The sequence below is a fragment of the Thalia democratica genome, unplaced genomic scaffold (assembly GCF_965202585.1).
Source record: "Thalia democratica unplaced genomic scaffold, ktThaDemo2.hap1.1 HAP1_SCAFFOLD_514, whole genome shotgun sequence".
In the NCBI taxonomy this organism is placed as follows: domain Eukaryota; kingdom Metazoa; phylum Chordata; class Thaliacea; order Salpida; family Salpidae; genus Thalia; species Thalia democratica.
Window position 1 is genome coordinate 1 of NW_028139553.1, and position 63,382 is coordinate 63,382.

General features: G+C 25.4%; 3 protein-coding genes across 4 annotated transcripts; 2 read left to right on the top strand and 1 right to left on the bottom strand.

The window, feature by feature from the left end:
* The first annotated feature begins 1,438 nt into the window (after window positions 1-1,438).
* Window positions 1,439-11,301, top strand: LOC145846556 (uncharacterized). Its single transcript, XM_082953271.1, has 8 exons — window positions 1,439-1,476; window positions 1,539-1,710; window positions 1,968-2,104; window positions 3,052-3,173; window positions 4,791-4,870; window positions 8,673-9,123; window positions 10,138-10,233; window positions 11,276-11,301. Exons 1-8 carry the CDS (start codon window positions 1,451-1,453, stop codon window positions 11,299-11,301), a joined length of 1,110 nt encoding a protein of 369 aa, XP_082809397.1. The 5' UTR covers window positions 1,439-1,450.
* Window positions 11,302-12,865: 1,564 nt separating this feature from the next.
* LOC145846558 (uncharacterized) lies at window positions 12,866-20,808 on the top strand. Its single transcript, XM_082953275.1, has 8 exons — window positions 12,866-13,024; window positions 13,281-13,427; window positions 14,191-14,312; window positions 15,065-15,225; window positions 15,432-15,540; window positions 15,618-15,714; window positions 19,201-19,243; window positions 20,746-20,808. The coding sequence occupies exons 1-8, from the start codon at window positions 12,888-12,890 to the stop codon at window positions 20,806-20,808; spliced, it is 879 nt and encodes a 292-aa protein (XP_082809401.1). The 5' UTR covers window positions 12,866-12,887.
* Window positions 20,809-30,490: 9,682 nt separating this feature from the next.
* Window positions 30,491-42,620, bottom strand: LOC145846557 (cytochrome b5-like). 2 transcript variants are annotated; one of them, XM_082953274.1, is made up of 6 exons: window positions 42,497-42,620; window positions 40,415-40,451; window positions 40,191-40,282; window positions 33,915-33,985; window positions 32,731-32,809; window positions 30,491-30,796 (listed from the first exon to the last, which is right to left on the bottom strand). In XM_082953274.1, the coding sequence occupies exons 1-5, from the start codon at window positions 42,611-42,613 to the stop codon at window positions 32,773-32,775; spliced, it is 354 nt and encodes a 117-aa protein (XP_082809400.1). In that variant the 5' UTR covers window positions 42,614-42,620; the 3' UTR covers window positions 30,491-30,796; window positions 32,731-32,772. The 2 variants fall into 2 exon arrangements, with proteins under 2 accessions (XP_082809400.1, XP_082809399.1); XM_082953273.1 differs by lacking the exon at window positions 32,731-32,809.
* Window positions 42,621-63,382: the final 20,762 nt, after the last annotated feature.

Here is a 63,382-nt window from a genome sequence, read left to right on the forward strand (position 1 = left end):
ATCTTATCTCATGTTAGCTTTGTATTTAATTGATGATAACAGCTCGAAATATATCTTGTTTATTGAATTTGTGTGTCCTGTACTGACTACAACATTTTCATGGTTTTTTAAATACATGTATTAGATTATATTATTAATCTTATCTTACCGTACGTAAAATATAATTCACTTTTTAACAACCAAAGATTAAAATATTTAAGTTCTACAGTACATAAAAAATTAAAATATAAACAAATTTTACAATTACAAAATTTTCAACAAACCGAATGTTTTATATATGATGAAGACTCTAAGAATTTGCATTTGTATTGATAATAGCATAAGATCCTTTACCTCATCAAAAAGGTAATAAAATGCGTATGGGATGTGGATGAAACTGATGATATAAACCCATAGTTCTTTAGTTTTTAGACGGTTTTCAACAAAAGTTTCAAAACTATTATGTTCTAAACATGCTGTCTTGCATGTGTGTATTTTTAGTAACACCGTAAAAATAAACATTATATCATTGACCATCAATATTGTTCTATTTTCAAAATACACAAAGAATAAAACATTCATAGCTTCTAATGCAGCTAAAAACGATACTAAAGCAGATACATAATGTGATAACCTTAATAACTTGTTAAAACTTGGTATTAATTGTTCTTTAAACTCTGCTATATTTGACATTGCGGTGTTATATTCAACCATTTATGCTAAACATATAAGCTATGATAAGAAAGAAGTTTAGGTAAAAAAATTAAAAGCTTAAGGTATGACATCATAATGTTTTAGATTTTCTTATGCACAACTTATGAAAAGAACTATTGTTTTAAGTTTTTTAAATCTTATAAACATTGTATCTTTCAATTACTGTTATGTTACAAGAAGGAACTTGTTTGTAATACAAATGTGCATATACTATCTTTTTTAAACATTTTAAATAAGTTATAAGTGTTTAGTAGAAAATCTGAAATAGAATTAGTAAAATACTTTAAGCTGCTATCAAAAATATTTAAAGCAAGTTTGTTAGAAAGAATATTTTTATTCTCCTACATTTATTATGAATTTATAACTCATTATTACAAGTTTATTGTAAATTTTTCCACTGTTAGACAAAGTGGCTAATAAACTAAAATCTTATTTTATCATATATGCACATGACTTTAAATAAATATTTAATGTTGTTTAGAATTAAACATAGCAAATATAAGTTTTTAAAAAAAAAGTTATACAACTTAATACACTAAAAGCGTCACTTCCTTTTAAAGCAACAAAAGTAATAAACATCATCAGTTTTAATGCACTTGAAGTTTATGCGTTTTTAGTTACCGAGCTCTTAGTTTAAAGCTATTTAGAATATTGATTATATTTATATCTAGAGAATTTTCAAATATTTAGTTGTAATAAGTTTAAATGTTATAACTACTTTGATTTATACTTTTGTTACAGGTTAGTTAAATTAAGTATGAAAAAAGTTCAAGGAACAATCAGGTTTAAAGTTCAATACAATAACTTTTATTTATATTGTTAGATTACAATAAAACTATTTTAAGATTTAACAACGCTGGAATAGGAAACTCTTCCACAATAAGTAAATCTTATACAACATTTTCTTCATCATGTAAAGTTTTCGACGCACAGCATGGAGGCTGGCTACTTAATAAACTTAACAAACTTCGATTAGCTGGTGAAATGACTGATATAACGTTTGAGTACAAGGGACAGGTTTATCTAAATTGTCTTTTAAACTTAATTTCCTTTTGTATTTCTAAAGACTATAAAAGCAAACATTAAGAAGAAAACTTTATACTTTAAGTTTTAAAAAGGAATCTAAAAGTTTGAATGATAGTAGCTTAATATAATTACCATATGATAATACTCAATAGATTAAAACAATGCTGAAAGTTGAGTAAAAACCCTACACCATATGAAAATAAAAGACATAGATTTTTTATTGTAAACTAATTGGAAAAACAAAACAGAAAATACGAGCTAACCAGGTAGTTCTAGCGGCAGTGAGTCCTGTTTTATGTGACTTGTTTAAAGAACGTGAAGTTTTTCTAAATGCTGAAGTTTTGCCGACTGGTTGCCTTATTGAGGTCATAAACTTCATTTATAGGTTAAAAACAACTTCCATTATATATCAAAACATCTACCTGTTTTATATTTCAAATGATTAATATATTTTTTATTAGGTTACTGTTTTATGCATTATAAAAAATTGCAGATTAAGCAACAATGAAAAGACATTTTGTTTTAAAAGTCAAGCAAAATATTAATGGTTTAGAAAAATCAAAACCTACATTTTCTTGAAATTTTTATATAACTGCTCTTCAATATTTTCTATGTATTTTTTTTTTACAAATTTTTATTGTGTTTTATTTTTTTGAGTTTGAATTTTATTTGTAAAGTTTTTTTTAGCTTATTATAGTTTTAAATTATGTCTGGTGTACGACTCGATGACCGGGAGGTTTTTTAGTACACCTTTATCCTTAAATAAAACTTTTTCTGAGCATCTTCGTTTTTTTTTTTCAATAAAATTACTATAGCTAAGGTAAATTGTCATAGTTTCGTTGAAACATTAGGTACTGAAAATTTACAACAATAAGGAAGACATTGTGTATTTAAAGTCTATGGACTAATTATTTTAACAGCTGAGTAAGAAACTTTTATTCTGAAAAGATTTAGCACATAAGTTAAATTAAAATATTCTATTTAATTATTTCATTAAAATAAGATATTTAAGTATTTTACAGCTGTTGATTTTATTTATGTAGTTTTTTTCAGTTTTATTCTGACCTATGCAAGTTTTTGCTCAGAAAAGTATTACTAATTATCCTTATAGATCAAGTACCAAATACTTTAAAGTAAAAAAGCTTTTTATATACATCACCTTTATATATTAGCTTTAGTTGATTACTGTATTAATCGTGTAACCTCCTAAATAAGATCATTGAGTAGAGTAAGTTCAATGGTAAGTAAAAAATGTCCTCAAGTAAGAAAAGATTGTTTAAATTATTCAAAATGTTTACTTTTTTTCAATAAAAAAATATATTCTTTTAACAGTGCAAGCATAGAAGTTGAAGAACAAAGACTTGTACACCTTAAAAAAGCTGCCCATATTTTACAGCTGTCATCTGTTTACAATATGTGTTACTCAGCTCTTGAAAAAATATACCTTAAAAAAAGTTTTTTTTTAATAATGTTAATTACGTATACTTTAGTAGAAGTAACTTTTAACTATAATTATAGAATAGTTTATGTCCGAATTTTAATTGAAATAAGTTTAAAAAAGTATGTTCACCTGTATTTTTAAATTTTTTATCATAATTTTTTTAAAAATTATGCGGCTATAATTTTATTATTTTTTGCTACGGTATAAATAATTAAGATAAAAAAATTACGACTTGAATTTTTTTTTTTGAAATAACATGGCGTTACTCAATTTTTATTCTGAATTTCTTATAACAGTAACAGTTTTTAATTTTCATTGTAAACTAATATTTTATTGCAAAACAATTTTAAACCATAACAACTTAATTTATAAACAGTGTTTAATGAATTTTGCATTATCTACATAACTTTCTAAAATTCTAACTCAACTTAAATTATATATTTTTAGTTTAGTAGAATAAACTGGTTAGGTCAAATATAGTATCTAAAGTTTCTACAACATATTTTTCTAAAATTTAACTAGATTTATTAATTTTTTTGTCAGTTTTTGCCAGTGTATATTTAGGCCATCATCAACAAAGTTGAGATGTTTCGCGCCATCAATAATAAATAATGAATTTAACCACACGACTAACAACAACAGCATCCGAGACCACCTTCGACCGGTTTCGTCCTTTTTAGTACTTATCAGGTAGGCAAAGTCGCGACTATGGCTGCCTGGTGAGTCCTAAAATGAACGAATCCGGTCGTAGGTTGTCTCAAATGCTGTTTTTTGTTGGTCATGTGGTGAAGTTCACTATTTGTTATCAGTTTTTGCATAGATTTTTATTTTAAAAGTTTTTGTATATTGCAAGATCACGGTTTTATAATCCGTTCAGCTGTGAAAATGAGTAAATGCCTGATTTTATAATAAATATGTTTTTCAATATATAATTCTTCAACTTGAATTGATTCCTGTGTTAAATATATTTTAACGATACAATTAAAACTAAATGTTGTTTTACGTTTCAGAAAATATTGTTTTAGCTGTAGTTTTACATATACTTTTATTTTAACATGATTTGATTTTTTACCAGTTTATGTATCGACGAATAACATAAATAAAGATATTTGTTAAATATGCTACAAAGTTTTTGGCTGTAATTATTTTTATTTGCTACTACCAAGTTTACATAAAATAAAACTAGATGAGACTAAAATGAAGTTGCACTTTCAGGTTTACAGTGATTATTTACTTAGTAAATAGTTAGTTCTAAAGTCCCGTTTGTTTCGTAATTAGTAAATAATTTGTTGATAAAGTTTTAAACAAACAATTATACAACTATTGTTTCCGCTATTACATTTTCACCATACAGAAAAAACTAAATTTATGATTTTAAACTTAAGTTTAGTGCTTTTGAATTTTTTTTTTTTAAAAGCATGTTTAGTATTCATTTTTCTGTTTATAGCTTAGGTATATATATAAAAAAAAATAACAAACAGTATCTACGAATGTATTCTAATTTCCCATAGATTATTGATTTTTTATAGTTTTAAAATAAATTTAACGTAAAACTATTTTATGACAACATAATTTTATCAATATACAATTTAAGAAAGAATTAACCTGTAATAAAGATATTTAATCTCAGGTCATAGAAAAAATTCTGATTCCTTTTTTGTATCAAAATACTTACACTATAAAAGACCTACTGCTACACTCTATTCAAAAGTAAGAACAGTTTATTTTATACGTTTTTAAAGGTTGTTGTTATTTTTAGATATAACAAATATGAATTGTTTAAAAGTGAATTTGATTAAATATTCGTTTTTTTAAATTAAAACTAGTGTTTTTACTTTTCAAAAGCATTCAAAGCCGCATATTAATCCGCATTAAGTTTTTTTAATTTAAAAATTTACGCGTTATAAAAGAATATTTGAAACAAACAAAAATGCTAGCTCCTTTTTGAAATTTTACTTATTGTAAATGTTTCGTTTATTTTTTAAATAACAGTTTTATTACTTTACTTTTCTTGAAGTTTAAAATGTTGCAATATTCTTTTGTAAATTTCGTTTTTTTTATTTTCTTAAGGTATTTTCATAAAAGTTAAACTTTAAATGTTTAGACTTTAAATCTAGTTTGGATTTTTTACAGATATTTGAGAAACGATTTACTTTAAATAACTATATCAAACAATCTAGTACGAGATTTTTATACGTAATGCTTATTACTGCATCATTTACTTCTTTTATTGAAAGATTTTTTAACTATTTATTAAATCTGAATCTTTTTATTATAAAAAAATATAAGGTTGTTATGTTCAACATTTTTTTATCCTTTTATTTTTTTGAAAAACAGGTTTTAAATTTAAATTTTTTTCCCTTTCTATTTTATCCATAGTAGACTTTTGAATGTCTTTCATTCTATTTAGTATGTATAAATAGAATTGTAGAAAGATAACAATAAGTTTAATTATAAATTGTTTCAAGATCGCCATTAAAACCTAAATACTTTTTTTCCTAGATATTTTTAAAGTTTTATTAAACAATTACTACTGTAAATTTTTTATAATTTATTTTTAGCAGTTTTTATATAGTTATGACAGTTAGTTATAATACTTTATGTAACTAAAACTTGAGTTAAACTCTGATAATTGAAACTAGTTATTGATAATTAATTTTTGTATTTATAAAACAGCAAACATTTTACTCTATGAATGATATGGACAGACAGTGTCATATGTTGACAGCTTTACTTTAAATTGAGCATTTTTTAAATCTTAATTGAATTTAAACAGTTTTACATCATAAAAGTTTGTCAACAACTTTTTTGTTACTAACAAACTTAATTTATTTTTTATAATTAATGCATGTAACGTAATAAGGCTTTAATTCCTAAAGATCCAAATAAACAGAGAGCATTGGAAAATAATAATAAAACTGTTTTTGTACGCAATACTTTATTGACTAACGGTGTTTCGCTCTTCACATTCTATAAGCAGCGAAACATCGTACGTAAATAAAGTATTGCGTACAAAACCAATTGTTTTTAACTGGTGTATGCTAATAAACTCTAAAAAAATTGATTTGTATTTTCTCTCTATTTTTGAACCGTTCAAAAAAATCAAGATATTTTTTTTAACGGGAACGGGTTAAATATGCACGAGACATTTTTGCATGAAGGGTCACTTTTACACGAAAGTAAAATAAAAAAGTAAATAAAAAAGATAAAAATAATAATAAAAATATCCAAAAAAAAAAAATTACCGACGAGGGTAAGGATTAGGAGTAACAGTGTAGTAAAAAAATAATAATAATAATAATAATAATAATAATAATAATAATAATAATAATAATAATAATAATAATAATAATAATAATAATAATAATAATAATAATAATAATAATAATAATAATAATAATAATAATAATAATAATAATAATAATAATAATAATAATAATAATAATAATAATAATAATAATAATAATAATAATAATAATAATAATAATAATAATAATAATAATAATAATAATAATAATAATAATAATAATAATAATAATAATAATAATAATAATAATAATAATAATAATAATAATAATAATAATAATAATAATAATAATAATAATAATAATAATAATAATAATAATAATAATAATAATAATAATAATAATAATAATAGTAATAATAATAATAATAATAATAATAATAATAATAATAATAATAATAATAATAATAATAATAATAATAATAATAATAATAATAATAATAATAATAATAATAATAATAACATTAATAGTAATAGTAATAATAATAGTAATAGTAATAATAATAATAATAATAATAATAGTAATAGTAATAGTAATAATAATAATAATAATAATAATAATAATAATAATAATAATAATAATAATAATAATAATAATAATAATAATAATAATAATAATAATAATAATAATAATAATAATAATAATAATAATAATAATAATAATAATAATAATAATAATAATAATAATAATAATAATAATAATAATAATAATAATAATAATAATAATAATAATAATAATAATAATAATAATAATATAATAATAATAATAATAATAATAATAATAATAATAATAATAATAATAATAATAATAATAATAATAATAATAATAATAATAATAATAATAATAATAATAATAATAATAATAATAATAATAATAATAATAATAATAATAATATTAATAATAATAATAATAATAATAATAATAATAATAATAATAATAATAATAATAATAATAATAATAATAATAATAATAATAATATTAATAATAATAATAATATTAATAATAATAATAATAACAATAACAATAATAATAATAATAATAATAACAATAATAATCATAATAACAACAATAGATAAACTAATAAAAAAACAAAAAAGTAAAAAATACTGACCGAGGATAAGTGTTAGGGGTGACAGTGATAAAAAATACCTGATAAAAATTATTAATAAAAAAAAACAGATAATAAAAAAATGTATTTAAAAAAAAGTATATAAAAAAAAAAAAGAAGAATAAAAATATCAACGGAGGGTAAGGGTTAGGGGTAATAATGAAGTAAAAAATAATAACAAACAATTAAAGTTAATAAAAATTAATAATAATTCAAAAAATTTTCAACCCGTGCAAAAAAGTATTTTCGTGCAACAAAAAACCCTTCGTGCAAAATTGACGTCGTGCAAAAGTGTACCTTTGTGCATTTTAGACTCCTACCCGTTTTTAACGGGTAGATGTCAAATATGCACGAAAGGACGCTTTACTAATGGTTGAAAAATTTAGTTATTCTTTTACTTTTTAACTATCACTGTTACCCCTAACCTTACCCTTGGTCGGTAAATTTGTTTTTTTATTTTTATTTTATTTTTTATTTTTGTTGATGTTTTTTTGTTTCAATTTTTTTTCTTATTATAATTTTTTTACTATCACTGTTAACCCTTAGCCTTGGTCGGTAAATTTTTGTTATTATATTTTTATTAGTTTTTTTTTTACTTTAATTATTTTTTTGTACTCTTGTGCAAAAATAACCCTTCTTTCAAAATTGTCTTCGTGCATATTAGACCCCTCATGTTCTTAATATCGTTTTTTATTATTTTCTGACTAAAAAAGTGAGATAAATTCTTAATACTTACGACATCTTAACATTGTTTAAACTTTAGTATGTTAGTTTAAGTTACTATATCTCTTAAAAAGCTAAAAATTATTTAAAATAACAAACTTCTATATAAATTTCAAAGCTAATAATTGTATGTTAAGCTTTGTCACTAAATTCAATAGTCTATTTAAAATATTTTTTTCGGTTTTACAGAAACTATCTATTGTAAAACTTAGTAAGCATTTTAATTTCTTTATTATATACTTGAAGAGAGTACAAAATTAATAGATTAATGCTTAGAAAAATTCAACAACCTGGTTTTTTCAAATGTTTATAAATTGTAATTAATTATAACTGTGTGAATGTTAAAGGTAATTTATAAGTCATTTATTTTCTACAGACTTCAATACCTGCTAAAGAAGCTCAGGCAACTAATGGAATTATACGCCGAACAAACTTTCGTAAGTCTATTAAAATGACTTTTCATTTGCAAACAAGTGCAACTAACGACGACTCATCAATTTCTGTTGACGAAATTTACGAACTTTATCAAATCGCTGCAGCAAAAAAATCTCAGTTTAAAAATAGCTCGATGGAAAGTATTTCATGGATCTATAGTCCTGACAAGGAAGTTAGAACAAGATCCAGTAGTGATACAACTAACTTAGCCTCGACGTTGAAAAAGTCTGTCATAAAAATTTTGGAGCCAAGTGATGATAACTCTTTAAGAGAACCTATAAATACTCGAAAGTATGTTAAAACAAAAATACTCAATAAGCATGATATCGAAGCATCTGAAGATACTTTTACACTTCAGTTTCGCTCAAAAGTATTACCTAATTTTTTAAAAGGTTTATTAATTTTTGGTTCTTTTTTTCTTGTAAAATATTTGTTACAAAATGTACAAGTTATAATGTCTAACAACCATATATTTGAAACTTTACTTTTTTTTAAACACGTATACTTACTTTAATTATTTTAACATTTAAATTTTTTTTTAACTTTTTTAGTCTTAAAAAATTCTAACCGCGTATGCTAGGTTTTCAAAGTTTTATTATTAAAGTTACTCAATATCCATTTGATCTTGTTCTTTAAACTTTCTATGCTAAATTGTCTTCAAAATTTCCTTTTTGTTTAATTAAATAAATAAATAAATATATATATATATACAGATTTAAAATACACAAAATAAACTTTTGCTTGGGACAGCTGTTTCTGCGTTTAATACGCGTCTTCAGCCAAGTTTATATATATACACATATATATACTTAATATATTATATATGAGAGTTATATGATTATATTAAAGAAAAGTATAAATTAACAAAAGCCTCTACTGTTTATCCTAATGATATTTTTATTCTATAACCCTACTTTTATACAACTAAATAGCTGATAGCTGCCTTAATGAAAAATTATGTTGAGAAGTTTATAAGACTAGTAAAACTTTTTTTTGTTTTATTTTTATAGAAAAACGAGCAGTAAAATTAAGCTATTTGCTAGATTACCATCACGATAAGTTATACGTTCGTAATTTAGCTTAATATTAGAAGACATAACTTCAGATAAAAAATTTCAACTTTAAACCTTTGTATCTTAAAGTAAATTTAGTATATATTTGTTTAAATTTTTAGAAAAGTTTTATAAAGTAAAGTTGTGAAACTGCTCTTCAAATACTTTATTGTAAAGGTGTTTTACATTGTATAAGACTTATAAATTAAAAAGGATGTACTATACATTTATTCATCTAAAATTTTAATTTAAAACATTTTCATTGTTTTTTAAAAATATAAGCTTAATTTACCATAAACAAAAGTAAAAACTTTATGTATAAATTTTTACATTAGTATATTTTAAAATTTTAAGGACTAAACTCACTGAGGGAAAGCGAAATGTTTTGTGATCTAGTCTTTATTGTTGGAAACACACGCATACCATGTCATCGATCAGTGATTGCAGCTAGTAGTTCAGTATTTGAAGCAATTTTAAAACGTATAAAAGTTCGAGACATACTTTTAAAAAAAGTAGAAGACTCTGCATTACTTGAACTAATCCGATATATTTATACTGGACAAGTTTGTTTTTATACAATAAACTAATACTTTCTTTTTAATGTTTTAATTTTTTAAACACTTCTACTAACTAAAGTTTTGTTTAACCTCTCTTAAATTGAAAGTTTTACACACACAAAAAAGAATTGAATTTATCCTTTATTTCTTGGAATTTTAAAAGAACTCGGATTATTTTGTTAAAAAAACATTTATGAAACAATTTTTTTTTGATTTTTAAATTTAAAAAAAAAGTATTACTTGTTAATACTTAATATATATTTAGTTTCAAAAATATAATATTAGTTATAACTATTTTTTTAAATCAAAGTATCAATTTACTATGCTAAAAAATATAAATTAGTAGTAAAGCCTATAAATTTTCCTACTTAAAATGGTGAACAATATACTTAAAGTTTATGACAATAAAAATTTATACACTTTTTTAATTCCTTATATAATACTTTTTATATGTACCATTTTTAATTAATAGCAAGATAGGTTTATAAAGTTTTAAATAAAATTGTGAAACTAAATAAGAAAATATGCTTATAAAAAGAGTATATAAAACTACTCAAAAATTTAAAATTGAATTAAAACGTAAAAATTTTTAGTTAATTATAAGTAAAAACAGAATCTAAAAACTACTTTATAACTTTTTTTTAATTGAACTTTTTAATGATTTTTTTAATATTAACCAAAAAACATGAGCCTTAATATTCTAAAAAAGGTTAGGTTACGGTAAGATGTAAATTTATAGAGAGTTTTAACATTTATACTTAGTAGTTACCAGTCAGAGATGTTAAAATGCTAAAAGTTACTATGGTAATTCAGCAATGAAGTGTTTTATTTTTGGTTTGTTTTAAGTTAGTAATTTCACGCTTGAGTAAACAAAGCAGAGCTTTTTAACATGTCTGTTACCAGTAAAATACTAAACCTTTTATTATGTTCAACAGAAAGTATGTTCAACAGAAATATATAAAAAATACTAACTGTTGAAATAAAAAACCAAGATATTAGGCTGTATTTAATTATATATTGTTTATTGAACAACAAAAAACGCTCAAAAAGTTTAGTCCAAGGACGTGGGGCACGAAAAAACCTTTCAATTATCGAATCATACACCAGAACAGTTTAACTTCACTTAATTCCAGGACACTTAATCAATACTTTTATATAGTACTAATTGATATTGGTTAAATGATTAAGAATCCTTAATTTAAAATTAAAAAATTAATTAAACTATGTATGGTGATATTTCTATTTCAAATTAGGTTACATAGCTTTTACTTTCAGTGTACTATCGATAAAGATAATTTGGCAGCCTCGTGGAGAGCTAGTAATCGTTTCCGTTTACACAAAGTAGCCCTAAAGTGTGCAGAGTATGTTGAAACAAACGTTCTACATTGTTCATTACTAATTTCTATCGAAAATGCTTTGATGTCGTACAAATTAGCAGAATTATATAACTGCACTAAGTTTCGGAACGAGTGCTTGAACTTTGTTGTTAGCAAGTTTTGGGATGTTACTTCTTTACATGACTTTTATGATCTGTCCATAACGGTAAGTCGATTTGCATTACTCTACATTTTATAATTGTACAAACTTAATGCTTTATTTTTTCTCTGTTTAATTTCTCAACCAAATTTATAGGCAATTACAGCTAGGAAATTAAGTTAAATTTGACAGATAGCTAATAACTACAATTAAATTTTTAAGTATATAATTGACTTTTTTAATAAATACTTTTACTTAAACATTTTTAAAAAGTATACATTTTTAAATTAAGGTAAACGCTGAATAAAGGCTAAAAATACAATAACCTTAAGGTCTACCTAACTTAAAGCATTTATAATTTTTTTTAGTATACCGATTAAGCAACTGTGTTTAGTATTGCAACCACAAAAAGTATACTAGCATTAAATAAAGTCTTTTTTTCTACTTCTTATAAATTTCAAAAGTAAGAATTACATTTTTATTACTCAATACAACTATAAAATAAAAGACAATCACATGCTAATTTTTCCAAAAAACCCAATTCATAACTGTTTTTGTTCTGTGGTGATAACTGCTTAGATAAGTTTTCAAGTACATATTAGACAAACACTAGGTTGAAAGTACAAATGGTAAACATACTTACGTGGTTTATTAAATGTGTTATTTCTTACTTTTTATAGGACTTGAACAGATTTTTAACAAACAAAAAGTTATTGAAATTAAAAAACAAGGATAACGAATACGATTTCAAATTATTTAAAGTTATATGCAACTGGCTTCAACACAACAAACAAAGAACTACACAGTTTGCTAATGGTTTACTATGTTTTGTCGATTTTAATAACATAGAAGTTTCAAAGCTACAGCAATTAAAAAATAACTACAAATGTATTCAACAAATTCAGGTATTACAAAAATTAGCAAAGTAATAAACTAACTTTTACAACTTGAAGAATTAGTACTTAAAAAACAATTTCACATATATTATGCTTTTCAATTGTAATGTAACTATAAAGTTTTTTTAGTTATACTAATATTTAGAGTGTTAACGAAAAATTAAGTCTGGCTATTATGAAAAACTCAACCTTTTTATCAAAAGAAATGGTTCATTTAAAACTTCCTTTGTCTCATAAAATAGACAAAAATCAAAATAGTGCTATTGCTTTATTTACTGATGAAGGTAATGTCCCCGCTACATTTACATTAAAGTAAGATTGTATAACATTGATTACTAATAAATTACTTTTAATACTCGAACATAACAGAAAAAAAAAGAACTAAATTAATATACTTCAAACTAGAAGTAACTAAAAGTAAATCAAATATTGTAATAGTAGATTTATAAATTACAGATTAAGCTTTTATAAGTATAGAAATTTATCAACTTATATCTTTCTAACAGAAAAACAAACAACATAGTTTAAGATGTAACGTATATTTTAGATTATGAAACTTCATTTACAGTTTTGACGACAAAACCAATAAATGGAAAAAACAAGTCTCAAACATAATAAAAAGTACACTTTACTCGGTAGCTGTAAAAAATGGTTGCGTATTTGTTTCAGGTGGATTATACCCCAACAAAAAAGACCCTACTAATGAAGTTTATTTGTAAGTTTTATGAATATTTAGCTTTTATTAAACCAAACAAAACTTTTTACAAAAATTTGCTACAGAGCTAAACATATCTACTACTTTTGAATATAAGAAATTAAATTGGTAGAACTTAGACTTATTATTTGTTTCAGTTAATAGGTCTAGTCATATTTTAAACAGTATGTTCTTTTAATTCTTCAAATACTATATTCTATTATCAGAAGTTTAGAATACTGCATGGCAGAGTAACCATAGTTCGATTGCTTTAGAAATTTAACAACTATAAATGCTATACTTTATAAACTAGTTTGTGGAACTTTTCTAAACATAAAAATCTTCTATTACTCAAATGTTCGTTATCTATCAGTTAAGAATTTTAGTCTAAAAAAGAGCTTTTAGTAACTTAAAAAGTTCTATTTTTAAAATTTGTATCTAATCAAGCATATATTGTGGATTCCTTAATTAATTAGTACTACTAGTCACAATTAAACACTAATCTATTTAATTAATATCTTATAAATACTAGATGCTACTTAAACTACTTGATATAAACTAAGTACAAAAAGTGAGTATTTATGTTATATTATATAAAAATTAAGGAATATAATATAAGATAATTTAATTTAAAAACTACTTTAAATAGAATAAAAACCTTCACACATAAATTAAGTCTAAAAAAATATATATTTTTAGAAACTTTTAAACTAAAATGAGAAATAGCTACTTGAATTTTAAATCATAGACATTTTAAGAAAGACTTAGCCAGTTTTGTTCACAGATACACCTTAGAGAAATGGTTGAAACTTCCAGATATGCGATGTGCAAGATATAAACATGCTCTAACTAGTTACGCAAACTTGCTTGTTGCTGTTGGTGGAATTGGGTGTAATGAAAATCGAAGTTTGATACTTTGTATATTACACATAAAATAGTTTCAGATAATATGCCTTTCTACAATTCAGAACATTTTCAATGTTCTCTGCGCAAAGTTTTTTTTTTGCACTTTATGAATAAAAGTTTTAAAAAGCATCGACAGTTTTATTTATTTTTATATACTTCCTTTTAATGTATTCTTTTTTCAGTACCTTATCTTAATCTAATCTATAAAGCATACGACACTACCATAAAAAAATTACTCAGAAAAAACAGTATAAAATTTGTTTATATGATTTTTTTTTTTTTTAATTTTTGCACTTAAAATTAGGATAGAAAATGTTTTAAAGCCACATTAATTTAAAAACAAAAATAAAACTTCATTTTATTTATGTGTATCATTAAACTTACCAACATAAACTTAAGTTGATCAACTTTAGTGCTTCCTTCATGACTTATACTTCATTATTTTTATAAAAAAAATTTATAATGATTTACAAAGATCATAAAATAACGTAAAAACTTCTTTAATCTTTTAAGTCATTTTGAATTTTCCAGAGAGGCGTTTTAAAATTTAAACTAAAACTTGTCCAAAAAGGGTTGCTTTTTATTATAAAAGTTTTTTTTTTCAACAAAAATAATTGTATAAAATTAAATTTAGTTTAAATTCGTTTAATATGTTTTATTTGTGTTCACATATTTTATTTGTGTACTCATAACATTAAAACTTTATATAGAAATACTTTAAAACATAATTAAAAATAACTTCCAATTTTTAGTTACATCTATCGAAACTTTTGATTTTGATAAATGGAAAAACGATGGAAACAAGACAAAATGGAAAACAAGCAAGATTAATTTACCTTTACAAAATTTTAATCACTTTGCAATCACTGTTAACTCTCTTTTTACTTCAAGCGAAAAACAAAACAAGCAAAAAGTTTTTTCTTAATACTTTCGTACCTAAACTTTTAATCGAAATGTCTTTTATAAAAAGTGTTATACGTATTGATGTACTAAAAACAATAACTTATTTTTTTAATGTTTCGAATAGCTCAACAGTAATCTAATTTTATATTATTTTTGAAATAATGATGAAAAATTGTATTTTATGTATCATATTAGTTGAAAGAATATTTGTTTAAGGTTTTATCTCCGAAATCAAAACGAAAGCTTGGAACTATTAGCTTAGAAGAAGTCGTAACTTCTCCAGTAAGAGCTTCTTCGCAAAGAATTAGGAAGGCTTTCAGTGGAAGTAAGGACTTAATTTAAAACTTTTTGTAAATTTTTTTAGACTTCTTATTGTTATTTATTCTATAATTTCATTAAAAGCACAAGCAAACACGGAAAAACAAGATTTAGTAGTATACTTAATTGGAGGTTCCTGTTGTCCAAAACAAAATATTCAATTAGATCTTTTCAACGGGAAGTTAGTTTGTCGTTAAGTGAAATTTCTATTAAATAAATTTTTAATTTAAAACTAAAAAAATACATTTGTCTATGTTGTTTAGTTTAAACTAACATTAATTTAAGTGCTAATAAAAGAAAGCAACCAATTTTTTAATTTGAATAATTAGTCTTAGCACAATCTAAACTCTAAAGAATAGATCCCCTAAACTTTTTTTTTCAATACGCAACTTTTTCCTACAATTTACTTATGTAAAATAGAATTTAAATAGTATCTCAAGTCCAAATATCGAAGAATAAATTTGGAGTAAAATATTTATGTAAGTTTCAATGACACCCCCTTATGGCTCTTCACTAGTCATCATTGCAGCTTATCGACACTTGAATTGCTAAAATGGAACAAAGGGAGTCATATGACCCACTTTGGGAAACCATAATTTAAAGTAACGTACATTTCAAAGTTTTCAAGAAAAGCATGAAGTTTGTAACAGTCCAACGAAAAGCATAAAAATGTTTAATATATTACTTTAATTAAAGCTACAAATAGTAATACTATTCTTTGCTATCTAAAAGCTTTTGATTAAATAAAATCAATAACAGTTTTTGTATACTTAAAAAAAATATTATCCAAAAGAAAAAAATTAGTAAACTTAAAAAAAAAATTTTGATTGTTAAAGTTATGGCTAAGTAGCTACTTTAGTTTTTGTTTTTATCTTTTCTACATGTAGAACAGCTTGTTAAACGAACAAACGCATTAATTTATATATATTAATTACGGTTTTTTTGTTTAGTTATCTTCAAAACTATAGTATAAAAGTTTCAACAAAATATGTCGGTAGAAAAAATCAAACTGTTTAATATTGTAGAGGGAGACAAGAGTTTAATCATTCAGTTATACTTTAAAACTAAGTTATTCTTAAATTTATACTTAATACTTAAAAAAACAAGTATTTTACCAGTTAGTTTGAAAACTTCAAAAGCTATACAGAGTAAATAAAAATAAATTATTTTGTGCTTAAATTTTAACTAAATTTTTGTTATTATGACCTAATTATATATTTTAGGTAGGATTCATTAGATTTTAACTAATAAGAAAATTAAAAAAATTGAAGACAAACTTTTTCTTACAATACACTTTTTATAGAACTCTTGAACTTTCTATGCAATAAGAAAATCATAGAATAATATGTATTGTGTATAGGTTCAGGCTTTGAAAAACACTTCATTTAAAAGAATTTTCTTAACTTTTACAGTTGGCAAGAAAAGCACTGTGCTTTACATAAAGAAATTTTGTAAAAAATAAACTATAACAAAATTCTCAAAAAAAATTATTTTTATGTAGCCCAAGATTATAGCCATAGATTTTTTAGACTAAGTTAAATAACTCTATCAAACAAAAGTTATCTGACTCAACATAGTAGCTTACTAAAATGTTTTTGCTTTGTGCTTCATTTTGAATTAAAAAGTAGGTATAATTTAAACTTTAAAACTAGTGAGTTTAGAAAATACTTTAATTATTTTTGTATTGTAATAGCTTGTACATATTTAGTAGATGTTTAATATAATATTTTGGTAATGATAAAAAAAAATTCCTACTGAAATTCATCAATGGAAGTTAAAAAATAAGTCGTATAAGGTATTTCTGAAGAATACGTCGGCTAAAACAATCTAAAAATTTAAAAATAAAATTTTTCTGGATTATTTCAGAATAATTTGTTAAAATATTAAAAGCTAGAAAAAATGTTTTCAAACATGTATACTTACAGTATAATCGTATGGAAAGTACCTTAGTCTTTCAAGTTTATTAGATTAAAGACAAAAAATGAATAAATTGGTACAATTACCAATTGAGTTTATTACACAAAACTTTCGAATACCTTCTTTTAACATAGAAAAATAAATTAAATGCTTTTAAGCATTTTTTTAAGTTTATTCTTTAACGTTTGATTTAATATTGTTATATTCCTATTTAACAATAACATATTTAAATAGTTCTCTTTCTTTATTACACTAACACATGTTTCTACTGTTTAAATTTGTTGTTATTATTTATGTTCCAGTGAAATTGTTTTGCTAGGATCTTTATTAGCAGACGCTTAAATTTATATTTTTAATAGTTATGTTCGTATTTGTAAATCTAATAAAACTATGCAAAGCACCTGCAAAAATACCTCGCGCCCATTGTTATAACTTCTGTTGTAAACGGATTTTTAAAACTTACTTAAGCTTGAAATGCGCTAGATTCTTAGTTTTCTGGCCACTTATTTTCAAAAAAAAAACTTTTTTTTCATTTGTCAAGTTGCTTGCCCACTAAACTATTGCTGAAACCATTTGCTATACCTCTTTTACGTTATTAATAGTCCACTATATGTTCATCTATCCAAAACATTTCAAATAACTTGAATAATTTATGCGCTAATACTTATTGAGATAAACAGAGGAGTAAAACTTTACTATTTTTTTTCTTCCTTTATCTAATGTCACTTTAAATGCCAACGGTAGTTTGTAGAAATAGTTTGTCCAAATAGCTGTAAAAAAAATTCAAAAGTACATTAGTAGTTATACAAGTTATAATTGCATGTAACTCTTAAAAATATTCAGATCTTTCGAATACAGCAATTTTATTTATTTAGCTACAAAAGAAAATAAAATGATCATTTGAAATTTTACTTTTTTTAAAGGGTAAATATGAGCCAAAGACAACATGTATATACAAAAAAGACTATGCTAAATATTATGAATTGACAACACGTCGACTCAATATTTCAATAGAAAATAGTTAAAAGATTTTTTTTGTTTTTATAAATTGAATATGAAGTAGATTTTTGAAAACTGATTAGTTTACTTAACTTAAAAAGTTTTAAGATAAACTTTATACATGTAATAAAATTTTATCAAAAAAGTGCATTTAATTAACTTGCTACTTTTTACAGACTTATCATTGTAAAAAACTTTCTTTTATTAATAGTTAACAATAAAACTAATTCTTCCTTTTTATTTGTTTGAAAATAGCTTTAACTATCATAAAAACCTAAATTCATTTTGAAAATATTTTTTTATTTTTAATCTCTTTAAGATTACTATCTGTAATTTTATTTTGGTTGTTTTAAAACTACTTTGAAACACACATTGAAATAAATATACTTACTACTTGTGGTTAACCATTGTTCTAAAAGTACATAATTATTGTGTAACGATCTATTTGTAGTTATTAGCTTACAATCGTTTTGTTATTATAGTCATTACTCTAACAACTGTTTATATCAATAAAAGAACAAGTTATGCTGAGAGTAAGAACGCATGTTTCGTTTTATAAAGTCTATTTAAACCTTTTAAATCAATTGAAAACATTTTATGACTATATACAAAAAGTTCTAAAATTGTTTGTTATTGCTGGTTTTAAAATTTTGAGTTATGTATTAGCAAGCAGTTAGTATTGTTTTTACAAACGTAAAATATTTTCCTAAGACTACTAAAAACTTCGGTTTTAATAACTTAAAAATAAAAGGATAACTACCAAAAAGAAACTGCCTCAAGACTGTTCTCAACCAGTTTGTGCTGCCTGCAACAATTCAATTTTTGTAGCGCCTAGCATAAACATTAACTGTTTTGAAGAAATTTTAGAGTACAACTGTAGAATTGATAAGTGGACAAAACTTATAAATCCTTATAATTTTGAGTCTTCTCGAATTTGTTTGTAAGTTTTTTAATAATACTTGAGTAAAAGGAATAACATTAAAGAGTAAACAAGTCAATTTAAAATTACTATTATTAAGACCTGTGAATAACCAATAAAGCTTTTTTTTTACTTTATGGTTTTCTCTGACACACTAAATACTTAAACTATATATAGTTTAACCAGCCTACTATATTAAAAAGAAACTATCTCATAATTGTGTTTCGACACAAACTGTAACATTTTACTTAGTATTAATTTACTTTTTTTACTTAACTTTGTAGTTAAAAATTATGTGCAATTTAAGATAAGAACAAAACAGGGACAAAGTCAACCAGACTCAAGTAAAGAGTAGTGAAAATGAAGAAAAAAAATTGATAAGCGTATATGAAAATAAAGGTCAACTAAATATAGTAATAATTGAAGGAAAAAAAATATTTTTTTAGTTTATGACACAGTAGAAGCAACTTGGTCTTCCCCAACTGTGATAAACAAAAAAGAAGAAACTATACTTTTTTGGCGCTCTTACTTGACTTGCTAAAAATAAACTATATTTTGTCTTTTACAAACTATAAAAGCATAGTTTTATATTAGAACTGAATTTGACTTGATTTTTTTTTAAAGTAGAGTAGACACATTTTAGATAGACAAATTTATATTACAACTTTTAAGTATTGAAACAGATCTTTTTTAGGTTCAAAGTTTAAGCTGCAACAAGTTAATATTTTAATAAAACTTAACCAAACAAACATTATATACTCTTAATGTTTTTAACGTAAATACATCTTAAATTTAAATTCTTATACAAAAAGGCTGTATAAAAAATCACAACTTTTAATAAATACAATTTTTTATAGAAAGCTAAAATTAGACTCAAATAGTTATGTTGTAAGCATGACTGCTGTTTTTCGTTGTGGAAGACTTATAAAAAAGAGTTACACTGGAAAACGGTATAAAAATCTGAGCGCGGCTTGAAAGGGCAGTTTCAAGATTCCAAAGTAAATGCGCTTTGCACTTGCGGACGTATTTTCATTTCTGAGGTGTATTTGCACGCTTTTCGATTTCGTCGTATAGCTAGCATAAGAAAGTTTCACTATTTTAAGCAGTTATCTATACTTTATGAACAATCTGAACTACAAACATTTTGCAAGCACTATATAGTAATTTTGTTTTACTAAAGTCACTGAATTATATTTGGCAACTTTCACCATAGGTTGAAGTGTATGATCGAATTCAGAAACTTTCACTTTCCGTCTACTCGATATACTAAACAACTTACTTTTGTTGTTCAACTCAGACAACTTTATTTCGTTATTCTCGAAGATATTTTTGCCCGAATTTCAAACATTGATTTCGAATTTTGAACATTGATTTCAGAACGAGCTGTCGGGAAAAGAAAGAATCTTAAATACGCTCGTTCAAGCGACATACAAACTCTAGAGCAGTGGTCGGCACGGTGTACACTGGTGCCAACTAGTTTACACAAAATGTTTTTTAGGGTGCACGAAATTTTTAGGGTACACGAAACTCATTTAGGGGTGCACAAAATTTTGAGATTACAAAAAAAATACATGAGTTATACTAAGTATGTAGTTAATATTTAATAAAGTATTAAAGAATACTGACCTGGGGATTTTGTAGTAATTGCGGATAAATGTCCAATTAATAAATATGTAAGACAAAGCCATATAACTAAAATATCATTGTGAAAATAAGGTAAAAGAAATAAGAAGGTCAATTAAAAAGAGGATCAAATAAAACACTTCAGCTTCAGTTGTTAAATGGTTTGCATGTAAATACAAACTGAGTTATGATTTTTAAGGAGAATTGCACTATCAAAAGTGTTTACGTAGTCCCACTACTAGCGGCGCTTATTAAACTTAGATCTAGGGGTGCATCAATTTTATTTTTTGCAGCTTGGTGTACACAGAACTTGATTAGCTTGCCGACCACTGCTTTAGAGTCTAGACTGAATAAGTGTGAATGTTCCTTTCTTATCGTTATTTTGTTTACGTTGTAATTTAAAAGTTGAATGCTTAATCGTTAATTGTTTAATTACAGAGAAGCTTAAAAAAATAACAAATTATACTCTTAATAATTGTTTCTTAAGATTTTAAAAGTTAATTTAAGTGAATAGTATCTAATTATTTATATCAGTAGTACTAATGCCTGATACCGCCTATGAGTACTAGTAATAAGAAACTCAAGCTTTTATTAGCCGCCAGCCTCTCTAAGATGGTTACAAAACATGCAACGCGTGCACACACAGCTGGAAAAGTTTGGGTTCTAGTAAACATACTAGAGCAAGTGGTTCCAAGCTAACTACAACACCTAACCAACACAACAGGGACGTGTTTTGACTGGTTTCCTGTGAACCCCATGAAAAAAAAAGAAAAACAGATTATTAGAATATCACTAAAAACGTTGTTTACTGACTTTGTTTTGGTTATTTGATAGACTTTGAATAATGAATGTTGAATTTATAACACTGAAAGATTATAAGTTTCCGTAACATAAAATACTCGTTTTTGCCCAGCTGAAATATATTTCTAGAAAATTTTGATTGTGACGTCATAATAGGTAAAAGTTTTAAAATAGCTTTTTTTTTCTGGGAAACTTTTTCTAAGATGCTCTCAGTTCCCATTATAAATTGTTACTTAGTGTAAATAACTTTTGATTAAATATTGTTTTTGAACTAGTAAGTACAATTTTACTTAAAAAATGTCTAATATAATCACAAAAGTTTTATTTTACTTAGTCGATTGTATATAATAATGCTGTATGAAGCTTTTAAACCTTGAAAAATTCAATTCAGAGAGTTTTCAAAATCATCACCACTACACTACATGGCAATTTATTCGTTTATCATTTAATGGTATTTTAATACTTTTATTTAAGTTATTTTATTTTTGTATATCTCTTAGCCTCAAAGTTGATTCTTGATTTTTTGAAATTTTCAACCCAGAAAGATTTCAAAACCATCATTAAAATCCCTGCACCATCAGGCAAACATTATATTATAATTTAAAGATATTAATTTAATTGTACAAGTCTAAAGAATTTTTTAAGTGAAACTTTAATTTTTATTTAAGTTGTTTTATTTTTGTATATGTGTGTTGTGTTGGCCACTAATTTAATTCTTGATTTTTTGAAACTTTCAACTCAAAGAGATTTCAAAACCATCATTAGAATCCCTGCACCATCAGACAAACATTAAAATAAAATTTAAAGATTTTTTTATTTAATTGTTTAAGTCTAAACACTTTTTTTGGTAAAATTCAAATTTTTTATAGGTTAATTTAATTCTAAAAAATATTTTAATTATAAATAGATATATAAATGTAACCAGTTTAAAATTTAAAAGAAAAGTTTGTAAGAACTTCATCTATACTAACACTTAAATCAAAATCTGTAAGTTCATAACTTTTTTCTGGGTCTTTTAGTCTTAATTTTTCTAAATTTAATAAAGTATAATAAATAAATAAATATAATGTTTTTCTCTTAGTACTCATATGTTTTTTTTTAATTTCTAAGCAGAAAAAAAGCATTTTAAACAAAGAGCTTTTCGGCTAAATATTGCGTACTTAACTGGCAGTGCATACCTAAGAAATGCGTACTTAAGCAGCAAACTAAGAACAAAGAAAAGTTGTGAACCCCCTTTCAAAAAAGTCGAGACACGCCCTGCAACACAATGTATTAGTATTAGTAGAGGGTTGTTATGTGTTTAATTTTTATACTTTATTTCAACCTCAACTGATACATATGCCTTGGATTTAAACTAAATCCGTATTGTTTTATACTTTACTGTCTTAAAATTATAGAAGCTATACAAAATAAAGTTATACTTCAATTATACACAGTCATAATATGTTTTGCTTACTCATTTAAAAATAACATATAAGCTAGGGGTGGACAACGTACGGCCCGCGGGCCGGTCAATATTGCAATTTTTTTATAAAACTTTGTATCATATTTTACAAAACAAAACTGTAAGAATTTGACTTCAACAACATGCTAAAATATTACTTTATAAATTAATGTGTACTAATAAATACACCATTTTGTCCTAATATTTTGTTGTTGTTCTAACTTAGTTGGAGTATCTTTTTGTAAAATTACCCCAAGCAAAGTGTTTTTTTAAGTACGATATTTTACATACGTTCCTTTGTCAATTACAATGTCAATTCTATTTATAGACATTATTTAAACATCTGACATGTCTCAATCTGCATCTTAAGTTGGCAGACTTGAGAAAGTTTTTTGAATTTGAAGGATTTAAAATAGTGATCAACTGTATCCATAAAATTATATTCCGGCTGGATCCGAAACTTTTATTCATATTAGAATCCGACCGGATCCGTGTCTCGACATAAACTAGTTTCCAATCGGATTCGGATCTAAAAAGTCATTATTCGGCTGGATCCGGATTATGGATTCGGTAAATCACTAATTTGAAATGCTTCGGCCCGCAAAAGACTAAATTTTTTCGGATCCGGCCGTTGATTGTAAAACGTTGCCCACCCCTATTATAAGCAGTTTTTAAAGGGTACCTACTTCACCAGCTTTTAGTAAAAAACGTTTTTTGGGTTTAGCCTTCAAACTTTTTTTTTTTCCTTTGCTAAATAAATATATAACTTAAAAAATGAATTATTCACCATATCTCATCAATTTTCGATACTAAAAATACAATTGAAGCGGTACAACAAAACATATATATTCAGAAACTATACAACTTAATCAATTAATTAAACACAAATGTAATCAACAAAAGTTAATTTCAAATTAACACAAAATTTTTTTGACTAAATAAGGTAATTAAATTCTTTCTTTTTACATAATAAAGATTTGTTTAAATGTTTTAAAATGACTTAGAGTCTAATTAGTTCTAAAATATTTGAACATAGTCTCATAACAGTAAAATTATTACCACAACTGGGATTGTTTACAAGGTATTCAGCTATGGCCGATTTTTCCATTTAATTGTTGATTGCATAGCTCTTTTTGTCATTTCTATAACAGGTGTATATAGTAATAAATTTTGGCACATGTTACTTTGTTCATTATTTTAGATGTCGATAAGTTTGGTACTTGCGCAGTACAAACAAGACTCATTTCTTTTTGTGTCATTAGGTCTTTTCCTGATCGCTGAAGTATTAGTTTGAACGTGAAAAGAACTCTAACATGCACTGAAAAGTATGTCTACTTTTTATATCTACTCTCTTTAAATCGATCAATTTAGAATCAGCACCAATATACGGTAGTTTTAGTAATACTTGGCTTTTTTATAATTTGAAAAAATTAGTTTTCAGTAGACTTTTGTTCTGAAATTCCTATCTCTTTTTTAAACCAGAACATCAAAGAAAAAAATTGATTATTTGCTAAACTTAATAGATATATGTGCTTTGCTTAGCTCTTTGAATAAAAGAAAAATTTCCTCTTCATTAGTTTTTATTAAGAAACAGCATTAAAGATACCTCCAGATACTTAGTGTTAGGGTACTTAGCTATGAATTTTAGTTTTACTTTATGTTCAACATCTATCCTCCCATTAGATTTTTTTTAATAAGTTAATACATAGAAAGAAAAACAAAATATTCTATATAAACATTCAATATATGAAAAAAAAATGTGATTAAGATTAGGTTATAAAGCTATGTAAAAACACTTAACGTTACTAAAGAAAAGTTTACATAACTCAATTGAGGTGTACAGTAGGGTGTACCTGTTTCCCCGATCATAGAATTTTAGCCCGTTTTTTACGTGGCAAATTACATAAATACATAATACGAAAAAAAAGTTTCATATCTATAAGCCTGTTAGAGCAAAAAAAATTGAAATTTTGCTCTATATTGTTACTTCATAAGTTTAACGAGGGGAATCTTTTTTTTTATTGTTTATTTAAGATAGCTTTGTTTTGTAAAATTTTATCCAAGCTATAAGTTTCTTTTTACAGTTATTTAAAAACAAGCCTAGTTTTTATGATATGAACAATCAAAGTTTGTAATTTCATTGGTTTCTTTTAGTAGAAGCAAACTAAAAGATTAAAAAAGACTACTTTATTTAAAACATATATTCTCCTAAGACCTAGAAAATATATAATTTTATAAGAAGAAAAAAACATATCGAAATCGACTCGCAGTTTCTTCAAAGCATGAAAACTGACAAAAAAGCTACTTATACTTCTTTAGACAGATTAAGCATCAAGAGAATTGAGAAACGCAAGCGGAAGGAAGGCTAGAAAATCTCAGAAGCACCTTGCTCAAGCTCACCAGTGGTGCAAGGTCTAGAAACTTCTGACATTCCCCATGATGTATCTAGCAATTCAGAATTGGAAGTAGAATCAGTTAACGAGCTCTTAAGAAACGATTGCACAAGCATGTTGTCAAAAAAGGAACATCACTATTTTTACCTGAAGACTTTCTTACAGACGAAAGGTTAATCAGAGTTGTAAGAAAAACTAAAATTACTCCGGTTAAATTATCAATAATTGCTGCTTCTGTTTACATAGATGTTGGTGTTGGAAATAGAGCTTCTCTTAATTTAAGTTTTACATGTATTGCAAGACATTTTAATAGTATAGCTAAAAAAATTCTTCCACTACAAAGCAAAAATGGACTGCTCCAAAAAACTTTCTGGTGCATTGGGACAACAAAACTAGTCAAACATTGGATAGTAGTGTAAAGGAAAAACGCTTGTCTGTTTCTGTATAAGGAAAACAACACACGCTTCTAGGAAGATTAGGATTCATTAGGGAAGAACTTGAAAAATATTTACGGCAAAACTGTTTGTGATAAAGTGATGGGTCTTCTTCAAGAATGGTACTGTGTAAACAGCATAAATGGTACTCAAGTACTTGTATGATATTCAAAAAGTATCTTGGCTAGTTTGCAGGCGTTATGTACTAGAGCTGCTACTAAATATTTTTTTAGTTCTTTAGCCATAGAGAAAACAAAAAAAAACAAGATAGAAGTCTTCAAATAATCTAAGAATCATTGGCATAATATTTTTAAATGTTTTGATGGCAATTATGTTTTGAATTTAGAAATTACTTTTAAAACTTGTCAAAATATTAAAAATTTTGATTGCCTTGTCTGCGTGATGATTATAAATAGATTGTCAAACTAGCCTTAATTTACATTGAAATTCAGCCCTCGCTAAGTTTACTCATCTATATCCTGGAGCTATTTCTAGAGCTAGATAAATGAGCAAAGTCATTTAAGCTCTTAAAATATTTTTGTTTTCACAACAGAAGTCATTAAAAGCAATTTTAGATACCACTTGTTAAAAAAAACTAAAATGTTTCGTTGATTTTTGCATAAACTGCAACCATTGGATCAATTTTACTGTAGTTTCAGCAGCTCCTGGCAACGACTTGGATCTGTTAATTACACTACAAAATACAAAAGTACTGACAAGTTATGTGCATCCTCTACGTTAAATACCATAAAAATCCATATATGGTATCTTGAGAACTAGTTACTTTGAGTTTCTTTGATGATGATACCAGTCAATCAGTCAAAGCTAAGGTTGCTGATGCTTTAAATCATTAAATAAATCAGGATAGGTCTTAAACACTTAAAAAAATAAATCAGTTACTTATTCGTCCTCTTTGGTCTAATGCGAAGTGAGATTTAGCAGACTTTGTCGAGAGTAATTCCATGCATTCTTTTAATCCTAGACTGCAGTTATTCTTAACTTATTAAACCGCCAGAACAATGTACCAGGGGCGTGTTTTGGCTGGTTTCCTGTTTCCTTTGAATCCCCTGAAAAAAATGAAAAAAAAGAAAAGAAAAAAAGATTCTTAGAATATCACTAAAACGTTGTTTATTGCCTTTGTTTTGGTTATTTGTTAAACTTTGAATAATGAATGTTGAATTTATAACACTGAAAGATTATAAGTTTCCGTAACAAAAAATGCTCGTTTTTGCCCAGCTAAAAAATATTTTTAATAAAATTTTAATTGTTACGTCATCATAGGTAAAAGTTTTAAAGTAGCATTTTTTTTTCTAGGAAACTTTTTACTAAGATGCTCTTAGTTCCCATTATAAATTGTTACTTAGTGTAAATAACTTTTGATTAAGTATTGTTTTTGAACTAGTAAGTACAATTTTACTTAAAAAATGTCCAATATAATCACAAAAGCTTTATTTTACTTAGTTTATTGTATATAATAATGTTGTGTGAAGCTTTTGTGTTACGTTGTTATATAATAATGCTGTGTTTGTACTTAAACATTTATATTTTTTGTTTATGTGTAAACCAACTGGGTTTAAACCTTGAAAAGTTCAATTCAGAGAGTTTTAAAAATCATCTTTAGACAACTACACCACCGGGCAATTTATTCTTTTATCATTTAATGATATTTCTATTTAAGTTGTTTTATTTTTGTTTATCTGTTGGCCACAAAGTTGATTCTTGATTTTTTGAAATTTTCAACTCAAAGAGATTTCAAAACCATCATTAGAATCCCTGCACTACCAGGCAAACATTTAAATAAAGTTTTAAGATATTTTAATTTAATTGTATAAGTCTAAACATTTTTTTTGTGAAATTTCAATTTTTATAGACTAATTTACTTGAAAAAATACTTTTATTATAAACAAATATATAAATGTATAGAGTTTAAAATTTAAAAGAAAAAATTGTAAGAACTCCATCTATACTAACATTTAAATCAAAATTGAAAGTCTCTATATGAAAATAGTTTCAATTATTTTATAATATTGTTTCCTGATAAAAAGGTTAATTTTTTATAGAGTAAGTTAGTTATGTCTGTAATATTTTTGTTTGAAATAACAGATTTGAATTTTGATATACAATTTGTCAGTTCATAACCTTTTTTCTGGTTCTTTTAGTTTTAATTTATCTAAATTTAATACAATGTAACAAATAAAAAAAAATATTATTTTTCTATTACTATTTATATGTTTTTTTAATTTCTAAGCAGAAAAAAACATTTTAAACACAGTTTTTCGGCTAAATATTGCGTACTTAACTAGCAGTGCATACCTAAGAAATGCGTACTTAAGAGACAAATTAAGAACAAAAAACTGTGAACACCCTTTGAAAAAAGACTAGCCATGCCCCTGAAATGGACTAGCGACCAAGATTGTTTAGATGTAAAAGAAACAGTAAATTAAATGAGTGCAGTCATTGACGCTGCCGAACGAGGTGTTAAACTGTCCAGCGATTTTGTAACTTTGTCGAGAAAAGAAGACACGTATCAAGACAATCTACAAATTATAAAAGAGGATAGGAAGAACGTACCAAACCTCAGAACTATGAGTGGTGCAAGAAAAAAAAAATTTAATTTCTTATGCTTTTGGTTTTAACAAAAAAAAATCAACTCTCAATGAATTTTTGTGGTTAATGTTTTGTTTAAAAAAGATAAAAATCTGATTATTTTTTTTTTAATTTAATAGTTAATAATATATTTCAAGTTTTTTTTTAACGTAACTACTAAAAATCACACATAGAAAATCGAACTTTCCCAAGTATTTTTTCAAAAATATTTTGCTCTAACAGGCTTATAGCTAGAAAGCTAACTTTTTTTGTGTTGTCTTTTCATAAAATTTGCCCGTACAAAAAAAATGCTAAGCAATTCCTGAATATTCATTTTTGAGGGGCAACAGATTCATCCTAGTGTACAGTGGTTCTTTAAAGTTTACTAGTGAAAATAATTGTACATACTGGTTTCTAAGGATATTTATATTCAGTGAGTTTACTCATAAAATATATAGTTACTAATATTCCAACGATTGTACTATTTTTTATCTTTTATAACACATTTATAAACATTACAAAAATAAAAGTAACTACTTATCGTACATCGTTACTTTTAACTAAGCAGTAACAACTCTACTGTACATATTTTATATTAATGCATATTTTTTAATATTAAGAAAACTAACAAAAACATATTTGCTCAAATGAATATTTCTATAGATAAAGTATAAGTCAGTCGTGTTTACGGTATGCACACTAGTGTGCACGAAATTTTTAGCCTGCACGGAACGCTACACTGACTTATTTGGGTTTAAAAAAAGTAGAAACCATTTTAAATAAAACTTAAATTAAGTATTACTTTATGTTGTACCATGAAATTTTGTTCATGCCATTTAGGTCATCAGACCACAAACTTTCAGTAAACTGAAATCCGGATTTTATATTTATAGGGAAATGTCAGTTAAATGCAAAAGAATTTTAATTTTAGTTTAAAATATGTATTTAAAATTTATAATAAGATACTGTTAGTGTTACTCTAAATTTGTTTTATAATATATATACATTTATTAATTCAAAATCACTTAAACTAAGCAAAAAATTTATATAACAAATGTTTTATAATATAAAAACCTATATAGTTATTTGCCTTAACTAAAAAGAATGCTCAATTTACAGGGATGTAAAGAGCTTATTTAAATATATTTATGCAAATTATATATTTTATTCGTGACCGGTTAACCTAAAGAATATTTTTTTGTTATAACAATTAACTTTTATAAATTTATTTTTTGGCTATAGAAGTTGTTAAGGATTCCAGGTTTTTTTGAATGCTATCAAACTCCACATTTTCCAGGTTATTTTTGACTAAACTTTCAAAATCTAGGTTAATAGCCACCTTGTTAGTATGATCGAGTTAAAAAAATATGAGTTTGGAATAATTAGCTCCCTTCATCGGGCTCACTTCAATATAACAGTACAACTTGTAAGGCCTGCTGGAATGTTTTTTTGACATTTCCAACCCGCAAAAGACTTTTTCTGGTAAAACTGGTCCGCCTACTGGGAGAGTTGCTCAATCTAAACTAGGGTATTTTATATCTACTTTATGAATCAACTAGGTCTGATTTCAACAATAATTAAAAATATTGCAGACTACGATTCATTTTATAAATATTTCGTTTTAAAACATAAATTTAATAAAAAAATAATCTCAAATAAAATTTCAATTAATATCAAACTTCAAATTGAAAAGATTTGAATAAACTATAAACAAGTTACATATGTTAAATACAATAAATATCAAGAAATCATTAGTAAAATTTCCAATATGCATTATGCATAACTGTATAATATTAACATTTACAAATTTAACGAGCTTAGCAAACAAATTTACATAAGCCTTACTGGAATTTCGCTTTAACAAAACAAATAAAATACAATGACAAAATTCTACGTTTCAATTTAGAAATATAGTGTATTAATTTTTAATATTAAATTGCTAATACTAACTTGTACTTATTTGCACTTATTTATAAAATTAAAACAAAAAATTACAATGATAAAAATAAGTAGAACAAAATTGGAAACTTTGAATATTATAAGTTGCACACTAATTAGAAAAGTAAAGCAAAAATTAGAGCATGTAGGTTTTGAAAACGTAAGCAAGGGCTAAAACAATCAGACCGGGAATCAACCAATTGCTGCCTCTGTATAAAATAAGTACAATTTAAAATTTCAAATAAAAATTATAGTATAAAACAAGACATCATTAAATCTTAACATTTTGAAATGCAAGTCGTTTAAAGCACTAGCATTTTTTATTAAAATAATTTCTTTAAAATCTTTTTTTTATTAAAATTTTTACTAAGAGAACTGTGTCTAAAAAGATAATTAACTTTTTACGTTCTATTAAAATAATATCATATTTTTTAAGTTTAGTTTCTAAATAAACGCTAATGTTAATTTTTGTATAACAAAAACTTATCATGTGTACCACATTTTAAATTTTCAGTGTACTTAACTAGCTCTTTTATTATAATTGAAAAAAAACAATTTATTAATTTAATTGAGGTCATAGGACAGTCATAACTAATGAATAATTGCTTGAAATCTATAGAAGGTATACTTTTTTAATGAATCTGTCTTTCTCTTCTTTTTTAATTTAGTGTATTCATATAAGGAACTCATTGGACTCTCTGAGTTTTTAACTTAATATGTTAGAAAAATAATTTGAACCTTTTAAACAGTAAAGTTCGTCTTCAAATTAGTTTTTAGTTTAACTTTTACTTAAAATTCAGAGGTTAAGTTATATAAAAATTACTTTTGAAAAGCAGGTTAAACACAAACTAAAATTTACATTATTAACAAGCTTACCTTATTTATTATTACAAAACTTAGTATGTCAAACAAAATTTTTATAGAAAACATGGAAATATGTATGTTTTATAAATAGAAAATGGTAACAAAACTTACATTATTAAATATCTTATGAGTAACATTCTTATTACATATTAAAAAAATCAGTAATATATTTAGAAGTATATTAAAAAATAGAAATAAGCTTAGTATGAAAATTAAAAAAAGTCAAATAATCTTATTAATAGATTAAAGTACTTAATGCATTCAAAACAATAGTTAATATATAACTATAAATATTTTTTGAATATCGATTTCTAAAAAAAATCATACTAAAAGTTGTACTACCATAATGTGTGAAATTATTTTTTTCTAAACTTGTACAAAGTTTGATGCCTAGAACCATTGTAAGATAAAAATATTTGCACATGACAACTGCTAAGAAACTACAAAAATTTAATTAAGTTTAAAGTTGTACCATATGTTTAATTATACGTCATCATAAGTTTAACCTTTTTTTAGTTGTAACACACTGATTAAATTTTTACAGTGCAAGTACTTATAAGGCTTAACTTATGTTTAAAAAACTAAGCAGGTTTTTAAGAACTATCAAGCAGATGCTTTTCCTCAGTTTGTTTATAGACTGTTTCCCTTTAACTAAAAAAATTTAAAAATAACTTATTTTTAGTTACTAAAAAACTAACACTGCATCTGATTGACTTCTTTTATTTCTTAACATTATAAAAAAAATCAAAAAAATATAACATAATATAAAATAACTAGTCCTTGACACCACGTCAAGAACAAAAAATATTTCAACGAAACACTTAATACTAGTTAGAAATAAAAATCAGAGTAATGTCTTTACTCATATTAAATTCAAAACATAAACTATAAATAAATAATTAATTTTCAAGTATTACTCAAAAAACAATATTTTTTTTGTTTTACTATAACATGTATTATAAAGATTTTGGAAATCTTTACTTAATATTAGATAACAGGTACTTTTCTTTAAAAATGATTCTAAACAAGATTATATTTTTTTTAAATATTTATCAAGTAAAAGCTTAAACAACTACTCTTCACAATTAATTTTTACTTACTAAAGAAGACACGCTTAGCTTAAAAACTAGTTTAACTTTTAATGTAACAAATTTACACCTTGAATTTCCAGCCTGTGTCATAAAACTTAGAACTGAGACCATTTAGTAGTTTAAAGTATGATATATTTATTAAAATAAAGTAAAACTTTTCTAACTTGCTAAAATAAACAAGTATATACCTTAAGCAATTTCCTTTTGGTTTAGTCTGTTTTGTTTATTTCTTAAAGAATCTGACACTTGCTCTTTTGTCTCGCTTCTCTAAATTTTGAATAACATAAGTTACATGTAATTTTAATATAGTAATTAAAATATGTTAGCAAACAAAACAAGCCGATTAGTAAACAAAAAAAGACTTATTGTTTTTACAAATAATTTTTAATAATTTTTTACCTACATTTAAAAAGAGTTGTTTTTGAAATTTAATGTTTGAAGTACAAAGCTACCAGTTGCTTTTGCTGCATTTTAAGACTCAACGTAACTTTTGATATTAAACAGTTATAACTTAGAGAACTAAATAGGTTTTATATTAATAAAACTATGGTCTCAGTCTATCAAAACTGTATGGTCTAAATGGCCCAAATAGAAATCGAAACTTATTATTGAAAAATCTGATAATGGGAAATAAAATTAAGGCTTTGTCTCTGAAAACTTTAGTTTATATTATTTTGAATTTTTAAAGACAACTACTATCTGCTACACTTTGAAATGCAATTGTTTAGTATACAACTCTTAAAATGCAAATTATTAAATCTGTTAAATCTTTTTGATCAAACCAGCAAGGCCAGTTGAAAAATTCATTTGATTAATACTTTTATTTGCACATAAAAATTTATATAAATAATACAGTGCTTCCTTGCTAATCCAGTTATTTTGGGTAAGTTTTATTATAAATTGTTCGGATTTGCCTTTAATCGGATAGAAACAAAACAGTTTTTTTTTCTTCGTTTTTTTTAAATTATTTATGTCTTCTATATTATTAAAAGTATATAATAAAATGCACACTATTTTTTTTTAATTTAGTTTTAATTTTTCCAACTAACCAAACAATTAAAACAGACAAAAATAAACAATTCAATACTATTATCAAGTTTAAATTAAATATAACAAAAACAAATCATGCCATATACAATTTGATTAATACCTGATTTTAGTTTTTAATTATATTATTTTTGCTGCATTAAAAAATAAAGTCTCGACTGAAACTGGCCAGATCAGCAAGGAAGCACAAACCAATAATTTAAACATATATATCTTATTTAAATGGATCTTAAAAAGTTACTTATATTTTTCAAAAAAGCTATTTTAACATATCAATAACTTCAAGCTTTTTATAAAATAAATCTAAGTAAATAACTAAACTAACCCTGATGCTTTCTCTCCTTGACCTGTAGTTACAAATTTCTCCTTTTGAGCGGGTGCTTTTGATTTGTCCTCCTTGAATTTTTTAACATGATTTTATAATTTTTTCTGAACATTTTTTTTTTTAACTTTACATATACAAAACTACTGTTAAATTATATAAGTATGGTGAGAAATCACTTAAAGCATACTTATTCACTGTTATTATTATTATATTGTTTATTGTGCAATGTTGGACTCAGGCATCAAAACCTGAACCAATTAAACAGGACACACAAAAAGAGAAAAAGAAAATAAACTTATATTCAAAACTTTAAGATAAATCATATATATATATACAAACATAATTTAAATGAAAACACAAAGTTAAAAACAATATGATAAACAAATGAACTAAATTGAAAATTCAATTCAAAAAATTTAAACTTATATATTACTTAGTACACACAGTAAAGAAGTTTGTCTAAAATCATGGCTTATTAAAAAATTCATAACTACAAAATATATAAGTAAACTAATAGTTTGTAGGGGGGAGGCGTAGGGAAACGAATATTTTTTCTTTTGTTTACAGTGGAAAATTAGTGAATTTTACTGGTATTTATCGTATTTAAATCAAATCTTTTTAGCTTTAAACGAAATTGTTCTACCCTCTCACAAGATACTATATCCTGAGGTAGTCTGTTCCACATAGCTTTTGCTCTGTGAAAAAATGCGCCTTGCCACTGACTGTTTTGAAAACCATGTTTACATTTTATTTTCAAATTATTTCCTCTTAGTTGATATTTATTTTGGGAAAAATTAAAAAACTGGTTAAAAAAACTTTTATATTTGCCATTGATAATTTTGTAAAGAGTTATTAGATCAAATTCCCATCTTCTATATTCCAGTGATTTCAAGCCAAATTTAATCATTCTAACATTATATGACGTGTAAGATATGTTGCAACGACTACAAATATGACGGGTAAAACTCCTTTGCACAGATTCAATTTTGTTAATATCCTTTTTTAAATGGGGTGACCAAATTTGGGTACTAAACTCAAGTTTAGGGCGAACGTATGTTTTAAATAGTTTTGTCAGAATTGAAGCAGAATTAGTTTTAAAACTTTTTAATATTTGATAACATGTAGTTTTTGCAATCTTATATAAATAGTTGATATGTTCATTCCATTTCAAATCTTTGGAAATATAAATTCCTAAATCTTTAAAAACTTTAATTTCTGGTAGCTTGATGTTATTGATTAAGAGGTCAGTTTGAGAAGATTCTTTTTTGTTAATGGTTAGAATTTTACATTTGCTAGGATTTAAGTTTAGTTTTCTTGTTTTTAACCATATGTAAATATTATCTAAAGATAGTTGTAATGAAGTATTTGACTGACTAAAGATTTTGGCATCATCTGCAAATAAGCTTAACTCACTTTTAATATCAATGTTTGAACAAATATCATTAATATAAATTAAAAAGAGAAGGGGACCAACTACACCACCTTGTGGTATTCCACTGTAGATTGTTAAAGAGTCAGAAAGCGTATTATTGATGAGTACTCTTTGTGATCTATTATTTAAAAAGTTATCAAACCAATCAATTAAGCTTTCATGTAACCCATACTGATTTAAAATTTTTAATAATCTTTTGTGTGATACTGAATCAAAGGCTTTTTGAATATCCGTATAAACTACTTTAGTAAATTCATTTTTGAGATAAGGAACTAACCAAGAATGTAAGCATGTTAACAGTTGAATGGTTGATGAGCGGTTTGGAACAAAACCAAACTGTTTGTTAGTTAATAATTTGTTATCAAAGAGATGATTGAGAACTTTTACAGATACAATATGTTCATAAATTCTTGAAAAGCCACTTGTTAGAGATATTGGTCTGTAATTTAACGCATCGTGTATATTACCTTTCTTGTGCACAGGAATAATAAAAGATGTTTTCCATTGTTTAGGAACATCAGATAGTTCTAAAGAGCAATTAAGTATTAATGAAAGTGGAAAAATTATTGATTGGATAACATGCTTGATATAATAGGGTGGAATGTTTTCTGGCGTTCTTATGATTTTATCTTTTAAGTGGTTAATTGAACTTATAATGTCTTCGTAGGTTATGAAAAAATTTTGCATCTTACTACAATTCTTTTGGGGTAGCTTAAAAGACTGGTAACTCTGGTCTTTTTTAAAAACTTTTTAAAAATTTATGTTAAAAAGTGTTGCTATTTCAAAATCTGAGGTTACTGTTTTGTTTTTATCATTATCATATAAGAGATGTATGGAATTATTTAACTTAAGTTTAGATTTCACGTAGCTATAAAACTTTTTTAAATTTGGGTTTTTGCAGAATTTGTTTTCATATTCAAAGTTGTATTTTTTAACAGCTAACTGAAATTCTTTAGACTTGTTTTTGTATTTTATCAAAAGTGATTTATTTGTCTTACTTTTTTTGTATAGATTTGCTTTTTCTTTTAATAACTTTTTAATATGAGGTGGATATTTTTTTACTTTTGTTATTTTTAGAATAAATTGGAACAAAACGTTTGATTGAGATTTGGATTGAGCTAATGAATTGATCGTAGAAATGCTGGAGATTTTCTGAATTTTTAAATAAAGAGGTCCAATTAATTTTTGACAGGAAATCATTGATGCTTTCAAAATCTGCTTTTTTATAGTCATATGAGACTTCTTTAGCAATAGGTACTATTTTATTTTCAATTTTAATTTTTAGTGAAAGCAAGTTATGGTCACAAGTGTTTGTTAATGGAAAATTAGTTGAGTGTGATATGATTCTATCTAGACCAAAATGATTGCAAATTATGAGATCGAGAATGTTACCATTCTTATGGGTTGGATTTTCAATTACTTAGGTTAAAAAATTGTCTGTACAAAAATTAAGAAAACACTCATGGGGTTTATTGAAATCTGTGCTAGGAATCCTCCAATCTATATATGGCATATTAAAATCACCAAGAACATAAAAAGAACACTCTTTTGGAAAAACCATTTTAATCATTTTAATTACATTTTGAACAGTCAGTGCGCATCTCGCGGACAGTGGAGGAAGGTAGACACAACAAAATCTTAATTTCATCTTTTTTAGAATTACATCTACACATAGGTATTCAAAATTGATGTTGCTAGTAGAGATAGAATCGTTTTTAACTTTAATAACTTTAAGCAAATTTTTGAAAAGGATAGCAACACCTCCACCCCTACTAGACCTATCACTTCGGTAAATGTTATAGTTTAAAGGACACACTGTGGCATCGTTGACCTTATTAGTCAACCATGTTTCAGTCAAAAAAAATAAATCAATGTTATTCAAATTTATATAGTTCTCTAAAATATAAAATTTATTTAAAACAGATCTTATATTAGTGTAACAAACTTTTAAATAGTTGTTGTTACAGTTTATATAGGAAAACTTGTTGGTGTTAAAATTAATCCTATCACTTAATAAATTTATGCCCGTTGACTCACGATTTCCTCCACTAATCCCAGATGTCCTGGGAGCGGTAACGAAAGGGCTGTTTTGTCAGTTCAACTATCTTGTTGTTCCTTATAACATATTTTATGTCCAATTTTTTCTCATCAGCGATGGCTTGCTTTAGTTTAACTTCTTTTCTCAATGTTCTGAAAGCTTCAATTTCCAAGAGAGTTCTGTCAGGGTTGATGTAGATTTTTGATACAATTCACCATTAAACATTTTCAAATCTCTCAGTCTTAACAGTCTGTGTTTGGATGCTAAATTGTTTAATTTGACTATAATTGGTCTGATTTTGTTATCTGCAATTTTACCAACTCGATAAAGTGACTTGAACTTTTCTTTTTTCATTTTATTTTCTCCTAATACTTGTTGAATAATTTTTAGATCATTTTTGCAACTTTCTAGTGCATTATGAGTTGGATTTTTACTTTCTGGAATGTTAAATATTATTACATTTAAAGCCTTTTTTTTTATTTCAGTTTTTGTTCTTTATCAGCCTCTATTTTTTCTGCTACTAAATTTAATTTGGTACTAATGTTTGTGATAATTTCTGTTGGTTCACTTTTCTGCATAGCATCAGCATATTTGGAGAATTTAGTTTCAAACTTGTTAAATTTAGAAGAAAAATCAGACTTAAATTCTGAGAAACTTTTTTGTAATTCTGTAATTCTATTTTCTATATTGTCTATTCTCTTACTGCTGAATTCATCTTTTTGAATCTGATCAATGTTATTTTCAATAATTCTACTTTTTTCATTATAATCTTCCTTCAATTTAAGCATCTCAGCTTGAAAACAACTAAATTCATTGTCCTTCTTACTTCCAATGGCAATCAGTTTTTCTTTCAGCTGTTTCCCAATTTTGGATGACTCATCAACCAATGCTTTAATTTCAGCTTCAACAGACATTTACTTTTTTATATTACAAAACCTTATTCAATATTTTTGAAATTTGGAACTTGAGAAATTTTGAAAAAATCCCGAAAAACCTAGAATTTTAAAGAAAAATCACTAAAAAAATCTGGAAAAACCTGAAATTTTAACAATTTTCACATGATTTGACTCAAAAAATCTATCATATAAATAAAAAAATTTTGTCATCTTCCAAATATTTTTTTTATTAGAAATCACATTTAAAGTAGCTTTGCAGTATTTTTTCAATGTTTTTATACCATTTGGCACAATTTTTTACCTAAACTTAACTTTAAACTAAAAATAGACCCAAAAATGTCTACTTTTAAAAACCTGGAAAAAATTTGGAAAACCTGGGAAAAATTTGGAAAAAATGAGTGGCAACCCTGTTATTTCTTGAAGGCGTTTAAAATGCAATGTTTGGCAACTGAATTGACAACACTCATGTCATTTACTAGATCTGAACTAGATCTTGATTTTTTAAAATGGTCCTATCCGGCTATAGTTGAATTTTAAGGGCATAGGGAAGCCCAATATTTTTTTTTTCTAAAATTAACTTTAGCACTTATTTGAAAGCTTAGAGTATATACTATAAGATAAATTTTATAGATCAAGAAAAAAAGTTTTAACATAATCAGTTTAGTAAAAATATCTGATACAATCGTATGGAATCAAAAATACTCAAGGCGTATTTTTTGGAAGTTTGAAAAGTTCACTAAAAACCTATCTCTTCCTTCATTTTTTAAGCTATTGACCTCATACTTTTAAGATATGTTCCTTGCATTATAATAAAAAAATATATTGTAACTATAAAAAAAACTTAAAAACTTTAATTTTATGACCAAGAGAAGAAAAAAAATCTAATGTTTTTTTTATAAAAAATATTTTTTCTCAAGATTTCTAAAAATCCGACAATAGGATTGTTTATTATTAAGATAAGATTAAACTTATATATCTAGAGAAAGATTGCTTAAATACGTCAGAGAAGATAGACTTTTAATGAGATATTCTTTTTTACCTTTTTAACTTTGAACTTCTATAAGGATCCCATTGAACTCTCCGACTTTGTCCCCTAAAATCTCAAAAACTAATTTTCAATATAAAAAATTTTTAAAAGCATCTGTTACCTAAGTTGAAGATCTTTAAAATAAGATCAACATGTAAAAAAAAGTGCCTTACCCCCTTCTATGCCCTTAATTTAGTAAGGGTCAGAATCAGGCCTAGCCTAGCTATTCTTAATTTGAGTTTTGCAAGACCTGTATCATTTATGTAAATTCAGGTCCAACAGGAACCGGACAGTTCCATTTTTTAAATTAATTCTAGTCCTGACCAAAATAAAATCTATTTGTCAAATTAAAATATGGTTTAATCCAGATCTCAGAAAGCTATGGCCAGATCCATCATTTGGATTCACTAAAACACTAAATCAAAATAGTGTGAAGAAAAAATCATCAACATTTTTTTATAAGTTTTTAATAAAATATTCATTTACAAATGAATAGTTGTGGTCCATGTATTCTTTATTAAAAGACAAAACTCTATAACTTCAATATCAACAGCAAAAATAATTTTTCATTTAACAGTACAAACAAACTCTGAAAATTATTGTAAACACATTTTATTTTAATTGAAAATATTGAAATTTCTACCCCTATACCCTCCCCCTAAGCCTTTTAAAAATACATGCAAAAAAGTTTTCAAATGGCATTAGCTAAAACAACAGCTAGAAAGCTAAATCTTTAGACTTTTTTTTTAAACTATTGTCACATTGATTTTTTACAAACTTCTACTACAAAACTTCCAAATTTGAGAGGCACCAGTTACACTTTAATGTAAAATTTTAAAATGACAAATCTAAGAAGCTTATTATATTTAGTATAAGGACTAACTGGATGTAGGTCTCCTATGTAATAATCATTCAACATATCACGAGCATCTGATGAATGACCAACATCTTCAAATGATTCAGAACTATCCTGACCTATATGTAAATTTAAAAACCCTTCGTAAACAAACTTTAAATTGTTTCAAAAACTAATTAGAGTTAAACAAGGTAGTTAATCAATAAACAATAGTTATGTTTAACTAAATAAGTACAGTTTATATAACAGACCTGCTTGCTCTAATAAAACTTCTTCACCGCCAGGATGCTGTAAAACAAATTTTTAATTAAAAAACTATATTTTTATATATAATTAGATAAGTTTTAACTAAAAATTGATTAAAAAAATTATTTTTACTAGTCTAGTATAGGGATTCCTAAACTTTTTTCATAAGGCCTCTTTTGAAGAAATAAAAAAATCAATAGCCCCTCCAATACAATTTCTTAAAAAACTACCCTTATACTTTTTTTTTGCTTTTCATCTCTAACTCTAGAATATCTATGTAAGTTTCAAATGATGGTTTTATGGCCCTCCTAACTTTCTAAAATGACCCACTTTGAGAAGCCCTGGTCTAGCATAAGTTTCAAAACCACCCTTAAATATGTCTAAAACCTTCTTTTTTTTTTAATCATCAACTCTACAATATTTAGTGAAAGTTTCAAATTATGGCCTTATAGCCCCCCTATGACCACATTGCAGCTTATGGACTCATTTTCTTATAGCCATTTGACCCACTTTGAGAAACCTTGATGTAGTACATAGTTTCCCCAACTTATTTTTATAAAAACCCCCTCAAGCAAAAATTAAACTAAAACTGTCTCTAGTATTAGATATTTTCCCCTATACTAATTAACTACTCATTTACTTTTAAGCACCCTGATATCCCCTACTTTAAAAAACCTTAATTTAAATCTTACTTCAGTGAAATATTTAAAAGCAGGCTAAAATAATTTAAAAATCAAGCTAAAAAAAAGAATTCTGTGAATTCAAAAAACTTAAAAATGCACAACCCCTCTTTTGCCCCTTTGCTGGTTATAACCCCATGACTCTAAACTAATTCTGCTTAAAATAAATCTTAATCATGAAAAATATTAATTTCATATTTGAAACTAAAACTACAATGTTATTTCTTTAAGAGTAGTAAGAGCTAGCAGCAAGGTTATAAAACAAATAAATAAGCATTTTGAAACCAATTAAAAATAAGTTCATGAATAAAATGTTTTAATAAAATAACAAAATATTGAACTGGATTAAAATACATCATTCAAGATCCATAAAAAACAGAAATATCCTGAGTCAGTCTGAGTTTTAAATAAAAATTCCAGGGTTGTCATCCTTAGAAAACTGTCTTGAGTGACATTAAAGTATCCGGATTCATCCTGAGTTTTTGAAAATCCTTTAAAAAACCATAAACAAAGTGTAAATAACTTTCTTGAGTTTTTTATTAAAAAAAGAGACTAGCTTTAGTCATCCTGATATTTTCAAAACTTTTAAACTGTTTTGAGTTGTTCTGAGTACCTTAAGTGTGTGGCAACACTGCTTATTGTATAACAGTTTGAAGGACCAGAATAAACTTGTAAGTTGTAATTAAATGTTTCAAGAATATTCAAGTCGACTTACTAACAGGGTGTCCAGGTCACTGGTTTCTAAGAAATTTTTTCCAGGTTTTCTGAATTTCTTCAGGTTTTAGAATTTTTGGTCTGTTTTTAATTTAAAGTTAAAAAAGTTGTGTTAAATAGCATAACAACATTAAAAACATTCTGTAAAGCTACTTTAAATGTGTTTTTTAACAAACAAAAAAATTAATAAACACAAAAAAATGTTATGTATGTGATTGATTTTTTGTGTCAAATCAAAAATTTGCTACACATGTAAGAATTGTTAAAGATTCTAGGCTAGGTTTTTCAGTGATTTTTGTTCAAAATTCCAGGTTTTTCAAGGTTTTTTTTAATTTTTAAATTCCAAGTTTTTTCAGGTTTTTTGGCCTAAATTGTCAAATTCTAGGTTTTTCCAGGATTAGTAGCCAGCCTTTTACTAAGTTTGTACAAAAATTTATAATCCAACTTTACACTTAACTAATTAAAATTATTTAGTCAAGAACCCAAAATTGAAAAATATAAACATTGTTGATTGTAGGAGATGGAAAATTTATACAATATATGTTTTAGTGACTTGAACAAGTGAAAAATAACTTATAATATAACTTTCTGTCTCCTTTTTTATTAATAAGTATTATTAACTAAGCAGTAGTAACAGAATATATATTTTATTAATAATATAAATTTGACTTTATATATGATTTTAAAACTAACATCTTCTAAAAATTTGGTTATATCATACACTTTATTGTGAATAATTACCCAGGATGATTTCACTGAGTTATGTATCTTCACCTCTTCAATGCGAAAGAGTTTTGTTTCAGTAGTCATTATTATAAAGTCTGTTTAATTTACAATAATACATAAGAGAATTTTTTTAAAAATTACTTTAAATTACAAATTTTAAAGTTTTTGGTGTAAAAAGTTTTTTCACTAGACAAAATCAACTACACAAATAATAAATTTAAATTTTTGATTTATTTTTCATGTTTGGGTAAGGTGGGTTAGGGTTAAGGGTATAAATATATATAAAGTGTGGGAAAATCATGAAGCTCAAATCCCCAAGTAAGTGTGCGCTACATCAAAAAAATCACACCAACAATCCAATTATGTGATCACCGCCACCATAGTGAACTCACAATAAGTTGTTGAGCAAATGGATAAAACTAGTATTATAATGAATACATTAGCATTAAATAACTATCTTAAAGCTTGATAACTAACTAACTTACTGAAATGTTATTCAGAAAAAAATCTAAAAATTAATCTAAATTAGAAAAAATAATAATTAAAAATAAAGTTTTTTAAAAAATAAATAAATAAAAATAAAAACTATTAAGAAAAATGTAGTTTCTGAAACTTGTATTGGTAGAATTAATTTTAGTCTAATAAAAGTTAAAAAAAAAAAAAATTATATTTATGCAATAATAGTTAATATATACAGCTAACAAATAAATATAATAAAAACTGAATAGTAGCAAATAAACAATCATGCACAACCATACAATATATTTCCCCATCAACAGACCAAAGCCAATCATGATCAGAGTAGACACAAACAAAATTGACCATACATATATTAAGAGAAACAGATAAAAATAATAACCAAGGGTGGCTTCGCATTTAGCCACCAAATCCTTCGCTCTACTGAAGACAAAAGATAGCTTTTTTTAAGAGATTATTCAACGATTTTAAAAAGCTAACTGTTATCTAATATGAAAGTTCATTATCGTAAATAGTTAAGTAACGATGAAACCAATGCGAGTTGGATAGTTTAAATAAAAGTTTTAAACAGGCATATTTTTAAATGTTTTTTACTGTATTCTTACACTATACTTTATCTAACTTTCATTATTTAAACAAATTAGTTATGTTGTTTTCTAGGTTAAAATATCAATATAAATATTATTTTATTTCAAAATTACATGTAAGATCAACGTTATCTATTCAAAAGTTAATTAATATATAAATAAAGTATTAAGATAAAATGTATGTTGTTAAATAAAACTTATAATGATAGTCAAAAGTTTTAAACAAGAAACTTTTATATTTTTGGTACAATTAACGTAAAATAAAATTACACGATTTTTAAATATATTTTGATAAAACCATAAATTATAGTATTATATTTAAAAATAAATCTACTTACACAAAGTGATATTTTTAACATAAATTAGTATATTAATTGTACCTATTTTAAATATAAACTAAAAAAAGTAGTATTTACTTACTTATAGTATAATAATAAATTGTATATAGAAAATAATTTAGACTCAGATATAGTTTTGATTAAAACTAGTAAACGTTTTTTCTCTTAAAACTAAAAAGAAACTGTTGAATCGTATAAGAAGAAATTTATTGATAAAAGATTGGATTTTGATCAGTTTTATATAAAAAATGACATTAATAAAATTTATGTTAGAAAAAACAAAAAAACTGTTTAAATGTAATAACTAGAACTTATTTTTAGTATTTATAAGTAATAATTTTAAAAGTTTCAATTAAATGTTTTTAATATATAGTCTTTCAGTAAAAATACACATGAAAAACCGTTTAAACATTATTAATAGAACTCTTTTGTAGATGAATACTTTAGTAATTGGTTGAGGCATAGCTTTAAAGCCAATTTAAATAGAGAATATGAGAATAAATTTACTTTTAAGGTTTAATAGACACGAAAACAAAGTTATAGCATCCAAAACTGTAAGATAATGTTGTTGTACATAAATTAGACAGACATTTATAATGGTAAGTTAACAGTTTTTATAAAAAACGCTTATAAAATCACTTATATAGAGGTTTTTAGCACAAAAATTAAATAAAGTAATAAAAATGCAGTTTAAGCAGGTATAGTGTATAAACTTACAATAAATAAAATGTTTAACAGAAACGAAAACACAATTAAAGCGTCTTTAAATTTTTTTTAAACAAAGTTTTATGAAAAAAAAATCAATTGCTGTAGTTAATAAAGAAAATAACTTTTCACAAAAATTTATATCTACAATCCTTATTGACAACATAAACATATATAACAATTCAGATAGTTTCATAATCCGTTCGGTAGTTAAACTTTGTAACAGTTTGGGTAGTTAATATAACTTCCTATGACAATAAACAATTTAAAATGGTTTGGTTAGAAGTTATAAAAAAGATAATCTTACAAAGTACAAACTTTTTGGTAAAAACAAATACAAAAAAACTTTTAAAACGTCTTAAGTAGAGGTTTTTATCAAACAAATTACAAAAATAGATAAAAAGTTTAAGCTGAGCATGTTTAATAATAAAATTTACAACAAATAAACTGTTAGGCTTAAACAACCACAAAAGAACATTTTAAACGAATTTAAAGTTATTGTAAACAAATTATTTTAAAAACAAATAAGTCTGTATCTTATGTTTGTTTTATGAATTCATTTTTTATTTTGTTTTTTTTGTAATAGTAGCAAAACAGATATATAGTTAATTGTTTTGTGCCACTCTAGTGGTAATTGTCTCTTTTTTACTTTCTTCTTTTCTCTCAAGCGAGTATAAATTCAACAATCGAGCGTAATTTGAACTTCTTTTGAGTTTCTACTTTAGTAAACTGATGTCAGTGCAGCTTTTCGCTGCACTTAAGTTTTAATGGCTTCAATCTTGTTGTCGAGTTAACTTCGATTTTAGAACACTTTTTGAGTTTGATTTAAACGTTTAGTTTTTTGTTTCTTTGATTCGAGTATTGTCGTCTTTTAAAAGAATTGATAATTTGATTTATTAGTGTAATGGTGTGCAGTATTTTATCATCTTTTCGTTTCGCAAATTCATTGTAAATATAATCATTATCACAGATTCGAACTCAGTTTAAATTAGTATAAATAACTGATTTATTAAACCTTTAGTAAATAGTAAGTAAGTCATATTAGTTTATTTAAGTCAACTATAATTTAAGCGTTATCTTGGGGCACCTACTATACAAGTTAGAGCGCACATTGCGCTTTAAACCAGGCCCCAAAAGTGTATAAGTAGAAACCCGGTGATAGCGTCATGATGATCCGGACGTCCAGTTAATTATAGCTGGAATTGAACACAGATACCTCCATTAAAATTTCTACGTTTTTTAGATGGTGACATGGGGACAGAGTGGAATAAACCTGATTTAATAATATTATAAATTTGATAAATTTTATGGCATTTAGTTAACCTAGTCATCAGGTCTGTAAAATTTATAAAAATGAGTTTAAAATTTCTAGTTGGAAAAACAACTAAGTAGTTCGAGTTTGTGATAGATTTGAGTTGTTTTCTTCTAATGGTAATTAGTTTTATTATGTTTAATTTTATGTTAAAGTGGTTTGGGAAAGGCTAATCGACATGTGTTAGAACTAAAATGTATTTGTGGTGTATGATATTATCGCAATTCATCGTTGAAGCGTTTTTGAAAGTGAATTTTAAAACTTGTACGAGCAAGTTGAAACAAAAGTTAGTCTTGTTTTCAAGTTGTTCCGCCGTCTCGTCAAATTAATTAAATATAGTTTAATCGTTTTAAACATTTTGTTAAAAGAGAAATGTTCGCTAAAAATTAAAATGAAATTAAAGGATTCTAATAATAAAACTTTTGTATAACATAAAGAGTTTTAAACGTCTATAAAAATTAGCAACTGTAAAGTTTAATTGTTTTGTTTTCAGACAGTCGTTTTAATTTGAACTATAACGGATAATAAACTTATTAAACTGCATGTAAAAACATTGTTGTTTTTCGTTCGTCCTGGTAAAAATACTTGTATGAGGTAATTAAAACTTGTTTTCGAGTGTATAATCGGTTATTAAAGTGAAATGTCTTTATAACCAGACATTTTACAACCTCAAACTCAATGTTTTTACTGCTGAAAAAGTTTTTGTATTGTTAAAGGAAGTTCATGCTTAAATGACAATTCTTTACAACTTCAAGTTTGAATACTAGTAACAAAATTTATTAGCATATTTTTTGTTGTTTTAAATTTAACCGTACTTATAAAAAAAACATTTTTAACGAGGTCATTCGAGCTATTAAATGTCCTACCCGGTATTTAAAATCTGAAAATAAAAAACGATTTTGTTTAAAATTTGTTAGAATATTAAAGTTTTTAAAGTCAGTACAAATTCACAGGCTTTATACTTTTACGAAAGGAAGTTTAAACTTTTGAGACGCATGTAATTGCTTGTTTTGTCAACTAACTCGTGTAAAATGTGAAATGTTTTTTATGATAAATCTTGTAGAGAATTACTTCGTATTAATTGAAGCCACAAATGTTTTTCAATTATTTTAAAACATAACAGACTTTAAAGTTGAAATATAAATAAACTAATTGACTAATGTTGTGGCTAACTAATGGCATGTAAGTTGGTAAATTAAATTTTTTTTTAATGTTTTAACTTGTTTTTAAAATTGAAATCAAGTAGTGACGTACATTCTAATTGTACTTTCGCACGAACGGCTCGAAGGTGTTCGTGCGAAATCGAGAAACGAATCGGCGAGGAGCGGTACGAGGAGACCGAGTTTTATGTAAGAGGAGAGGAACGAGGAGATGAACGAGGAGATGTACAGAGAGACGGATCAGAGGATTCCGTAGCGCCAACAGACCGCTGGGTGAGGTAAGGAGACGGATTCCGTAGCGCCAACAGACCGTTAGGTGAGGCCAGGAGACGGATTCCGTAGCGCCAACAGACCGCTGGGTGAGGCAAGGAGACGGATTCCGTAGCGCCAACAGACCGCTGGGTGAGGCAAGGAGACGGATTCCGTAGCGCCAACAGACCGTTTAGGTGAGGCTAGGAGACGGAATTTTGTAGCGCCAACAGACCGTTAGGTGAGGCCAGAAGACGGATCAGCATAAACCGATAAACCGGTCAAACGACGAGGAGATGTACAAGGGTGGAGCGAGTTCCAGCAGTGAAGAAATTTTTTAAACTTACTACATTTTTCTGTTATTTTGTAGAACTGTATAATACTTTTATTAATTTGATGTATTTTAAACTAATTTATAGAATATTAAAAGTAAAGTAATGCTTTTTAAACTAAAGAGATAAAAGTCGGCGGTCGTTTTTCGTTCATTTTTCTATATAGGGTGTTTTAAGCATTCTTACAAAAATTAATGAATAGTAACTAAGGTTTTTTTCGGAAAACCAAGAATAAATTCTTAAAGTACGAAAGTATTGAGAGGAAATGTGCCACTCTAGTGGTAATTGTCTCTTTTTTACTTTCTTCTTTTCTCTCAAGCGAGTATAAATTCAACAATCGCGCGTAATTTGAACTTCTTTTGAGTTTCTACTTTAGTAAACTGATGTCAGTGCAGCTTTTCGCTGCACTTAAGTTTTAATGGCTTCAATCTTGTTGTCGAGTTAACTTCGATTTTAGAACACTTATTGAGTTTGATTTAAACGTTTAGTTTTTTGTTTCTTTGATTCGAGTATTGTCGTCTTTTAAAAGAATTGATAATTTGATTTATTAGTGTAATGTTGTGCAGTATTTTATCATCTTTTCGTTTCGCAAATTCATTGTAAATATAATCATTATCACAGATTCGAACTCAGTTTAAATTAGTATAAATAACTGATTTATTAAACCTTTAGTAAATAGTAAGTAAGTCATATTAGTTTATTTAAGTCAACTATAATTTAAGCGTTATCTTGGGGCACCTACTATACAAGTTAGAGCGCACATTGCGCTTTAAACCAGGCCCCAAAAGTGTATAAGTAGAAACCCGGTGATAGCGTCAGTTTTATCATAACTTACACTTAACTTAAACTTACATTTAAAAATATAATTGCAGTGCAGAAATTTGTGAAAAGTTTCTTAAGTTATGAAATATATAATTGCTAAAAATGAGTCTGTTTTGAAAGACCCATTGGCCGAGCGCTTGAGGCGCCAGACCTTTCAATATTTACTTGCACATGCCTGGGTTCAAAACCCATTCCGCTCACATTTTTCATCAATAATTGAAGATCTGGTGGGCAACTTTTTAGGATCCGACCCGATCCAGATTTTATTTGTAAATTGAGATCCGGCCGGATCCTAAACATTTTATGTTTCATGTAATTATGATTGAGAAACAAAAAACTTTAAAAAATTAATTATAACAATTCTTTTATATAAATATTATCTTCTAGTATATACTATAAACTTTCAAAGAAGAGTCAATGTTATATTTTGTAAAAAAAAATTTCCAACTCCCTATGGACTTAAAAAATGACTAGTTTGGTCATGAGCTTCTTAATTTTTTTTCAAACTGTTCAAATAGGATTTTTTCTACTAATGCATGATACACTTCTTGAAAATATTAGATCAATTTATTAAAAAAGAGGAAGAAGACTGAATTTTAGTAATTTTCTTTTTAATTTAGAGGAAATTACCACTGAAAAATTGTTCTTCTATATTTCTATGAAACTTTTTATACAGAAGACTTCATCACAAAAACTAATTAACAATTTTTTATTCTGTGAAAATTAACATATGGTAATAAATTATCTTATGGTATATAATTTTAGCTTTCATAAATATATTTTAATCTAATAAAGAAAATGGATAAAGGGTTCAAAAAGCATAAGAGTGGATCCGGATTCATAAAAAAACCTGGTACTAAACTTTTTCCTCGAAAAATATTGAGTCCAAATTTTTTTGTTTCTTTAAAAGTTGTTTTTTTTTTAAGTCAGTAGAGGAATCTTATTAGCTCTGCTGATATTAAACAGGGCTAATTGAAATAACCTTACTGAAATTTTTAGATACTAATTATAATGTATATGTTCTTCCACTCTTCCCAATAGATGTTTTTTTTTGATTTTTGTGATATGTCAGAACGTAAGCGTTTACAACAATGTTTTAAAAGAAAACAAAGTTATAAAAACTACAATCCTGAGTTTATATTGTATATTGACATATTAATTAAATATATTTTATAAATAATAAGAACTTCAACTAAACAAATGGACTTATAATACTATAATTTAATACTCACATTGTTATCACATTCTTAGATTAGGCTAAAATCAATTTTATTTATCTATGTGCTGTTAACTGTGTCACCATTACTACTGTTTATAACTTCAAATATTATAAGATTTTGCTGTTTCACTCAAAAAATTTTATGTTTAGCTGTTAGCATTAATTTATACGGTTGAATGATTTTACTTCATTGATAAAAGCTATCTTTTGTGTTTAGTAGAGCGTAGGATTTAGTGGCTAAACGCGAAGCCACCCATAACCAAAAGCAATTAATCAAAATCTGCATTCAACACAAAATACTCAACCACAGCACTCTAAACCTACTCAGTATACTGGCTCAAAAGAATTTTTTGTAACTATATTTAAACTAATATTTTCTTTTAATTGAAAAAAGCCTTAAAATATTTTGCTGACTCATCAAATATGCAATTTAGTTGCATGATTTTCAAGTAATCCAAAAACAGTAGTGGAAAATAGAAGCTACCCGCACAAAGCACTCTAACACAAGCAATTCTTTATAACCGCAGACAACAATTGTTAAGTAGATTCAAAAACGAGGCTGAAGTTTCGTAGATATTTAAATTCAAGATTTTCAACACATTCCAATTTTTTACTTATAGTCATTACCTACTACCGAAACTTAAAAACCGCACGTACTTAAATTAGAACAATAAAACTGTAGAACAGGGTTTCCCAAAGTGGGCGATATCGCCCCCCTGGGGGCGATTTTAGTAATTCGGGGGGCGATAATAAGTAAGGGGGCGAAAGGGTGGGCGAAAACTAGTAAGGGGGCGAAAAGGGGGCGATTTTAAAATTTTTGGCTGTCATAAAATTTTTACTTTTTATATTAATATTTTACTAATTTTAGCTTGCTATCAAATATTTGACCCTGAGATAAAGTTTAAACAAAAAAAATTATTTTGTTTATGTAAAATATAGAGAAAAAAATCAAGTATACTTATGACTTCTTTTTTTAAGTAATTACATATTTTCATTTATATGTTTTCTTATTAACAATTACATAGATCATAGACGATCGGAATCCCTCTCACCATTTTATAACCTGAAACATATGTTATTTGGGATCATAAATGGTATGTAAAAATCTATGTTATCTATTATCAATTATAACCTCATGATATTTTCAATTGTTTTTTGAAAAGTCACTAAGTTAGACTAAAAAATAAAACTATACAGAGTTGCCAATTTACTTAGAAACCTGGAAAAACCTCGAATTTGACAATTTAGGTAAAAAAAAACCTAAAACATCTAGAATTTTTAACAATTTCAACATATAGTAGTTATCAATACAATTTCAACATATACAATTTCAACATATTATATAGTAAAACTTTGATTTGACACAAAAAAGCTATCATATAGATAAAAATATGGATCCCTTCGAGGCAGATCTTTTTGAAGTAAACGACTTACAGGAAACTTTTTCAGACTTACAAGTTGACCTTGAACTTAAAGTAAATTATTTCAAAGAACGATATGAAAGCTTTTTGACTCAACAAAAAATAAGGCAAAAGTATCCAATCATTTGAGAGGAATTTTGATTGTTGTTTATAGTTTTTCCTTCTAGCTATGTTGTTGAAAAAACTTTCAGTTCATTATCAACATCTTGAGCAAAAGATCTTATCTAGATATTTTTAAAGGAGGCTTTATTTTACTGATTAAGAATCAGATTAGAAAAAATTGCAAGCAGTCATGAACCTCATCCTTAACATTATATTAGACTTCAGTAGCAGACATTATTTTATGAAAGTTTTTTTATTTTATTTGATCTTTCAAAATACTTCTTATTTAACTTGGTTTGTATTGTATTTAAGTAGTCTTTTTATAATAAAAAATGTATTAAGTTGTTTAATCTACAACAGATTTTCATAATGCCTAATAAATATTAATTTACGGTAGACTTCCTCTTGAGTTCGCACTTTTTACCCAAAAAAAGTGCAAATTTATATTTTCTTAACTTTAAATTAAATAAAGTCTTTTACTAACTTAGTATTAATAAAACAAAAAATACATATAATTTAATATCTTATACAAGTATATTTTTTTTAAATTAATATTTGTTTTATGTTTTATTTAATTTCATGTTTATTCATAACGTTATTGCATATAACATATTTGAATTTATCATTTTCTAAAAAAAAATGGTAATAATTTTTAAGTTTGCAATTTTTGAAATTGTTCACAGTGCGATTTCAAGCGGAAGTCTAATGTATTTATTAAATGGTTTATGTTTTAAATCTGTTAATAGTTTTATTTTAACCTGGTAACTTTTTTAGTTTATATTTGTCGTTTTACATTAAACTAAAAGCTTTTATAGCGTAGTGATTAAAGTATTTGTTTGAAAGAAATTTATTTGACATATTTTTGTTATTACTTGTTTAATCAGTATAAATTAAAAAATCTTAAAAACCATTAAATTTTTTATTTCAATTTTTTTTTTGGTTTTAAAAAAGTATAGATTTGAAGTCTCTATTTGAAATGACTTCAAATTTTTCATTTAAAAGATTCTCAAACTCAATTTTATTTTCTAACTTGATTTGTTATTGTTAAAAAACCAAAAAATTAAGGAATTTTTAACTATTGATACAATTGTTTTTTGTTTTATCTAAATAAATTGTTCAAAATTCCAGGATGTTAGTGAGTTTTGTTAAAAATTCCAAATTTTTTTTTCAAAGTTTATCAAAATTAAGACTATTTTAACATTATATGCCAAGTTTAATTTTTTTGGCAATGCTGAACCAAAGATTAATGATATATTTTCATGTTAAATAATCAGCATAAAAATTTATGATAAACTGATTTTCAGGTTTTCAAACTAACAAAAATCTAGTTTTGAAAAATAAAAATTTGTTAAAAGAATTATAACAAAACTTATAAAAACTTTACATAATAAAACTTTATTATGTTTATTTACAAAAAGGACAAGCTTACAAGCGGAAGTCTACTGTATTTATTATATCGTTTATGTTTTAAATCTGTTAATAGTTTTACTTTAACCTGGTTAATTTTGTAGTTTATATTTGTCGTTTTACATTACACTAAAAGTTTATATAGCTTAGTGATTAAAGTATTTGTTTGAAAGAAATTTATTTGACATATTTTTGTTGTTACTTGTTTAATCTGTATAAATGAAAAAATCTTAATAACCATTAAGTTTTCTATTTCAATTTTTTTTTTTGGTTTTAAAAGAGTATAGATTTGAAGCCTTTATTTGAAATGACTTCAAATTTTTCATTTAAAAGATTCTTAGACTCAATTTTATTTTCTAACTTGATTTATTATTGTTAAAAATCTATATATTAAGGAATTTTAAACTATTGATACAACTGGTTTTTGTTTTATCTAAATAAATTGTTTTAATTAAAACTTAAGTTTTAATATATTAGCAATTCAAATGTGTTGTTTAATTTAATAGTTCAACACTAGCTTTTAGTTTTTCACCACTCTGGTTAATTATTATAGGCTAATAACTAATAGCTTAATTAAGTTACTTAGTATTAGCTTCTAAATGTCCAAATTCGTTATATGAGAGATTATTAAAATGTCAGGTTTAGTTAAGATTTCGAATGGATAACGTACGGTTAAGATCCAGTCAAATTTCGACCTGCTAAAAAACTTGAAAATTACTTGTGCAAATTAAACAAAATTTAGTTTTTTGACACTTAATCTTTTAAAATGCACTTTCATTTGGTTTTCAGTTCACAATAGTATTTCGTAGATCACATGTAACTAAATCATTTTATTACAATTTTGCTCGAGTTTTTTTATTTTCTTATATGTTATTTTATTAAATTATGCAGCCCGCAATTACATTACTTTTACGAGTTAAAACTATAAAAGATTTTTAGTAAATATGAATTGCTGATTACAAAAGTTGTTTACCACTACCCTAAAAGTTATATTAGTTTCAAAACAATTCATATTTAAACAGGATTGATTACAGATTACACAAGATTAAGTCTTTTAATACACTTTACTGGGCTTATAAGAAAACAACTGTAACTTATTTTCTCAAGCCCTGTAAACTACTTTGAACACATCCCAAAGGTGCGTGCATAAGAAATACCAGACTAAACTACATTTCAAACAAAACTTTTTTGGCTCAAAAGTTTGTACTCAAGAGAAAAACTACTTTGTAAAATCGTAGGGGGGCGATTATTTTTAAAATTTCTGAAAAGGGGGCGATTTAGTAAATGAGTTTGGGAAACCCTGCTGTAGAACCTTGTTCCATGTGCGTAGAACTACGTGATCAACTACATATTTAACTTTCTACTATAAAAAAAAATTACGGTTCCCCGAAAAATACCAGAAAAAATAATTAAAAAACTAGTAAACACACTTTAAAAAAGCTCGTATGTACTTAAATTAGAACAATGAAACTCTAGAACCTTGTTTTATGTGCGTAGAGCTACGTGATCAAAAATATTTAACTTTTTACTATGAAAAATAAAATAGTTACGCTACCCCGAAAAATACCAAAAATAATAATGAAAAACCTAGTAAACACACTTTAAAACCTCTCGTACTTAAATTAGAATAATGAAACTCTAGAATCTTGTTCCATTTGCGTAGAACTACGTTACGTGATTAAAAAGATTTAACTTTCTACTATAAAAAATAAAATAGTTACGGTATGCCGCAAAATACAAGAAATATTAATGAAAAAATAGAAGAAGCCTCGTAAACACACTTTAAAACCTCTCGTACTTAAATTAGAACAATGAAACTCTAGAATCTTGTTCCATTTGCGTAGAACTATGTGATCAAAAAGATTTAACTTTTTACTATGAGAATAAAATAGTTACGGTACGCCAAAAAATACTAAAAATAATAATGAAAAAACTAGACAACACACTTTAAAACCGCTCGTTCTTAAGTTAGACATATGAAACTCTAGTACGTTGTTCCATGTGGGTAGAACTACATAATAAAAGAGATTTAACTTTCTTTCTACTATGAAAAAAATGGTACCCAGAAAAGTAGCAAAAATAATATTGAAAAAAAAGAAGAAGCCTAGTAAACGCACTTCAAAACCCCAGCGTTTATATAGCAGCGTCTAAAATTTTTGCAATATTACATCAGTAATTTCTTCTCTACACTTTATTTTCTCCCTATGTTAACTAGCATCAGTATAAAACTTGACCTTAAGAGCTTTCTCTTTAATGCTTAGATGAACATGAATTTTAACTAAAATATTCCGTCAAATCTAAACATTAATCTAGTGCATTTTGATGCCCTGTTACAGTGTTAAAATATTTGTTTTCAAACATGGAATTTGTTAAGGACTAGGGAACATTATTAAGATATTTATTAATTAATTTTTAATTGATTAATTTTGAAGTACTGTTACACACTCAGAGTACTCGGAAACTCAAGGTTTTTTTTATATGTTAGAAAATCTTATGGAAAGTAAGAAAGTCTCTGGAAACTTAGTGTATATTGTATTTATCTTTCAAACTCAGGGCATTTATTATTTTTCAATACAGTTCTAGGCTCTTTTTTGTAATTTTAAAAAATATAAGTCTAGATTTTAACAGATTTTGTATTAGATTTTGACTTAGTTTAATTTTATTTTTAGAATCAGTTTAATTTAAAAATTTAATGTTTGTTGGTTTTGAATTTTTTTTTTATTTCTTCTAATAATATGACAAATCTCAGGGCATTTTAAGGTCATTCAGGGCAGTTTAAGGTCACTCAGGGCAATTTTTTGACTCAAAAAGTGGAAATTCTGTAATTTTAAAAGAATCAGTATAATGCTTTTGAATAAAAAACTTTACTTTTATTATATATTTTTTTATATATATTTATTTGTGGACAAGATTTTTATCTTATACTTTACGATTAAAATTGAGCAGAAAAAATAGGATTTGTTAAAGGGCTAGGTAATAATAATTATTATTTAATTATAAGGTTTAAATATGTTGTAGCATTTTATTAAGTTTACTTAAAAGTTTTTGTTAAATATTAATATACTTAGATATATTCTAATAAGAACAAACAACTAAGTATGTGAATGCCAAGGAAAAGATATAAAAACTTAGTAAAGAAAACTCTTTTGAAAAAGGAAGAATAGTTGAAAGAGGCGGACAAGTGTAATTTTTTTTTTACATTATTAGATGAAAACAAAAAGATCAGAAGCTTTTTCACAATTATATCAAGGTCTAGGTTTAGACTTTAAAAAGGCAATCAAGTATGAGAAAAACCAAATTAATGAAAACTTTAGGAAAGCGTTAATTAGATACAAAGCAAATGTAAGTTTAAAAAAGGAAGTATTTAAGTAATGAGATGATTAGTTAAAAAGTATTGTTTACTTATATATAATTATTTCAAAATGATGACATAATTAAATTTTATAGTAAAATTTATTTTAATATTAATAATTTTAATTAGAAAAATAAAAACATTAACTTTCATACTAAAATTGTACAAATCTTTGTAGTTCTAAAACAAAAAAAATAAACTTTAGCATTTTCGCTGGAATATTATACAATCTAACCAGTAGTTTTTTTCTAAAATTGTGATGACTTAACTGTTAGAAATTACTACACAACTTGTAATTTTCATAATGAAATTTATTAACGTAATAAAAATCCTATTTATTAAACATATAATAATTTATTTTCAAGGAGGATAATAAGCGTGTTGCAAAAGAAAAAATGACACAACTGTTAGTTTAATTCAATCTCATTGATTAAAAAATATTCAAAAACATAAAACTTTTAATAAACAGATAGTTCAACATTCATTTCTTAATAAATTTCAAATACCCTAAAGTTGGAAAAGTCAGAAGAAAAAAAAAGATACAATGCAGGACACAATTGTTAGTTTAATCACATTGATTAAAAAATTACTCAAAAATATAAAATTTTATATTATACAAATAGTTCAACATTCATTTCTTGATAGATTTTAAATACCTTAAAGGTGGATAAGTCGGAAGAAAAAGAAAAAAAAAAAGACACAATGCAGGACACAATTGTTAGTTTAAAATCATTGATTAAAAAATACTCAAAAATATAAAACTTTTAATTAAACAAATAGTTCAACATTCATTATTTAATAAATTTTAAATATCATAAAAATGGTTAAGTCGAAGGAAAAAGAAAAAAAAAAGTTTAATTGAAGGCACAAATGTTAGTTTATTATCAGTTTCAAAACAAAAAGAGATAGAAATTTTAAATATAAGTTGAAAGTATGTTTTTTATAACTAGTTTTTTTTTTATAGAATAAAACTCTTAACAAGTTTAATCCAATAAAGGTAAAACAAGAATACGGTATTGCATATGACGATAGTTGCAACGAAACTAATCAAAATTTTGTAAAAGAAAACGAAATAGAGGTCAGTCTTGTTAATCTAACAACACTTTAATGAAATCAACTTAATTTATATTAACTAAAATTTGACTTTATTTTGTTTATTTTAAAACTTAGTAATAATTTAGATTAATGATGACGACTTTTCTTTGAGCGAACTTGATTCGCCATTAAGTGCAACTAGACAAAGCAATGTTAATTCTCGTAAAACATAAATTTTAGATTAGGTTAAGAAAGAGTTCATAAATAAAATCCTTTATTGAACAGAGTCAATATATGCGTCTACCATAAGTTCCAAGTGTTATTCAATATAATTTAACAGTAGAAGAGGTTGATATCTTCTTCGATATTGAAACCTACACATTCAAAACTGCCTGGAAAGACTATCTCAGAAATGTTATTGGAGAGAAAAAGGGTTATTGCGTTTTAAAATTTGGCTATTATCATGTTAAAAAGATAGATTCAAAAAAGAAAAATAACTCTGCGTTTAAAATAAATGCGGAGTGTAAATTTTCTAGTTAGTTTGCTAGTTTAGTTTATGTTATAATGAAAAATACACTAAGTATATGCAACTAATGTCCTCTTGTTTGATGAACATCAATGTATACTGTTGTACAAACTTTATGCTAAATAATCTTATTATATAAGTTGTACAAAAAAATATTTATTAGGTTGTCAAGCGAAGTACACTATAGTTGGAAGTTTTCAAACCAAACCTATACATAATTTTTATTTGAAAATTGTTTTGATACGCAAAGATAAAATAACGCACAAAGAAGGAGAACAAGTTAAGACCCAATTAAAAGGTGCTAAACGTAGTAAACTAGTTAATCAAATGTTGAAAGAAAAGCTAACTGCGCACGAAGTACATACTGTGTCAGTATACAAATAAGTCCTATAACTAAATTTAACTATAAACTTAATAATTGAATTGGTGTTTGTATGGTTTAAGGATTCCAGACGATAAACGCTTTGCAGGAAATTTAGAAAACCTTTTGTCGGAAGATGTCATTATTATTTTAGTTATTTTTCAGGGTACCGTAATTACTTTGTTTTTTATACTAGAAAGTTAAATCTTTTTAATCACGTAGTTCTACGCACATGAAACAAGGTTCTAAAGTTTCATTGTTTTAATTCAAGTACGAGCTTTTTTAAAGTGTGTTTACTAGGCTTCTTCTACTTTTTCATTATTATTTCTGGTAGTTTTCGGGGTAGCGTAACTATTTTATTTTTTATAGTAGAAAGTTAAATTACGTAGTTGATCACGTAGTTCTACGCACATGGAACAAGGTTCTAGAGTTTCATTGTTCTAATTTAAGTATGAGCTTTTTTAAAGTGTGTTTACTAGGCTTCTTCTACTTTTTCATTATTATATCTGGTATTTTTCGGCGTACCGTAACTATTTTATATTTTATAGTAGAAAGTTAAATCTGTTTGATCACGTAGTTCTACGCACATGGAACAAGGTTCTAGAGTTTCATTGTTCTAATTTAAGTATGAGCTTTTTTAAAGTGTGTTTACTAGGCCTCTTCTACTTTTTCATTAATATTTCTGGTATTTTTCGGGGTAGCGTAACTATTTTATTTTTTATAGTAGAAAGTTAAATTTTTTTAATCACGTAACGTAGTTCTACGCACATGGAACAAGGTTCTAGAGTTTAATTGTTCTAATTTAAGTACGAGCAGTTTTAAAGTGTGTTTACTAGGCTTCTTCTATTTTTTCATTATTATTTCTGGTATTTTTCGGCGTTCCGTAACTAGTTTAATTTTTATGGTAGAAAGTTAAACATTTTTTGATCACGTAGTTCTACGCACATGGAACAAGATTCTAGAGTTTCATTGTTCTAGTTTAAGTACGAGCGGTTTTAAAGTGTGTTGACTAGGCTTCTTCTATTTTTTCATTAATATTTCTGGTATTTTTCGGGGTACCGTAATTTTTTTTTATAGTAGAAAGTTAAATATGTAGTTGATCACGTAGTTCTACGCACATGGAACAAGGTTCTAGAGTTTCATTGTTTTAATTTAAGTACGAGCGGTTTTAAAGTGCGGTAATGACTATAAGTAAAAAATTAGAAAGTGTTGAAAATCTTGAATTTATATGTCTTTGAAACTTCAGCCTCGTGATTCAAAACTCGTTTTTTTTTTTCCTTTAAGCTAATCAGAACAAAGCTGCTTATATATTTTCAAACTAACACATTTTTGCTTCGATATTCAATTGATTTTAATCCAAAAACTAAGATAACTTATACTTCAAATAGTAACAAATATAATATATGTGGTTACATGACAGTTCAAGTTCGGACAATTCAAGCTCTTAAAAAAAATTAAAACAGCCACAAATAAAAAAGTAATGTATATTTGCAAAAAATAAAATATACACATGTAGATCTTATTAATATCTACAAGCTACTTTTTTCTTTTTACAAAAAATTAAATATCTTTCTAGATATTTTAAAATTACTAAAAATAACCATGTTTTTTATTTTATTTAAACCATACCTCAAAAAATATTCAATTTTTTTAAAAAGAAAAAAAAATTGTTTGCAGATATTATTATGACCTACATATGTAATATTTATTTTTGACAAATATACATTACTTTTTTAGTTGTGGCCCTTTTAATTTTTTAAAGAGTTTGAGTTGTCGGAATTTGAATTGTCCGAATTTGAATAATCGTGCACCCAATATATGTACAGTACAGTTCAAACTGAAATGTTATGAGTAATGAGTATATAAAAATGACGTTTTATAAAAAAAATTTAATATTTCTGTTACGAATGTAGTAAATAAGATTTTTCTGGTGATTTACTGTTATTTAATTTATAAAACTAATCTTTTTAGTTAAGTTTTATAAAGTTTGCATTAAGTTAAGTTTACTGTCGTTTGATGATTTGTTTTTTGAACAAATTTTATTATATTAAATAGAATGAATGGAAGGCATATGGGTGTTTTATTTTGTCTTTAAATGCAGATATTTTTTATTGAATTTATAGAGCTTAAAATTTTGTTTAACATTTAAGATATAATATAAGGAAAATAATTTGATATTATTTGGTTGTTATGTTATTTTTTTTAATAAATAGTATATACTAATATATAAAGTTTACAATAATTTTTTGTAGAAATTTGTTTAATAGAATAACTAATAAGCATTACAAAATGGTTATTAGTTTTATATTTAGCTATACATTCATTTTAGTTTTTAGATCAGATTTACTTTTAGTTTAAAGTTAAAGTTTTAAATTATTTAACTCAAAAGTCTATTTTTGTTTTAAATTAAGAAACTGTAAATTATATCTTTACTAAAAATGTGCAAAGTCAACTATATTAAATAAATCTGGTCAATTTCTCTATTTGAACTTTTTTTGTCACATATAAAAAACGGGTTATAATTAGGTCGATATGTGTTTTTATCTTTGATATAACTAAAAAAAAATGTGTTAGTTTTAATACTAAAACTACTAATTTACTTTTTTTTTTTCATTACTTTACTAAAAGGGTTTTGTTAAGAACGTTTTATCAAGTTTTTAAATTGCTGCTGTTACTAAATATTGTCTTCTATTTTCATAAAGGCTTATAAAGGGTCGTCTAAACCTTTTCTAGTACTCATATCAGTTAAAAGACTAATATTTGAGAAATTATTAACTGAAAATGTTTAAATTCATTTAGACGGGTAGCTGTCTAATTTGCACGAGCGTACAAAATTACACGAGGGGACAAAATTGCACCAGTGCACAAAATTGCACGAATATACTTTTGCAAAAAAGGTCACTTTTGCACGAGCAGACAATTTTACACAGGTTAATTTTTGTTTAATTTCTTTATTAAATTTACCTTTTTTGTTTAATTAAGTTTTTTTTCCTTTACTACCACTGTTTCCTCTTACCCTCGGTCGGTGAGATATTTTTTAACAATTTTTTTTTTGAAGTTATTTTTTTTTACTATCACTGTTACTCCTAACCCTTACCCTTGGTCAGTAACTTTTTTTTGTTAAATATTTTTAAGTTTTTTTCTGTTTTATTTTATCTGTATTTATTTACTTTCGTGCAAAAATGTAACTTGTACAAAATTGACCTTGAGGCAAAATCGTCTCCATGCATTTTTGTGCCCTCATGCAAATTTGGCTTCGTGTAATTTTGTCATCGTGCAAATTAGACCCTTTCCCATTACGACATATGATTATAAAACTTTGGTTCTATTAACAGATTCAATTGTTTTTTAGCTCCACTTAAAATATTTTCAAAGATTTTTGATTCTATTTTAAATAAAAAGTCTCCTTATAGTCAATAGTTATTATATGTTTTTGTTTTAAAAAAACAAATAGAGAGATCTTAATTACTGGAAGAGAAATAATGAATTTATTCTTTCAAAAATTTATTTTTCAAACTAAGTTTCGGTCAAAGACCTTGTCATTGCTTAAATAAATCTAAAAAAGATATATGACAGTCATGGATAATAGCATTTAAACAATTAAATGAAAATAAAACCAAATTTTTACTTAAGAAACTAAACAATTCAAATTTTATTATTAATACTGAGTTTTAGGTAAAGCTTAAATTTTAGTTAAGTTTTAAAATCAATATAACAACAACAATAATAATAAAAGCTGTATGTAACTTTCTTTTTTCTTCTAGTTAATTTACAGAGTAAACATTGCTTAAGCAAAAATGTGATTAATAAAATGAGCTTAAAATTGAGTTGAATTTAATGTAGCTTATTTTAATCGTGACGTAACTATTGAAAATTTAAACAATCTTGTGCTTGTAATCGCTATGAAAATTTAAAATCCCGCTCAAATGCTTTATATAAAAACTTATAGTTAAAATAAATTATTACCTAAAAACAAAATAAGTTAAATTATAATACTAAGTTTGAATTTGTGGCAAAATTTAAATTATAGTTAAGTTTAAAAATCAAAGAACAACACAAATAATAATAAATCTGTATGTAGCTTTCTATTTTCTTCTAGTTGATTTTCAAAGTAAACATTGCTTAAGTAAAAATGTAGTTAATAGTAATAAGTGAGCTTAAGTTAAGATGCATTTTAATCAAGCTAAATTTTATTGTGGCTTGAATATTGTAAATTTAAGTAATTTGTGCTTGTAACAGTTACGAAAATTTGAAAGTTTGCTTGAATAATAATAAAAAATAAAAACCTTTAACTTTAAGAAAATAGTAGCTATAAAAATTAAAAATCATGCATAAAACCTGTATTACGGGTAACTTAAGTTTTGAAGTGGAGTTTTCGGAAGTGCGGGCAGGAATAAAAGAGCTCGTACCGTTTGTTTAGATTATCCCTTCTGTCTGCTTTAGCGATCGCGACCTTTTCTAATATGCAAGTACTGCAAATGCTTTGTGGGTTTTAGGCTTTGCCAATATTGTGGATAATTTCCCAATATATTTTGTAGTCAATGTTCTTATTTTTAAGCTTCCATATATACTTCGATATTTCTGTTCTATTCTCTTTATAGTTTTTAAAGTCACTTATATGGTTGTTCCACCTTTTTTTGAAAGTTCCACCCGTTGAGCCCAAATAGTTTTTTGTTTCGTTTTCCGATCTGATTGTCGCTTTATATACCACATTTTCAACTAAGCATATATTCTTAAGGGGACATTTGTTTTTTGTTCGACAGTTGCAAAGTGTTTCGTTTTGTTCATCGTTTCTTGTTTTAAGTATTTTCGATTGTGTTTTTTGATTAGTTTCGTAATATTGCTCATGCAGCTATATGAAATTATCCACCATATTGGCAAAGCCTAAAACCCACAAAGCATTTGCAGTACTTGCATATTAGAAAAGGTCGCGATCGCTAAAGTAGACAGAAGGGATAATCTAAATTCTAAACAAACGGTACAAGCTCTTTTATTCCTGCCCGCACTTCCGAAAACTCCACTTCAAAACTTAAGTTACCCGTAATACAGGTTTTATGCATGCTTTTTAATTTTTGTAAAAGTTATTTTCTTAAAGTTAAAGGTTTTTTTTTTAATTATTCAAGCGAAATTTCAAATTTTTGTAATTATTACAAGCACAAAATTACTTAAATTTACAATATTCCAGTCACAATAAAATTTTGATTAAAATGCATCTCAACTTAAGCTCACTTGTTACTATTAACAAAATTTTATTTAAGCAATGTTTACTTTGAAAATCAACTAGAAGAAAATAGAAAGCTACATACAGATTTATTATTATTTGTGTTGTTCTTTGATTTTTAAACTTAACTAAAATTTAAATTTTGCCACAAATTCAAACTTAGTATTATAATTTAACTTATTTTGTTTTTAGGTAATAATTTATTTTAAATATAAGTTTTTAAATAA

Bases quoted from the DNA above. Each gene is read 5' to 3' on its own strand.
- LOC145846558 (XM_082953275.1), top strand. From the start codon at position 12,888: ATGAAAAACTCAACCTTTTTATCAAAAGAAATGGTTCATTTAAAACTT. The intron at 14,313-15,064 runs GTTTGATACTTT...TCCAATTTTTAG, and splicing joins TGGGTGTAATGAAAATCGAA to TTACATCTATCGAAACTTTT. The intron at 15,226-15,431 runs GTTTTTTCTTAA...TATTTGTTTAAG, and splicing joins AAAAACAAAACAAGCAAAAA to GTTTTATCTCCGAAATCAAA.
- LOC145846557 (XM_082953273.1), bottom strand. From the start codon at position 42,613: ATGACTACTGAAACAAAACTCTTTCGCATTGAAGAGGTGAAGATACAT. The intron at 40,452-42,496 runs GTTAGTTTTAAA...TTTGTTTTACAG, and splicing joins TAACCAAATTTTTAGAAGAT to CATCCTGGCGGTGAAGAAGT. The intron at 33,986-40,190 runs GTTAGTCCTTAT...AAAAAATTCAAG, and splicing joins ACATAGGAGACCTACATCCA to GAGGACAAATCAAAAGCACC.
- LOC145846556 (XM_082953271.1), top strand. From the start codon at position 1,451: ATGAAAAAAGTTCAAGGAACAATCAG. The intron at 1,477-1,538 runs GTTTAAAGTTCA...AACTATTTTAAG, and splicing joins AAAGTTCAAGGAACAATCAG to ATTTAACAACGCTGGAATAG. The intron at 2,105-3,051 runs GTTAAAAACAAC...TTCTTTTAACAG, and splicing joins GTCATAAACTTCATTTATAG to TGCAAGCATAGAAGTTGAAG.